General features: G+C 37.5%; 2 long non-coding RNA genes and 1 pseudogene across 5 annotated transcripts in view; 2 read left to right on the top strand and 1 right to left on the bottom strand.

Moving 5' to 3' along the window:
* LOC112650273 (uncharacterized) overlaps positions 1 to 2,105 on the top strand; it is a 2,473-nt gene extending 368 nt beyond the window's left edge. Inside the window, exon 2 of the long non-coding RNA XR_003130069.1 lies at positions 693 to 2,105. This is a non-coding gene — a long non-coding RNA (uncharacterized LOC112650273). The remainder of the gene's footprint in view (positions 1 to 692) is intronic.
* Positions 2,106 to 6,754: 4,649 nt separating this feature from the next.
* On the bottom strand, positions 6,755 to 53,023 carry LOC112650048 (uncharacterized). Of its 4 annotated transcripts, XR_004803746.2 has the most exons (7): positions 51,768 to 51,858; positions 50,317 to 50,417; positions 47,389 to 47,484; positions 45,774 to 45,847; positions 15,934 to 16,090; positions 7,500 to 7,584; positions 6,755 to 6,879 (listed from the first exon to the last, which is right to left on the bottom strand). It is a non-coding gene; the product is annotated as an uncharacterized LOC112650048 (long non-coding RNA). The 4 variants fall into 4 exon arrangements; XR_003129913.2 differs by lacking the exons at positions 6,755 to 6,879; positions 7,500 to 7,584 and adding an exon at positions 15,064 to 15,322; XR_007413943.1 differs by lacking the exons at positions 6,755 to 6,879; positions 7,500 to 7,584; positions 50,317 to 50,417; positions 51,768 to 51,858 and adding exons at positions 15,064 to 15,322; positions 52,809 to 53,023.
* Positions 51,899 to 59,470, top strand: LOC118350273 (non-histone chromosomal protein HMG-17-like; annotated as a pseudogene).
* Positions 59,471 to 63,622: the final 4,152 nt, after the last annotated feature.

Raw genomic sequence — 63,622 nt, 5'->3', positions numbered from 1 at the left:
TCAGACCAATGAGAATGCAGTCCTGCTCTTTCTGTAGGCACTACATTGTGTTTCTTTGTTATTAGCATATTCTCCACAGATCTACTAGTTCAGACATGACAGTAAAGGCAAAGCATGCTTCTGCTGTGCTTTCTGGGTCTCTTCTGCTCTGGGTCTTTTTTTTTTTTTTTTAAGATTTTATTTATTTATTTGACATGAACGGGGTGTAGAAAGAGAGAGAGTGCAGCAGGGAGATGGGCAAGGGAGGGGGAGAAGCAGGTTCTTCATTGAGCAGAGAGCTCGATGCGGGTCTCTGTCCCAGTACCCTGAGATTATGACCTGAGCCAAAGGCAGAAGCAGAGGCTGACTGAGTCAATTAAGCCAGGTGCCCCAGTAAGGGCCAAGGTTCTGAGGTTGTGTCCAGGAACAATGGAAAAGCATGCCAAGATTGATTAATAATAATAATAATAACAATAATTGAGGAGAGGGCACTGGTACTTTTTACTTGCCATCTCCATACTAGATCATTGTTTCATTAGTGATAAGCTTATTGCTTTGTGTGACTACAGATGACTACTTTTACATGTTAGAAGAAACAGCCACTTCAATGTGGCTGTTTTAGTGGCTGAATTTTTTTTTTTTTTTTACTAGTAGAATGCATTCTAAGCCCTAGGTACCTTTAACTTTTTTTTTTTTTTTTTTTTAAACTCTAGGTCTATTCAGTGGTACCCACCAGGCTTCCTCTACAACTCTGCTGATTTTGCCCTATATTTTTCTGGAATTGCTGCCTCAGAAGGGTCAGGCCCCGCAGTGTGTGCTTGTGGGACGTGGATGAAATGGTATCAGGTGTGGTGGGTACTGCTAGGAATGGCCTACAATGAGCAACTTCCAGTTCTCAAGGAGGGATGCACTGCCAGCCTGAGGGGATGAACTCTTCTAGAAGAATCCCTCCTTCTATTGGGAGGGATTTACTCACCAGGGACCTGGAAAAGTCAATCTTGGGTCTTCTGAATGTCTCCCTCTGCTCCTTGGTATTCATACTTGAAGGTCACTTGCTCTCTGATGCTTCACTGATGACCTCTTCCATCCCCACACCAAACAGAATTAGCACTCCTTTCTATGTATTCTCATATTACTTGGTACACACACCCTCTGCTGTAGCAAATATCGAATTACTTTTTTTTTAAGTAGGCTTCACACCAATGTGGGGCTTGAATTCATGACCCTGAGATCAAGAGTTGGATGCTTAACGATTGAGCCACCCAGCTGTTCCTCAAATTACATTTTGTTTATGTACATGTTATGTTTTCAAGTTGAGTTGCTCAAAGGTAGAGGCTGCTTTTGTAAAACTACTACTGAATGAGCATTGTACATATGTTATCTCATTTGGTTCTTCCAATAAGCCTAATAAGAACTAGGGAAAGAACAGCTAAATATCATGCTTCATTGTCAGGTAAATGCTTAGTAGAAACAGGGATGAAAGTAGGCCAAGTTTTATGTGTATATGTAGCACAGTGCTTGGCATTAGGCATGGTGTGTGTGGGGGGGTTGCCAATAAATGCTCATCAAATGAGTAAGTAATTAAGTGAATAAACTATATGCTACAAACTACAAGGAAGCCTTTTGATTTCTAGCTATAAACATGTCCTTTCAGTTATTCTCACAGCTCTAGGCTGCTGCAGACTTTAATTCAAACCAGACCTAAATAACTAGGAAGAGAAGGATATATCACAAAACAAAATTATCAGAAACAATGCAGCTAACCACCTTACTTAAGGTCATCTACTGAGCTTGGCATTCCTGATAATGTACTTCTCATCATAGTGATTATTTAAAGATTCAATTTAAAATGTTAATACTGCAGTGTCAGAAACATACAAATATGAAGAGAAGATGAAATCAAAGAAAGCTTCATTTCCCGTTATAAATTAAACTTTGTCATGCACTGTGTTCAGATGAGAAGTTTTCTTTTGCTAAATAAGACCTACCTAAGGAAATTTGATAGAAAACTGACTTAACCTATATTTGTAGTCTTTACTGATTACTAGTTTTTGGTACCATTACCTTCCAGTGTCCCAAAGGAGCGCATTGCTCTGATTTTAATGAATAAAATTATTTTACTACTATGTTGGTATTAGATCTAGTGATCTGTTGTCTGCTGGCATAATTAATAAATGGCAGTAAGGTGTTTGAGTTTGTTTCTGGCTTTTCTTTTCTGCTGTGACATGGGTTTTTCCATCACTAGGTCTTCTTTCACATTTACCAATGAGAGGGATAGAGGTGGGGAGTGGTCATGCGCTTCCAGGGTGCTGCACAGGGAATGCTGGACTCTATTCCCCTGGGTTCATGAGCTCACCTTGTTTCCATGTGTCACCACACATGTGTTGGATCCTGGTGGAAAAATAGTGAGTCTGAGTGGAAATATCAGGGAGTGGGACAGCTGCATTTCAAAGCCTTTCATTTCCTTTTCCTCTGCATCCAGCGTATGGCTAAAATAGGATTGCTGACTATATGGTTATGACTATATGCTTCCCCCTTCACTTTGTTTTCTCTTTCACCCTTGGGCTGACACCATACCTAATCCTAAAATCCAAATCACATTCTCACTGTCTGTCTTTTTGGGAATATGAGTTTTATTATGATTCAAACAATTTGAGAAATTCAGGCTCTTAGAAATTCTGAAGTACCCAGAAGTATTTTTCAAATGATCATCCACAGTAAAATTTTTTTCTTTACCTTTTTTTTGAGAGGAGAGTAGGTAGAGGTTTGGGAAGAGGCAGTTTGATATGTGATGGTCCTGGGGTAGTAGAAATGGAGATTTGTTTTCTGGTCCTAACTCTGTCTCTGATGAAATGACTATCAGAAAAGTCATTTAAACTTTCGTGTCTGCAGAACAAGAAAGTTGAAGGCTAACTGGATGATCTCTAAAATCCTTTACAGACTGAAAAAAAAAAAAGATTCTGGGATTTTATTTATTTAGTTATAGATTTTTGTTTGTTTCCTAGAATTTGAGTGAAATAGACTTTGGAGGAAATACAAAGCATGAATTGGACTGTTTTTATACAATATGGATTTTCTATCCTAAACACAGCCTCTATCGATTTGTTGTTCTGTACATTTTAAAGAATCAAAGTCTTTAAAATTATCTGTGGTTAACAACGTTTTTAGAGCTGTTTGAATATAATTAGATCCACCTGAATGACTTTCAGATTGACAATTAGTCTCTGGAACTATATTAGTTTATTGATAACAGGGCCTTAGTGTCTTCTTAAGAAGAAACAGAATCATTTATGTTGGGAAGAAACTTACTGGAATAGATCAGTTGGGGAATTTGTGCTCAGGATTCTAGTTTCTATTCCCCCTTTGCCCTCCTTAATTTTATACTTGATTTACTACTTTAGCCTTCAACAATCACTTCGTTTCTCTAGGTCACAGACTGCTTAGCTAATATAGAGTGGCATTAATTCAGAATAATTTGGAACTTAAGGCTTACTAAATAAATTTCCATAACATGTTTTGAGATATTCCAATAGGAAGTGACAAGGACAATGTCTTATTTTAGTTTCATTTTCTTCTTCATGCTATTAAAAACACTCACTATGAGAAATGCTATTTCTGCCTTCTAAGCAGACCTTTTGAAGATGTTGGTGATACTAGCAACACTTCTTAAAAGAAAAATCCATCAGATATCTATTAAGTATAAGCATTCACATTATTTATTAAGCTTCAAATTGTTAGTATTAAGTTCCTCCCCCTTTTTCCCTGGGAACTATCCAATTTCTTTGCATATCTTGGTGATTAAAAGTATCCTATATCCAACTAACAAGAGAGTGACTTCACTTTGTGCCAGATAGAAACTATAATTCTCCTTAGAGAGTTCAAATTATTTTATTTTATGTAGAATGTATCAGAAGGACATCTTTCTTAGTTCTATGAAGGCCACTTTTACCCAAGGACTTTATTCCTTGGCTGAATTTAGCCATAAATGTCCTTTAAAGATGAATAGTACTGATGATTGATAAATTAAGTCTTTGTGGAGATATAGCTAGTAACAATCAAGAGACTCTGTTCTTTATCTTTGGCTGGGTATTTTCAAATCCACATGTCTTTGCAGATTAAATACTTATCTCCTGGGATGAATAATTTAAAACATCAAAAACTTATTTTGCTTTGAAGTGGCTGGCAATTGAATTAACTACATTATTGTTATCCAGATCCTTTATTATTTTATTTTTTTCATGATTTTCAAATGTTACAACAATTGAAGTGCTACTGGGTCAGTAACATGGGCATTTTATCAGCTGATGTGTATCCAGGTTTGAGTGGGGACTATCTCAGTCCATTGAGACTACTATAACAGAATACCATAAACTGAGTGGCTTATAAGCAACAAAAATTTATTTCTCACAGTTCTGGAGACTGGGAAGTTTAAGACTGAGGCATCTTCAGAGGGCTTGCTTTCTGGTTCAGAGATGACTATATTGTCACTTTGTTCTCACATGATGGAAAGAACAAGAGAGCTCTCTGGAATCTCTTTAATAAAGGCACTAATCCTATTCATGAGGGCTCCACCCTCAAGACCAAATCACCTCTCACAAAAGGCCCTTTCTCCTAGTTGGGAATTAGGATTTCATCCCGTGAACTTGGTGGGAGACATATTCAGTCTATAGCAGGGACATAATCGGAGGATTCTTCAAGAAAAAAACAGGAAATATGTATGAAGGTGAATATATAATTAGAAAAAGAAATCATATACCCATAAAATTTAAGAGCTGACAAATGTCACAAATTAAATTAAGTACCCAAAATTAAATTGCCCTTTCCCCAATATTTTTGGGTGTATGCTCTTTGATTGCCTCTTTACACATTAACACATTAAAATTTTTATATAATTTTCTGTAAAGAAAATAGAATAAAGTAATTTTTTCTCTAGAATGGTTGATTTGAAATTTGTTTTTTTTTTTTTTATCATTGGTAGTTTGCAGAAGTTTATTTCCACAACCCATTATTAATCATGGAAATTATAGGTTGTTGTCAAATTTGGGAAACCTCTAAAAGTTTCATTCACATATGGCACTCTCTGCAGCATTCCTCCAAACACAGAAATTGTAATAAATTTTAGATTTCATGCAATTGCCATCCAAAGGGAAAAAAATTTGGTGTATTATAATTGTATCTGCTGCATTATTGAATATATGCCTGACAGAAAGAAAACTTTTACTTTGACTAGTCATTTGTAGGAACTGCAACTTCCACTCATAATTTTACTGGTCTGATGACTTGGGAGCATTTTCCAAAGCATTTCCCTGTTTCCTTCTTCACCCACACACTTCTGTTGCCAGGTGCCATAGGACACGGTATGTCACAATACCACCTCTTAGCTCTGTACATTTGCGTTGTGATGCCAGTGAGCATAGTAAGCATTAGAAATATTCCTGAAAGCCATTTCTTAGACAACGATGGCTTGCAATAATATTTACACAGGGAAGTCATTATGAATTCGTGACTATATCTCACTGAAGCCAAAGTAAATGTATTTATACTCTATTCAATTTCTCCTTAATTGGATGTTAAACATGCCTACAGGCAAGTTACCACCACCAATATGAAAAGTTAAGTGACCAGTATGACATAGGAGTTGAAAGAGACAGTGGTCTTAACTGATTACTGTTAGAAGATGTCACATTTTTATATTTTACAGAAATACAAAATCATCTGAGCATGTTGCTGGAGTTCCTCCCAGAGCTTTGGAAGGTACCAATGAAAGTGAGGATTCTAAACTGTATATGCTATTAACTTCAAAGAAAGCCTGAGTCTGGCCAAGTGCCTGGACTTTTTACTTTTGGAAATACTATTCTTTATATCTCTGGTCCAGGTATAAATACCCTCTAGAGGCACCAGAGCATACTGTGGATGTGGTATCTGCAATCATAGTAGCAGTAGTAAACCTCTCTCTTTCCCTGTCCCCAAATTTCCTTTTGTTTCTAATATTCCCAGAGCCTAGCATTATACTTTGTATACATCATGTGGAGAAGAAAGGAGATGGGACCATTTTCAGGGTTCAAATCTGACTTTCAACATTTGGCTTTTGGAAAATTTGTCTATATGAGTCTCACTTGTAAATTGGAGTTAATAATCCCTAGTTTTAAAGGTTTCTGTGAGAATCTGAGCTAATGCAAGTAATTAGTTAATTTTTGTGAGCCTTGGTTTACTTTTTTATAAAATGAAATTAATAAGAAATCTTGAAAGGTTATTTTGAGGATCTGACATAATACATATAAATTAACTTTCACAGTGCTTGGACTATAGATAGTATTGGTCAATAAGTCATAACTGCTTGTGGGAAAGGCTCACCAAATATTCTTACATTGCTCTTTGCCTCCCAGCTTACCTTGCTCTGTAGGGTTGGCATTATGTGACTAAGTCTGACCAATTAAATGTGAGGGGAGAAGTGTCATTTATAAGCCAAGACAGTTAAAAGCCAGTATATTTTCTGCAACTCCTTCTACCTCCATAGCAGCACCCTTGATTATGCTTTAAGTAGAATATGCAAGGAGCCTGGATCCTTGAGTCACTATCAAAGGAAAACTTCACAGCAGACCTTCTGGACTGTATTGGACTTTCTGAACATGAAATAAAAGTTGATTGTGTTAAGGCACTAGATTTGGGGTTTTTATTATGGTAGCTTAGCCTAGCATTTTATGTCATTATTACTGTTGTTCTTGTTTTTTATTAGTATTACTTTCAAATTGAATAGAACAACTCACAAACATTGGTGCTTTTAGTGGTACATGGAGACAGAGGATTGGCTCCTGTACTCTGTAATGGGGATATAAAAATGTTGCTGTGGCACATAAAACCCATGGTTCTTCCACAAACATAGATTCCAAGGAGGTCAAACTAAAATAAAATAGGAAAGAAAAAAAAAGTACATTAAATTTTCCATTTGGCTCACCAGCTAATCCTCTTTATTCAGGCTACCTTATTTCCTTGAAACCCTGACTCTAAGAGTCAATGCATATTTTCATGATTTATTTAAAAATGATGTCCTTTTCTACCAAAGTTTTAGAAATGTTTCTTCCCTTCTAAATTTCATTGGCTTAGCAATGTTCCACGCCTTAATAAAAGGTCTAATTAAGTGTTGTGCACTACCTTTGCCATTACGAATAAATTCCATAATCAGAAATTCTCAGATGGGCAGCTGGGTATTCAGAGTTTAGTCAGCAGCCACTAGCATGGAGTCAATATCTGTTTTTATTTTTGGAGGAGCCATCACTTAAACTACATTGAAAACCTCCATTTAACCACTTTTTTTTATGACGTGACTCAAAAAATGGTTCCAGATGCCCAGTTCTCTTTGGGAAGACTGGTAGAAATGCTAGCTTGATGGGCTGTTTGTTAGATCCTTTGCAGTTGTTACCAAGAGCTTCCAGAAATAGACATAATGCAAGGGGCCAGTGCAAATTATGGCAAGAGGTTAGTACCTGAAAGAGTTTAGGACATGCTACCTCCAAACATACCATTTTCAAATCTTGATTATTTTGAGCTGAAGGGACTTGAAAACAGCATATGCAGGAAGAACTCTCTTATTTAGCCTTTTTATACCTAAAAAAGCCATAATATTTCCCATGAAAAAGATACCGTCAGTGTACCAGGAAGAGAAGAACTTACTCTCATGGCCAGAGACTTGGAATTGACACTGAAATAGAACTGTGCAAACCTACTCAGATAACCTTATCTTCTACAAGTTCTGCCTCTGGATCTCCTTGACACTTCCACAATTTACTGCCTCCAGCTCAGGCCTCTTCATCTTATTATTTCTTCACAGTTTATCATTTCTTTGTCCAAAAAGTATAAGTGCTTTCTGCTTCAGTCACTTCAGTTTTTCATTCTCGTGTGAAGGCCATCCCCCTCCTGTAAGTTCCTATAAAACTTGCATGCTTTTCTCCTGTCAATCTGCCTTCTATCTATTTAATTCTTAAGCCCAGCCAGAGATCCTAAGAGGGTAGAGGAGAATTTTTTCCTCTTCTACATTACCAAAGTAATGTCAGTTTGGAAATTCATGTGATGCTCCAGAGAATAGGCAATTCCACAGGTCAGGAGATTGGGAAGTGAGGCGGGGCATAAATGCTTTGGGAAATAGGCCCTGAACCAACAAAGAGTGCTGGATCTTGTTCTTTCTGAACGTTGCCAACACACCTGGGAAGGCGGCAGGCAGGCAGCAGGGGGAGGGGCAGGCTGCAGGCTTCAGGATGTGGAATTAAGTTAGCCTATTAGTCCAGTTTGAGAAAAGTGAGAATACTTTTGACACATAGGAAAAGAGCTAATGTTCATTAAAGGTGTTATAAAAGAAATACATGTGCATGAACTTCAAAAGTATCACTTGACAGCATTTGAGGTTAAGGGGGTTTCATAACTTCAGCCTAAATATATTGAATTTTATTATCTGCTTAATATGTTCTTTAGTTCCAGACATTCCATGACAGAAAAAAGAACAAAGACAAAACAAACAAACAAAAACCAAACCGAACAAAAAAATTGCCACATGTCTAATAAGACTCCTTAAATCTCCAAATGAGCTGCTGTGATGTAGAAATTCTTGGATAGTCTAACAAGTGGGTCTAACTTAAAAAGTCTTCTGGGCAATCATGAGCTATGGATATACATTCAGAAAGATTTGAAGAAATGTACAAATAAATTGCAGATACACTTCTATTGGGGAGAAATGCAGAGGAAAGGAAAAAGCAGATATTTTTAAATTAAGAAGAGTCTTTGTGCTGTCTTATTAGCAGAATCACTCACTGCCCAGAACTTTTACAGCTTTGTTTTACTAACAGTAGCAGCAGACACCTAGTTCCCCTAAGGCAAATAGGAACACCTCTTGAAAGAGAAGGAAATACTCCCCCAAAGGCCACAGTGCTTTTCCCACTTTCCAGAGCAGCTTCCTCCTGCAAGAGGTCTGCCCGTAATTCTCCCTCAGGTCAGTTCAATCTGGTTAACCACCTGCAGGCTTCCTAACTATTTCCGCTCCAGTCTTCCCTAAAACAGTGGTTTGCTGTACAGCTTATTACAGCACAGACTGCTAGACCCACTCCCAGAGTTTCTGATGTAGTAGTTCTGGGATAGAGTTCCGGAATTGGCTTCACCAACATGTCCCCCTGGAGATGCCATTGCTGCTGGTCTGGCGATCACCCTTGAAGAAATGCTGTGTTGATATATACAATAGAGGTATTTTTTATAGCACATTCTATTTATTAACAAAGTGAATCTTTTTCTGTGATCCTGGAGCATGCTTACCAATCACTTTTTCATGCTAGATGCTGAATGTTTAAACTGTTTCTAAAGATGTGTAAATTTTCAAATGACTGAATCTCTCAAATGTTGGACAAAACTTACAGGGCCAGATTTTCTAATTTTGTCTTTTGTTTCCTTTCTTTATTGAACTTTAAATACAATTTCACCATTTGCACTTCAACCTCATATGCCTGGACTTTATGGTAAAGACTCTCTTACTTTCCAGCCGATATTTATCAGGTCTTCACAAGTAAGGATGATAGTCTAAGGAATACATTAACTTTAATAAAATCATTGTAAATAGACAAGATATTATCATAATCTGTTCTACTTATCTTACCTCCATCTCAGAAATAGCACTACTCAGTCCTTGGTGTTTTTCTGTTCTATTATTTGACCTTCTATTGTTTTTTCCTCTATGGAAAATGTGAATAATTCTTAGAGATGAGAATATAGTTGAATTACCTCTATTAGTTCTGAAAATTCTTTTTCCTTGCCTCCAGGTTCATAACATGTAAGCATCAGTCACTTTGTGTCACATGATGTCCTAGCTTGCTTTTTGCATTTGCTGGTTTGTTTTCATTATATATAATTTTTTTTTTACTGTGGTAAAATGTACATGGCAAAATATACCCTTCTAACCAATTTAAAGTGTATAATTAGATGGCGTTAAGTACATTTACAGTGTTGCGCTATCATCACCAATATCCATTTCCTGAACTTTTTCATCATTCCAAACAAACCCTGCACCCATTAAATACTAACTTCCCATTCTCCTCTCCCATCAGTTCCTGGTAACACCTTTTCTACTTTCTGTTTCCATGAATTTGCCAATTCTAGATACCTCTAGATATTCAGTGGAATCCTATTGTAGCTGGCTCATTTCACTTACCATGATGTTTTCAAGGTTGGTCCCTGCTTTTATAATCTGTATTTCTTCTTAGATCTCTCCAATAGAATCTGCATTTTCTGTTATGTTCTTTCTGACAAGAAAGCTGTTATTTCATGATCCCCCTTCCTTCCCATCTTTCTTTCTTTCTTTCTTTCTTTCTTTCTTTCTTTCTTTCTTTCTTTCTTTCTTTCTTTCTTTCTTTCTTTCTTTCTGGAAACTGAGTCTACCTATACTGAATGTAAGGATTCTGGAACCATTACTTTTGTTTGGCTTTTACTAGCAGATGAATAGACTTTTGTGTGCTGATTATTCGTTCTGTGACTCAGGAGCAGGGCATCACTGTAAACTCTGCTCTCATCTTGATGCATAACCAGTCACAGCAAGCAGAATAGTCCCAGAACATTTTAGGTGTTATCTAAGAATTTTTCCAAGAGCTTTTTCTAGACCCTTTTAGAATAATCTCTAAAGCTGAGGACCTCAGAAATAGGAAAAAAAAGAAAAAAGTATGGGTGCCTGGGTGGCTTAATTTGTTGAGTGTCCAAATCTTGGTTTCAGCTCAGGTCATGATCTCATAGGTCTTGGGATCAAAGCCCACACATGGGCTCTATGCTTAGCAGGGATTTTGACTGAAGATTCTCTCCCTCTGCCTCTCTCCCCACTCTCTCTCACATGCTCTCTCTCTCTAAAATCAATCAATTCATCTCATAAAAACATTACAAGTCATACTGCATGGGCTTTCTCAGCCACCTCTTGAACATTTAAAGTGACAATTGTTTTTTCTCAAATAATGAATGAAGAAAGTTAAGTAATAAGGTGGTGAAGAAGTTGAAAAGATGAGAGACATCTGCATTTTTTCCTCATATAGACTCGGCCTCAAATGTGTCAGGGCAGCAGCACATGAATCTCAGTCAAAGGGGAGAAAACAATCTGATAGAGATAGTTAGAAATGGAGGTTACCACTGCTTTTGATTACATATGAGTTCAGGCTGTGTATCAATTTGCTAATGTCATGGAGAACTTAAGGGTGCCTCCGAAGAAAGTAAATAATACAGCTAAAAGCACTAGATGAAAAGAAATCAAGTTTTCACTGATTGCAATGGATTCCTTTTATATTCTTTGAAAGTAACACTAACTTAGAAAACTGCTTGGAAATTAGGCTTGTGTTCAGTAATTGCCCAGCTATCAGTTTAGATGATAGTATCCAATCAATCAAAAAGTGTTTTTGCTCATAATGATTTCATTAATATATAAATACAACTGTGCACGCATAATTTGAAAAAGTCTGGGTAGCTACTAGTTTCTTCTTTTTAAAAATTGCTTATTGGTACTAATTAGTGAGTGATGTTATAACAAGTAGGACTCTTTCCTTTTGTGCATGACAAACATCATGCACTCAGAAAGAATAGAGACTATGTGTTGTTTTAACTGGATTTGTTATTCAGTAGGCCAAGCTTGGCTTCATTCCCAAGTTCAAAGTTACTTAAGCAAAAATGGGAAATGTGAAAAATACTATATATGCCTTTTATAAGCAGACAAGATAGGAAGCTCTTACATAGAAACCATAGCCTTGCTCATTCATTTTGCCTCAAAAATGCCTTGATATTACATTTGGCCACTCATCATCATGCATCTGGAAAATTATGTTTAAAAAATGGCTCACACTACAGAATCAAGGAATGAGGAGGTGATTGCAAGGTTAGAAATTTTATTCCTCTACCTATCTTGAAACTCTGCTTCCCGTAAGAACTTGAAGCATTTAATCCATGTTGCTGCTCTATTTTCCAGCAGGAAACTTCTTAGTAGTTATTTAAAAAAAAAGTTTTCCTTCTATTTCTAGTTCTTCATTCAGTCTCTAATACCTTGAGTGCTAAGATAATTTGATTCAATTCTGCCAAACAAATATTTGAAAGAAACTTGGTTAAGCCCTGCTTCCTTTTTGAAGATTAGTGAGCAAAACTCCTCCTGGTAAAGAGTTCACAACTTGGCAAGGCTAAGGGGGGAAATAAGGTGAATATACACATTTAGTTAATACAATGCAAAGAAGGTAAGTGTTAAGGGAGGGTATGAAGCACACTCAGGGTTTGGATGGCAGAAAAGGTCAGGCTCCCAGGGAGGCATAAAGAAAAATTTAGGTAGTAGCACTGAGATAAATATAGATTCTCAAAGTTTACTGTGCACAGGATTATCTGGAGGATGTGTTAAAATACAGATTGCTGGACACCATGCTCAACATTTTTGATAAAGTGTGAAAAGAATAGAGACTCCTTCCCCCAGGGAAAGAGATGAGCATATTGGAAGGGAAAGAACTGAAGAGCACTTGGGACACCTGGGTGGCTCAGCGATTGGGCGCCTGCCTTTGGCTCAGGTCGTGATCCTAGGTCCTGGGATCGAGTCTCTCACATCAGGCTCCCTGCAAGAAGTCTGCTTCTCCCTCTGCCTATGTCTCTGCCTGTCTCTCAGTCTGTGTCTCTTATGAATAAATAAATAAATCTTTAAAAAAAAAAGAACTAAAGAGCACTTTAAGTAACAATAGAGATTACTAATGTTTTGAGTTTTTTAAATTTTGCCAATGAGGAGATAAGGTTTAAAGAAGTTGAAGAACTTGCTTAACATTATAGCTAATGAGGGGGATCCCTGGGTGGCTCAGCGGTTTAGCGCCTGCCTTCAGCCCAGGGCATGATCCTGGAGTCCCCAGATCAAGTCCCGCATCCGGCTCCCTGCATAGAGCCTGCTTCTCCCTCTACCTCTCTCTCTCTTTCTGTCTCTCTGTCTCTCATGAATAAATAAATAAAATCTTTTTTAAAAAATAGATAACAACATTATAGCTAATGAACAGCAGTGTAGGATCTGAACCCACAGAGCAACAACTCAGAAGTTGATGCCTAGCTGCTATGCTTAATAATAGGAAGCAGTATATTTTCACTGACACATTTTGTTAGGCAGTAATGGCAGTTAAGGCTTAGCATGCAGGTTGCAGTTAGATTTCAGAGGCTTAAATGCCAGGCTAAGGAGTTTTATACTTAGGATGTTTAATAGAGATGGGTTGAAAATTTTGGATCAAGATGGAGTAGAAGTATATATAACCAAGAGAGGCAAAAGGATGGAAGCCTACGTAGAAGTCTTCCATAACGGCCAACTAAAAGGGAAGGAAGTCAACTAGGGCAATTGCAGTTGGATTTGTGATGGACACAAGAGCAATTTTATAGCTCAGCAATGCTAGTGATTCCCAGTCTTTCTACCAACTGTGATTCCATAATTCCAAAGATTTTGTTAATGAAGCAAACTGGATTTAACTAAACAAGGGGAAAAAATGTTCCATCTGAGGTTATTATTTTTCCTATTATAATGCATTCAGATTGTAACGAACATCCAATAATCATCTAGGGCTCAAAGTCACATTATTGTTCTGGTTGTGATAAGCACCAAATGAGCAGACCTATAAAATTTTACTGCATTCAGTTGCAGGTCTTTGTCACTGTACCCATATCCAAGGTCAATTACCTGATGAACATTTTAAGTTTAAGTCTAATCTACAATTCATGTTTCAAGAATTCTTCTGATGCCATCAAAAGCCAGTGGAATGTTTTAATAATCCTGAGATAATAAGTTACTTTGCTGATGTAAAATAATTCCAGCCAAAACAAATACATCTCTGTGGTTTTGTGGGTAAATATATAATTTACACTAGGTGTTTTAAAAATTGAATATATCTTTCCTGTCTTTTTGGTTCGAAAAATACAAGATTTTACTACCTGATAATATGTGTGGGGCTTGTGAGTATGAGTCAAGGAAGACTCTATAAGTTCAGACCAGGGGAGTATTGAAACAAGACAGGAAATTAGGAGAAGGGCCCCATTAGGAAGAATTTGATCCTGAAGGAGAAGTAGATTAGGACATGTTTGCTGGGGATGCCTCTTTAACTCAGGACTCCAAGGCAGGATAAGGTTAGCTATCAGCCTTTACGAAAATGAGAAATGTTGAGTCTTTTAAGGTCAAGAAAACCATGTTGTTATTTCTCTGCAATGTGAAATATTTTAACTTTTAGTATGCAATTTGTAGGTAAACTAAAACTTTTCTAATGTGGATCAAAACATTTCACTTAAACTCTCTGTCACTGCCCATCCCCCTAAGCCTCACGGAAAGAAGGAAAAAAAAAGATGGAGGCTTCTTTTACACATAACAGTGTTACTCTATATTAATGTGGTCATGAAATAGTTAAGCAATAGGCCTCTGGTAGTTGTAGTTACAGAAAGCTCTCAATGAGGTGATCCATTTCTGCACAAATAGGATCTAGTTTCTCCCCCATAGTACAGTCCAGCCCCAAAAGGCAGTCATTCTTGCACTGTCAAAAGCCAGGGCACTCGAGGGCAGCCATTCACAGAGGCAGGTATTTTACAGAGGGTCCACGAAGGTCTCTGTTTCCAACTTTCGGTATGTGTTCCCTACAAAATAATGAAGAGCAATAGCCAGAGCTATAAATACAATTCATTATGTGCATTTGAAAATTGAATTTTGAGTAGTTACCATCCAAGACACTGAATATGCCCTGCAAATTAGCATGTCAACCTTTGCTAAAGGAAACAACTGCCCTGACACATACTAAGATACAAAATGGAGCAATCTCAAAATAGAGGACTCTCAGCAGATAACATGTAACTAAGGTGATGGAAAAAAAAGAAGGCATATGTAAGACTATAGCTGGTGTATGATTCTTAGCTACACATAGCTAAATGTGGTAGATGCATTTTTCTTAGCCACACATAGCTAAATGAATCACCATTTTCTAGTGAGGAAAAATGAGAAAGAATGCTAGAGGGAAGTAACCCCGAATTCTATATTACTGACAATGAATATATGTAGGTATGCATGTATTTTGCTTAAATTTGCTGTTAGGGAAGCTCTGTTCCGTTTGTTCCTCAGTGGGGCCTGAGTCATCAACAATTACATTTTTTTTAAAAATTACATTTTTACTTTCTTCATGGAGCCTGTGAGTAGCAGAATTTGTCGAGTGTTGATAAGTAGGACCAGGTGGATCCCAGCAGCATTTGCAGCCAAGCCTGCGGTACCCAGCATAGAGATGAGGGAGCATCCCCGTGTGTCTGAAGCTCCAGAACCTACAACCAGTCATTTCAGCCCTGGCAGCCTGGTGGAGCACAACTGGGGACAAATGAAAACTGTAAGAATGAACCTTTAGTTCAAGGTTAACTAGAGAGCCTGAAGCATAGTAACGGAAGCTGTTCCATCTTGTAATTAAAAGGGTTTGCTGTGTGGTTACCTGACATAGTTACTAAATGGCCTGCATGAAATAACATGCAGCATTCTGCAGTCACTGTGAATTACCTTATATCATCACCATTCCTTGGAAAGACAAAGAAAATGCAGGGAGAAGCTTTTAACAGCAATTTGTAGCAAAGATGTTTGGAATAGGTACACATTGCTTGTTACCACTGGCTCTTATGTTAATTACCTAATTGCAAATTGGCTTTCATTAATGTCTGGATACCACTGAAATAATCTTATACCTTCTCTAGTCTGATATCCTGCTATTTATATTTATAGAGAACATGCCTGTACATACAGATTCTTTTTCTCTTTTCATAGGCATTTAATGGCTCCATTTTTTGCTTTCTGCTTGGAGGCAGGGAAATAAAACTAGTGAGTTATGGGTCTGTATTCTGAACTCATAGCTCACCGATAGAAGAATATAATATAAAAATGGAAGTGTTCTAAAAGGCAATGCATAGATCTTTATTCACAGAAAAGCTTACCATAAAGTCCAAAATTCTGGAGAAGATATTTGCTCCCTTTGAATATTGCTCTCCTCTTAGTCATGATCCATCCTGGCATTGTGACCTTCTCTCCTTAAAGGTAGTCAGGCTTTAAGTCACACTTTGCTTGCTATATCCTAAAGGTGACTGTCATCTTCTGTTAACAAAAAAGGGCAATAATCACCTGTCGCTTGAGGTAGTTGTTAGTATACAAAAAGAGAGAGAGAGAGAGAGGGAGGGAGAACAATCTGCATGCTTAGCCTGGCTCCTAGGTGTGTACCATTCTACATAATCCCACGGGGCATTGTAGGATCAGCACCTGAATGAGAAGAGCTGAACTGGACCAGTTTTCAGTTAGCTCATTACTGCTATGTTCTACCAAAGGAAAGGGACAAAAGTAACAGTGGGGTTGGGCAGTTGTTTTCCTATTCTTCTTTTTAAACTTTTCTCTAATGTAAAATCTGTTTTTTTTATATAAAACCATATAGTAACAAAAAAAGTAGAAAGAAGAAAACAATGACCTTTCTCCTACTCTGAAATAATCAATATAAATGTTTTATAACTTCTTAATACATTTTTTCAAGATGTATTATTTCTACTTTCTGATATCTCCAGATATATTTATTAATTCATTATCTAAAATGATTATGTATGTTCATCAGTCAGGAACTCTTCTGAGTGTATAAGGACTAATTTTTTAAAAATCTTTTAGGTCAATATAGAATGCAAATTACAAATGGTACTTTTATGAACTACTGGCAAGGAAAACGCAAAGTTGTCAGTCTATTATTCCATTTGTTGCTTAATACAATACCAAAATATCATGGTTATTTTAGTTTTGAATCTATCTACTCCCATAATTTTCTTTTTCATAGCTTTGGGTTATAAATTTTCCTCATCTTAATTAATTTATCTTATCTTGAGGTATATTTAATCCAACATGTATCTTTTATGAAAAACAAATTTGTCTTATAAAATGTAACTTTAAGGAAATAAATAGAACACACGCAAGTAATGAGGAAGCAGGGTAAGAGGAAAAAGCTATGAATGTAATTTGAATTCATGGTCTTACCTGTTTCGTTAAAACCCTCTTTTATCTCTGAACCACAGAAAAGAAACTATATGTTGTTGCTTAAAATCACAGCTAAACATAACATCAACTTTAGAGTTTCCTTTTCTGGCAACTAAAAAAATTCACTTTCTCTAAAACAAAGTTTCTCCTCTTTATAATGGGCCGAACTTGTCATCCTATTTTTCAAAGGCTTTCTAAAAATTAATCTACTGAATAAGATATTAAAACCCTTAACTCTGTTTCAAAAACTTAATTCTAGAAATGAAAATGTTGAAGGCAGGAAATAGGTTTTTGTCAATAAATTTAAGCAGGATTAATGAATGCATTCAGTTTTTGGTCTGTATGCTTTTGCCAGCTGAAGTTTTCCAGGCTTTCTGGTGACTTTCACAAATAATGTTATTCTGGAAGCACACAGTTAAATTGGCCGAAAAGTAGTTTTCCTAGGATACCCTTAAATCAGGGATCTTAGCTTAAGCCTAAACTAAGCTCACTTAGCATTTAGGCCCACATGAACAAGTCTGAAATTTTTGCGAAAAGCAGGTAGGGAAGTGGTATGTTTACGAGTAGCCTGAGCCAAATTTCATTTTCAGAAAGAAAAGGTAACCAGTACTAGAGAAAAGAAGTGAGACTGGCCAGCCCCTCAAGTGATTCCTTCACACCCAGACTAATGCCTGGTTCCTATGTAATAGTTTCAGCAGCTTTGCCCGAAAGGGGCCTCACAGTTTCAGGAGATAACGTCCTTGGCTCAGAGGTGTGCAGCCTTAGCAGGGGGCTTTGGGCCTTTAGTGGGCATCGGTGTGGCTGTCGACTTTATTGTCCACAGTGGGAATGAATCTAGGACAGGAGAAGAAAAGTACCAGCCAGAGTCCTTGTGGAACACAGAAAAAACAGTTTTTTTGAGAATTTTCATACTTCTTGGGAGGAACCAAAGCCGATTGAGGCTGAGTCAGGAAATACTGTCTTGTGCATGTTTTCATAACATATATATTTTTCTAGATTCCATGACCTAGGAAACATGAATAGTTCTCCTCTAACTTAGACTTTGTGCTAGAATAAAGATGATCCAAGGAGGATAGAAAAATCATCTCAGGCACATAATGCATTTCAGGTACTATTATCCAATTTTTATGTAATTGAATTGCTTGTATCTTACTGATCTGCATGGTCCAAGTCCAGTTAGATATTGGGCAGAAAATGTCACATCATAATGTCTATCAGCTAATAAAATATGATTTATTAAGACTGTGTGAGGTGTGAGGAACATATACATTAGCAGTATGGAAGCAAGGTATGTGGGTCAAATGCCTACCTCCAATGAATGTGCCATGCCCATAACTGTGCATTAGGCAGTTGTTGATTATGGGCTAAATGCCTACCAGTAATTGCTAAGAGTTGTTATAAATGCTACCTCTTACAGAAGAAATGTGTCTTTCAGGCTCCCATTGAAAGGGTTGTCAAGTCCTGGGTCCTCTTAAGCAAGAGCTTAGATAGAGACTCAGGGCCCAGGGAGCTGGTAGAAAAGGTCAGAAGGACAGGGAGAGAGCTTATCAGGGCAGTATGCTAGATGTAAGCTTCTGAGGCTAGGAGCCTTATTGGTTTTGTTCAGTGCTATAGCCCCAGCATCTAGAATAGTGGCACTCATTATTGTTGAATGAATGAACAAATGGATGTGGAATGGGAACATTTCAGGCAGCTAAGGGATAGCTTAAAATAACCTAGAGGAGCACAGCTCTGTTTCAACTAAAATCAGTAATAGTCAAACTAGAAAGGGACGATGCAGTCTTCTCCAAGAGGCAAGGATGATGGTTTTGGTTCTGGGGTAGCTGGACAGAAATATTTAAATCAAGGGCCACTGAAAAAATGTTGTAATCCAATTGGACTCTTCATTAGCTATTTATGTCCACATTTGCTTCCTTCATGCCTATAGCCAAGAGAGTTTTGTAGAATATCTACTATGTGAAGGAGTACAGGCTCTGTAGTTATATATTAGTTATCTGTTCCTGACTAACAAAGTTACCCTGAAATGTAGCAACTTATTTTGGAATCCGGGTGTAGCTGAACTGGGTGGTTTTGGCTCAAAGGCTTTTACGATAATGCTGCCAAGCAGTTGGCTGGGGCTGCCGTCATGTCAAGGCTCGACTGGGGTTAGTGAGTCTGCTTCCAAGCTCACTCACACAGTGGCTGGTGGATCTCAGTTCCTCACTGGCTGTTGGTAGACCAGCAAATTCTGGTCATGTGAACCTCTCCATAAGGCTGCTTAAATATGGCACACTGCTCTCCCTGAGTGAATGATAAAGCAAGGGCTGGCAGGTGGGGAATACCCCAAGGGAAGCCATAGCCTCTTAAAACCTAATCTCAGACATGACATATTATTACTTGTGCTATATTCTGTTGTTGCAACTTTGGAACAAAGTGTCAGAGAACTATTCTAATGTCTGAATACCATGAGGCAGAGATGGTTAGAGGCCATCTTCAAGTCTGGCTACAGTATTAGCTATGAACACTGTTCTAAGAGTGTGTGGCCCCATAGGGCAAAGACGAGCCTCATCTCACCCCTCAAAATAAAGATCGAAGATTCCTCCCACAGGTTTCTGCTACCTTCTTTGAAATGGAATACTTCTGAAGCCATCTAAATTTGGGCCCAAGGTCAAAAATGTATTTCCAGCCTAGCATCTCTGGATCACTCTTATCTGTTCAAACTGTCAAAAGGGAGGAAGGGAGGAGTCACCTTTTCAATTCAGTTTTTATTAGTTAATTTTCTGGGCAGGAGAGTAACAGTAAATAACTCTCACAGTAAAAACTCTCATTTTCTGGCGCTCACAACCTTTTTGTGACGTTGGGATTATCATCACTGTAGGGGCTCTCTCAAACCTCTAGCACAGTTTTGAAGAAAAGCTGCATCTCCATCTAGAGAGTATTACAGCCACGACAGTCACACAGCTCCTGCCAATAATTCAGAAGTCATCTGACAAGTAAAGACTTGCACCTGTATTCCGGTGCAGCTGGAGAGACTTCTGAGATTAAACAGGCAGGGCTTTTCTATGGGCTGAACGCAGTAGGCTGTCCTGTTTGGAGTGTTTGTGTCTTCAGGGCTTGGAGAGGTGTTGCTCGCCAGCTGTGTTTCCACATGCGGGGAACTTCTGCGCAAGAAATCCTGACATATCCTGTTTAAGGTTCACATTTGAGCACCTACAGACTCAGTCCGGTCAGCTTGGGTGGTGTTTCCTCCCTCCCACTCCCATCTCATCCCCGCTTTCTGGACAGGCAGCACCACAACTCTGCCCACCGCCAGCCTGGCTACACCACAAGGAGTTAAAGCTGTCCCTTTGAGCTCTGTGAAGCCACACCAGAGCAAGGGAGGCTCTAATTGCTTCTCTAGAACCGGCAGGGGGATCAGTAGATGGAGTGATCTAATAGTTTTTTTCCACAGCTATTGTTCTGATCACATGAGAGCTATTGGTTGTCCTTATAATCCAAATTTTCCAAACCCTAGTAATTGTCATAGTTTGAGTTTGAATTAACCTTTAAGCCATTTTGTTCCTTAGATCCTCAAAGCTGTTGTACGATAGAAGTATGAATTGCTAAACTTCGGCTCTTTTGTAAAACCACATAGTAGATAATAATTACAATGGTCTTTTCCATTGCTTAGATAAGCTCTGCTGGTATGGACTAATAAACTTTATCTCAGTATTCTGATGAGGAAGTGGTTTTCTGAAACCACTGAATTTAAGTCTACCAATAGAATTCTTTACAGTAAAGTGAATGTAGGAAAATCTGATTCTAGTTTAAAGGGATAGTCAAGTCACTTATCAAAGTTTACTCTGATCTAAATTCCAATTTATTTAATACTGTTTCTTTTTTTTTTTAATATTTTATTTATTTATTCATGAGAGACACAGAGAAAGAGAGACAGAGACATAGGCAAAGGGAGAAGCAGGCCCCCTGCAGGAGCCTGACGTGGGACTCTATCCTGGGGCCCAGAGATCACACCCTGCGCCAAAGGTAGACACCCAACCACTGAGCCACCCAGGCGTCCCTACTTAATATTTTTCTTCAGCAAATCTTATTATAGGGACATGGTCCAAATTGTAGACAAGTTCTAGAAGTTGTTTCTGCCAACTGAGAGCTAAGAAAGTAATAATTTAAAGGGCTTTTTTATGTAGAACTCTAATGAGAGAAAATAGTGCCTTCATATAACAAATGAGAAAGAAAACAAATAGTATTTTTATTTTTAATGACCAGATTCTTTTTCTCTGCTCTTGTCTCCAAGACTTTGTTTCCTGATTTTACCCATTGACATGAGGTAGGAGTGCTTGTCAAAAGCCAGTGTGTTTAGTATAATCCATTTTCCAAGGAAATACACAGAGATTGTCCTATCTTTAACAAAAAGTTATTAGGCTTTGCACATAATGCTCTAAGAACTCTGGTGGGAACATGACAAAAAGGAGGGTTCATTTGGGTGTATGGCTGGAAAATATCCCCAATAGAATATATCTAACTCTGTGGGTAGGTATCTCCACTACAGCCACAATGGCTTTGAAAGAAATGACCTTTACAAAGGTCACTTGATTCATCTGCTAAAAGTTAATGAGCACTTGTTGAGTTTTACTTTGTGTCAGGCAGAGAAGTGGGCACACTTAACAATAGATGTATAATGCAGTTATTAAGAGCTTGGATTTTGGATGCTAATTGCATTAGTTAGGTTTTTATTTCTGACATGCTAATTGTGTAGCCTCGGGCAAGCTACTCACCTCTGTGCCTTGGTTTCTTCAGCTATAAATTGGGGATAATAATAGTGTCTATTTCACAGAGTTGACATGAGGATTAAATGAGTCAACATTTCAAACAGTGCCTGTCATCTCATAATACTGTAGGTTTTAGTTATTATGGATGTTATAAATATTATTTAAAGGAAACATAATCCTAATTGACCATTTTCTTCTAAATCTCTCCCCATCCACACTACTCCTAGCATTTCTTAGAGTCCATTTTTTAGTTTGTTTAGGACAAATTTTCAGGATAGCTTCAGGAATTACAGCACTTTGTAGTGCAAGACCCTTATTTTGTAGATGCAAACCAGCCCTAGAGAAGCTATATGAGTGGCTCAAAGTCAAAAACTTACCTGGTTGCATTGCCAGGATTAACATCCTGTTTATGCCTCTAATACCTTAATTGTGGCTTAAAGGTCAAGATGGCATAGCTTTGGGGGCCTGAGCTCAGACCTTAGACAAACTTCAGACCTACTGCCCTGTCCACAAATCAACATCTATCTCTTTTTCACCAAAGCCAGACACTATGGCTTTGAATGTCCCTTAGAAAAGAGTTCTGACCACTTTTTACAATCCCATGCATTCTTAGAGCTAGCATATAGGGGGATCCCTGGGTGTCTCAGCAGTTAAGTGCCTGCCTTTGGCCCAGGGCGTGATCCTGGAGTCCCGGGATTGAGTCTCAAGTCAGGCTCCCTGCATGCAGCCTGTGTCTCCCTGTGCCTGTGCCTGTGTCTCTGCCTCTCTCTCTCTCTCTCTCTCTCTCCCTCCCCACCCCCGTGACTCTCATGAATAAATAAATAAAATCTTAAAAAAAAAAAAAAAAGAGCTAGCATATAATCCAAGCCCAATGAAAATGTAAGTTTCTCTGCCTTTTTCAATGGGTCAGCCATTGCATTGGTGACAGAAACCAATCCAAATTAGCTTACACAAGAAAGATTTATTAGAACTGAAAGATGTCCCTGGTGAGGTCTCCAGAAGACTTGAAGTAGTTCACATTCCATCAGAATTCTCTTTGTCTCTCATTTCTGCTAGAGAAGCAGAGTTCTGGCTTAATTCTGCAAACCACCATTCTTTACATGGTATGGGCATGGTTACCACAGCTTCAGACTGAGGTTCTGGCAACTTTCTGATTATGTGACAAAATAGGGCTGGCTTCCACTGTATGCCCGTCACTGTCAAAGGGAAGGACGAGGTATTACAAGTGCCTATTGAGAAGTAGTAGAGCAAAGGGGAGGATGGAATTACCAACCATCCTTTTCTATAACAAAACTTCTCTGACATTCAAAAGCCCAACACACCCTTCTGGTTGAAAAACATACAATTAGCCTAGTATTTATCAACACTTAAAATTTTATAAGAGCTTATACTTGGCAGTACATGGGAGCAGTTGTTTACAAACCATTTTACAAATGAGAAAACCAAGATTCTAGCTTGCTAATGGCCACATTTTTACCAACTAATCAAACATAAACCAGAACTGAGTCATTTTGTCGCATCCAAAATTATTTCCACATATTTTACTAGCAAGCAAGGGTAGTTATTGTTCTTTAGTTTATAAAAAAAAAGAAAGCATTAAATACAGTGTGCTAGGAACCTGATTCACTGTATGAATCAATAATACATATTTGTTAAATGAATGAATGTCTTGCCCATGTCAGAGAGTAAAGCCTTAACAAGGTGAGACTTTAGAAATGAGGATCTATGCAACAATGAAACCCCACTAGCCTCCCTTGTCATGCATCCACCATTGCTGGCACTCTTGTTGAATGAATACTGGCTGAGGGAAATTTTTCCTTGTTTTCTTTCCTGATTCAGATTGACAGATCCTTGTGTTTGACTTTAAATTGATTAGGACAGCACATCCTGTTTACTTGGATTAGTTCACAATTATTCTTTTTGTCTTCTGTTCTGTAACACAGGATTACTTTTTGTACCTGCCGGATGCTTAACATGTCCTTTATGTGTTTGACTTTGGTTCTCGCAAATGTGTTTCATAACTGTTTAATAGCCCAATCAGTTCATAGGATTAGGGGGTGGTGACAAGGAGAGTGAAATTCTACAAGCTCTTTTGCTTGGCTATTAATGAAATGATTCATTTCATGTCAAGTGTTACTCAAAAACAATTCTTAAAGGGATCCAGTTTACTAATTAGATCAATCATGATGTCCTCACTGAGAGTTTTGTTTTCCAAAATCAGAACTTGATGCTGTGAAGAGGGACTGGAGAATATAGTTTTGCAAAGAACCTACTTCTGTTTCATACCTGGGAAACCACTGACCACATCTCAGAGAAGTTAGAACATAAATCCTATGCTGCATAATTATCAGGGAAACCAGTTTTTTAAAATGACACCTCACCACCAAATAGCCGACAATGGAAGTATTTAATAATTGGCAGCAACTAACCCTTTTCAACTTTCCTTGAGATGAGAGCTGAGATTCAACCTGTAGGTTTCCCTCTGAAGCTCCAAGCTCTTTGTAAAGAAATGAATTTATTTTTCATGGAAGTGAGGGCCTGACCCAGACTATACGCTGTGGAAGATTTCCGTGTGCCATCTTTTAGAGCTGTTCAATTAGTGATCAGAGAATTCAACATATATTCTGACCAGATCGATGACTGCATATGTGGGTGACTCACTGTGCCACCTCTCATTTTACCTAATTATGAATGCAAACACGAGGCTATATAAATACTGGCTTTGGGGGTACCTGGGTGGCTCAGTCATTTGAGCATCTGACTCTTGATTCAGTTCAGTTCATGATCCCAGGGTAGTGGGATGGAGCCCCACACTGGGTTCTGCACTCAGCACAGAGTCTGCTTGAGATTTATCTCTCTCCCTCTCCCTCCTGTTCATACCCTGTACTTTTAAATAAATAAATCTTTAAAAATAAATAAATAAATATTGGTCTTGTACTTAAAAGAAAAATAATTAGTTCTACATTTAGGATCTTATTTCAAGATTCCCGCTCATTATTTTTTTCTAGACTAAATGCATTCATATCTCTTGGCTATCCTTTTGTCTTGAGGAGTTTCCCCCTAAAAGAGTATAATACCAGTAGTTTTCTCAAGGCATAGACTATGTTTGGGGACCTTCTAGGTTCTATCTTCCTTGTACTCTGATGTAATTTTATCTTGCATTTCTTTCTTTGGTTTTTTTTCTTTCTTTCTTTGTTCTTATCAATCTTTTTTACGTGTATTTTTTCCTTTTTTAAAAAGATTTTATTTTTATGTCATCTCTACACCCAACATGAGTCCCAAACTCACAACCCTGAGATCAAGTGTAGCATATTCTATGGACTGAGCCAGCCAGGTATCCCACATGTATCTTTACTATAAATTTTCTAGTGCTCTTGTTTTCTATCCATTCTTTACACTCTTTTTCATTGAGTTTCCTGGTGTTTCTAAAGAAATATCCTTGAAATGATATAAATGATAAGTATTTAAAAAGAGAAGTGCTTATGTCCAGTAGTACTGTTAGATTTGGCTTTTGGTTTTCAGAGTCTTAATTTTTTCTGGCAGTCATTCTAATATACCTCTGAGTGTAGAGAAAACTTCTCAGTTTCAGATGGTCCTACAAACAATTCTAAGCTTTATAAACCATGTCTTTGTCCTGAAACTTCTAAGAATTAATATTTTTCCATCATTCTAGATTTCTTTCTGGACAAAGAAAAGACTGCCCTTTGGTCTTTGTTATCAAGCCTAGAACTAACTTATAGTGCATTATTCAGATGTGGAAGATCCTAGTCATTGCCTGACTTTAGGACCCAAATAGATCATGTGTCTGACTACAAGCCACAATGGAACTTGAACAACTCCAGGTATAGACATTCTGTGTTCAAGACCTCTTCTCAAAGTACTAAAAATTTTTTTGTTATCATTTAGGCCCGATTATTTTTGTCCATCTTGGGTGAATTCCTCTGCACACTGGGTATTAAATTAAAGCCACTTTTCTTTTATTCTTTTCAAGCAATCTCTTGAATTCTTTCTGCTTTGTTTGCCTTTTCTGGCCTCTAAGAACATTAGGGAGCAGGGAAGAGGCAAGAACCTGGCTTTCATATCCCAGCAAGAAAGAAAGTGAGTCTGATCAGCTCCCACTGCTTCTGACTGTCCACATGATGTCATTGTTAAATACTGCTCCCAGGAGAGGTGGTGTTTGTTTTACCGGTCTTGGATGTATGGATCTAGACTGATCTAGACATTGCCTAGGACTCTGAGTCCTTAGAGTGAGTCCAACATCTCTCTGAACACTAAGTTTGACTCCCATAGAGGTACCTCTCAGGGTACTAGTAGCATCTTGCCACTTACAGGCACACAACTACAGCTCCCCACTCTCCTTTGGAGTCATTGAAAGAGTTTGATTTCCTCATACTAAGAACAATGGTGCAACCTCTCTTCTGAGGATACCTTAGTAATTCAAAGGTATTTTATTTTCTAAGTAGTTTTCAGAGTGATTCCAAGGTTCACAGCTAGTCTTTTAGTTGGGGAAGGATCATTATCCCTAGGGCACAATCTCCAGTGATATAAAGTTAATTTTATGGCATTTTTCTAGATGACTGTATAGTTTGTTAAATTTGTTTCCTAAACTGGGACATTTCTGAAAGGGTAGCATTAATAATTACATCAGGGCTTTAGTCATAGACATGGCAAATTGGGATATTAGGCCACTATAAGCTTCTTTCTCTAGAGAGGAAAAGTAAAAAATCTATGATGGGCATTCTACTACAATGGACAAGAGAGTACTAACTTAAACCTCAACAGGAAAATTAAAGTTTGTCTTCAAATAGTAGTGGATATTATACTACTCAAAGTCCCACAGCTAAGTCTTATTTATTACATAATCAACATTTATTGAGCAACAACTGCATGCCAGGTCATAGTAGCCAGGGGGATAATGTAGGAATAGATACAGTTCCTGTCTGCTTTTTTGAATAAAAAATCATGTCGACTACACATCTGCTGTTTGTCCTGTGAAATTGTCAGTGTTCCTTAAATTATATGAAAATTAAAATTATGTTTGCTGTCGTGGTAAATTCTTCTCTTTTTTTTAACTATTCTAAATTCCCTTTCATATAAATAGCAGTTGAAGGAATGATTTGAATTGGGGGTATGCCAGTATTTTATTCACCTTCAAACTGAAGAATGTGATGACTCAGAAAAATGTGCATCCTAGCTAGCGTGAGTATCAGTTATTGATTATCATGGCTATATTCAATGTAAATCTTGCCTAACCTTCCAGCTTAGAGGACAAAGTGCTCCCAGTTTTATATGACAGGAACATGGAGGCTTAAGTTGTACCTCAGGCTGCTTCTGCATAATTTGTGAGCAGATGCTCTATTGACAGGACACAATTAGATTCAACTGAGTATAAAAATGTCAGGATTTATAATAACTCTTGTGAACATTGACCAACAGTGGAGGCCATTTTGTTTGCATTCCACAAAGGATGATCTTTTCTAAAGCTTGCTGTGCAGGAGAGATTTGGGGCTGTCTTCCAAGATGACTCAGCTCTTACGTGAGTGTTCTGTGAATCACCTACCTGGAAAATAATGTAAATTACATTTACAATGGTAGGTTACAAGTAGGGACAACTAGCAAACAGATCATTAGCATGTAGAAAAAGCCCTACCTATTAGGGTAGGCATTTAGGTCAATTGGTCCTGCTGTAGAGGCAGATTTATGGAATTCTGTTAGCATGAATGTGTGTGAGTATGTCATGCTGGATACACATAGTGATGCTTTGACCATAGGCACTGACTGCAACCCTACCTCTACCAGCTCTGAAGAGGATAGAACAAAAGTAGTAGGAATTATTATCACTTTTAAGAAATAACTCAAAGCTCTCCAAATTCTAGAATATACCATGTGATTGAATAGCTAAATTATACGCTGCTTCATGTTTTCCTTAACTTGTTTCACATGTGATAATCTTAGGTTTCAGATAGATAGTTAGAAGATATCGTCCCAGGCAAAACTTGGAAGTACAGGAAGCTGATGTTGCAGTCCTTCTACTTCCTCTCTTCTGGAATCCCCTGCAGTCCCCAGCCCCCAAAACCCTCAGCCTTGCTATTATTAGTTGTGTCTCCTTTCTTCTAGTAGGATGTGATGCTCCAGGCCTAGCCAGTATGACCTTTATAATTAGGCAAATCTGTTTAAAATGTTAGATCAGTATGACCTGTGGCAAGTTCCTTTTCTCCTGGTTTCTTCATTTCCTCAAAAGGCTAAGTTCCTCATAAGGATAAAATTACAGGGTGATTGTGAGGATTAAACCAAGGGAGGTATTGAAATGCCTAACATGAGTTAACAGCATAAGAGATGCTACCCTTTTTAGCTTCTCCTTCCTCATGTCCCTCCTCATATTCTACCAACACAACATACTGTCTTCATTGGGGCTTTCGTTTGGCTGGCTCTCATAAATTATACCTAGTAAGCAAAAAAGATGTCCTCGTAGAGATAAAAAGGCTTTAAACTATAGGGGTTCTACAGGGCCTCAGGTACCCTGGGAGGAGCCCACATGGATGTCCAGAAAGTAGAGGGGTTGGGGCTCTGGCCCTTGACTTCCTTTGACCAGAAAAATGCTGTGTTCATCAGTTTTAAATAGTGAGATTTTTTTTTTAAATAGTGAGATTTTTTTAGAAGATTTCATTTTGAAGATTTAAAAGTGTTCAAGAGAAAGAAAAAAGAGTTTGTAAAGCTGCTTTGGGCAGTACTTTATTTCATTGGTAAAGAAAAGGAGACTCAGAAAGGCTAGAGATCACTGCCCTGCAAAGTCATTGGACACTTCCCCTGGAGCCCTTCCTTTGGGCTTCTTTCATGCCACTTGACCAGATTCTATGTGGAACTGTATGCATGTGATCCTCGTTCAGTCAAGATTTATTAAATTTGAATTCCCTCAAAAGGTTCACAACTATCTAGCATTTTAGCTCCTAGAAGAGTATTGATATAATTATTTCAAAGACATTAATGATTACTAAGACTCTAAGTTTTATTTAAAAAATGAACAAATCTTTAAAAAAATGTTTTAAGAGAGGTGGATCCCTGGGTGGCTCAGCGGTTTAGTGCCTGCCTTCGGCCCAGGGCGTGATCCTGGAGTCCCGGGATCGAGTCCCATATCAGGCTCCCTGCATGGAGCCTGCTTCTCCCTCTACCTGTGTCTCTGCCTCTCTCTCTCTCTCTTTCTCTGTGTGTGTGTGTGTCTCTCATGAATAAATAAAATCTTTAAAAATATATAAAAAATAAAAATGTTTTAAGAGAATTACTCAAGTGATGCTATGAAACATTCAAGCAGTGTATGGAGTTAGAAGTGAAAGTGCTTCTGTACCCATCATCTTTCCCATGACCAAGAGCAACTAATTCCCTACTTCACTGTTGCTCCATTGTTACACATTTAACATAGAGCTTACCAGATAGTATTCTATATATCGATATATGTTCACTACAGCTTTAGTTTGCTCCAGATAAATAAAACCAGATTCCTCAGACTATTTTATGACTTGATTTTCCCTCTCCTGACAATGTCATACAGATATGTCCAAGTAAGTACATATATATCAATGTCATTCTTTATTTATATGCTCCATTATATTTTATGATGTCATTAAAAATGGGCAAGTAGATGATTTCCTTCTTCCTTCTTTCCCTCATTACAAATATTCTTGCAACAAATATTTTTATATACCTCCATGTATACATCTAAAGGGGCATCTCTAGGAATTCTCTAGATACTTATTTTCAATTTTGTTAATTAAAAAATTTTATAGATATAGAGGTTTCCCTCAAAATTTCCATATTTATTTATATTCCCACTAGTAGAATATGAGTATGTATTTCCTCATAATCTCAACTCTTACAGAATAAACTTGTATTTTTTTATTTTTTTTTAAGATTTTATTTATTTATTCATGAGAGAGACAGAGAGAGTTAGAGATATAGGCAGAGGGAGAAACAGGCTCGCTGCAGGGAGCCTGATGTGGAACTCGATCCCAGAACCCATGGATCACAACATAAGCCAAAGACAGTTGCTCAACCACTGAGCCACCCAGGCGCCCTAAACTTGTATATTTTTAATTTTCAATTTCACAACTTTCAATTTTTTTCTAATCAGAAAAACTGAAGTGATATTTTAAGCCTTTTTTAAAAAAGATTTATTTATTTATTCATGAGAGACACAGAGAGAGTCAGAGACACAGGTAGAGGGAGAAGCAGGCTCTCCACATGGAGCCGGATGTGGCACTCGATCTCGGATCCTGGGATGCCTGAGCTGAAGGCAGACGCTCAATTGCTGACCCACTCAGGCGTCCCAATATTTTAAGTCTTTATTGGGAGCATTTTGAATATTTTGTATATGTTATTTCCCTTTGTAACTTTTCTATAAATTATCTGTTTATAGTGTAGCACACTTTTCTATTGGGTAGCTTATCTTTTATTGATGTATAGCTTCATTATATATTTTTGATATTAATCTTTTTTATACACACCAAATATATTTTATCTTAGCCCTTTATTATACTAATGTTACACATATTTTCTCTTAATTTGTCATTTAACTTTTGACTTTGTTTATAGCGCTCTTTTTAAAAGATTTAATTAATTAATTAGAGAGAAAACACACAAGCAAAGGGAGAGGCAGAGGCAGAGAGAGAGGGAGAAGCAGGCTCCCCACTGAGCAGGAAGCCCAATGCAAGGTTCAAACCCAGGACCTAGATATCATGACCTGAGCCAAAGGCAGCCGCTTAACCCACTGAGCCACCCAGGCATCCTGTTGATGGCCCTTTTAATATACAAGTTTTACATTCCTATGCAGTCACATTCACTGATCTTCTGCAAGTCCTATTGACTCTTCCTCCCAAATCCAAACCCTTCTCTTCACCTTTCTTTCTCTTGTTCCTGCCTAAGATACTATTGCCTCTTGCTAAGACCACTGCAACAGTCCTGAGTAGCCAGCTTCCACTCTTGCATCTCCGCAGCTCATTCTCCATACCTGTTCCATTTAAAAATGTGTGTCAGATATTACTCCTCTTCTTAAAATTCTTTAATTGCTTCACATCACATTTAGAGTGAAATTCATGCTTCGTAATCTTGCTTGCAGAGCTCTAAGTGGTCTGGCGTACCTTTCAGACTTCATTTTTTATGGGTACAGTGCTTCAGCTACATAGGCATTAAGTTACTCGAGCAAGCTAAGTTTAGTCTTAGCTTATGGGCTTTGCACTAATTATTGTTCCTGAACAGAAAGCATCTCTCCCAGCTCTTAGAATGACTTGCTTCTTCCCATTCAAATCACAACTAAAATTTAATCTCTTCCAGAGAGTTCCTCCCCATACAGCCAAAGTAACTTGATCCTCACATCCAGCTTTAATTCTCACCAAATCTACACATCACTATTTGATCTCTTGTTATTGGTTGGTTATTGATTGAATGATCAATTCACTTATTATCTATATATCTACACAACTACCTGTATGTCCACCCATATACCTATCTGTCTACCTACCTATGTACTTATCCACTCATCTATCCCTTCCATCTATCCATCTGTCCATCAATCTCTCCCTCCATATATCCATCCATCCTTCCATCTATCCATCCATTCATTTATCCATCCTTTTCTTCTCTTGGACCATGTGACTAATATTTAAAAAAATATATTTATTGTTATTTCAGTGAGGCTTGAGAAGAGAGTAAAGCTAAGTATTAATTGTAGGATGGCCATATAGTTCATCATTTAAACAAGGATGCTTTGAGAGTAAAAGGAATTATAATTATACTTAGACAAGAGATGTAACCTGGGACTGTCTTGAGCATATGCTTATCCAATTAACTATAAAAAGTTATTTTATTTAAATTATTGAAACTTCATAACATTTTTCACATCTGATGGGCTTTGAATTCCTTTATAATATAAGGCTATTGTCTATTCTAGTACTTTCATTCTTACATATGGTAACTTCACATTAATATTATTGAATTCATATAATTCTATGTTGAGCTTTTTCTTGCAATTAAATTACACTTATAACCAAAAAAATACTGAAGAACATGATATATTGAGTTTGGTCAGAAATGACACTATGAGGAAACAATATATTTTTCTTCATTTATTCTAGTTTTTTTTTTTTTAAGATTTTATTTATTTATGATAGTCACAGAGAGAGAGAGAGGGGCAGAGACACAGGCAGAGGGAGAAGCAGGCTCCATGCACCGGGAGCCTGACGTGGGATTCGATCCTGGGTCTCCAGGATCGCGCCCTGGGCCAAAGGCAGGCGCCAAACTGCTGTGCCACCCAGGGATCCCCTATTCTAGTTTTTAAATCTGTTTCAGAATACTTAAGATTTTCTTCATACGAGTACCGTATAATTTTTGTTACTTTTTTTCTAAATTCTTTTATATTTTGTGCTGATATAAATTTAGCATTTTTCCACTTTTTTTAAAGATTTTATTTGTGTGTGAGAAAAAGAGGCAGAGACACAGGCAGAGAGAGAAGCAGGCTTCGTGCAGGGAGCCTGATGTGGTACTCGATCCTGGGACTCCAGAATCATGCTCTGGGCCAAAGACAGGTGCTTAACCGCTGAGCCAGCCAGGCATCCCCATTTTTTCTACTTTATTTCCTTATCTATTATTGTTGATCTGTAGGAAAGCTTTTAATATTTGATTATTTATTTCATAACATAGCCCTCTTTCAGATACATTTCTCTTTCATCCCATGTTATATGTGTAGGAAATATATTTGTGCTTACTGTGGAAAACTATTTTTCAAAGATAGCTACAACAGTATCTCCCATCCCATGTATTCTGATTCTGACCTTGCCACTTCACTGAGAGTCTCCTTCTATTGAATCTAGGCTTAATGACTCATTTGTCACTAACAGACAGCTTTTGCCTAACTCTCCTGATATACTCTTCTTCTAGATATTCACTATTGGGATGCTCCTCAATACACAGATGCCATAGTGTGAGGAATCCAAGCCACATGGAGATGCCATGGCATGTAGGTATTCTGGTTTATAGTCCCAGATGAGTGTTGTAGCTATGCTTGCCCAGGTACTAGCCATGTGAGTAAAGAAGCTTCCAGATGATTCCAACCCCAGTGATTTTAGTCACTCCCAGCTATTCTGCCTAGTTGGAGCCCCAGACATTGAGGAGCAGAGATAGGTCATCCCCCCTGTACCCTATCCAAATTCCTGATCCTCTGAATCTGTAAGCATTAAGTTTGGCGTTGTTTGTTTTGTAGTGATAGGTAAATAAATCTGAATCAGTGCATAGAATAAGAAGTCATAATACCTCTGCCATTTGTTAGCCTTAAGACTCATCATGTCAGTTAAACTTTCTTGGACTCAAATATCCACATCTGTAAAGTGGAGGGACAGTCTTATCTGCCTTTTCAAAACCACAGAGAACTGGTGAGAATCAATGAGAAAATGATGTAAAAGCACTTTGTAAAAATGGATGTGAAAATGTAAAGCACTCTCCATAAATATGAAGAGATGAACAAACATAAATAGAAAGACTAACTTTTGAGTCAATTATATATATAATATATACGATATACAATATATTATATGCAATATAGAATATATGATATATATATACACATATATATATAAACTTTTTTCTAAAATAAAAAGGCTTAATGATTTCCTCAGGCAGAGCTGACTTAATATCACAAGATAGGAGATGTTGGTCCCATGCAACCACATGCTCTATCTCCAAAACATGCGAAGGCTCTGTAGTTGATCAACTATATATGACTGAAATTTCTTCCAAGAAAATCAAGATTTGTGGGTCTACTGAGGGTTTAAGAAATCCAGGCATCTCAGATATGACCTGAGCTAAAACTAAAACTGCTAGAGAGAATCACACCTTCTATGAGATTTTCCTTTACAACCTAAGGTCGCCACATTAAAAGCAGTTGAAACTGCTTTTTTGGGAGAGCCGCTCTCCATTGCTGCTCCGTGGCCCACCAAGGCTGGCCGCAACAACTTAAATCTCAAACAAGAAGTGCCAGAGCTACAGTAACTGAGCCATTCTCCCAGGGAAAGCAGAGTTAGATAAAGAAACTGTTTGACTTTCGGAAGACCAGTGAGAGAGGAATCTCACTCTGAATATCCATTCTGTTTTCTTGTGAACCCAAGAAAAGAGTTTATACAGAGTATGAAGACTTAAGCTTCCTGATTTTTATGCCTGGGTTGTTTTCAGCCCCAAATGCTACTAACCCTCTTTTTGATGCTATTAATTGTGTTGTATCTAAAACCAGTGGAGCATCCTTGCTTGTTGCTGGTTTGCTTTAGGTATTTTACAGCCATGAATAGGCAAAGGAATAGAATATGAGGCTTAAAGGTGGTGTGATATGCCAGAAAGGACAGTCATTCTTTAGTAAAACTTTAGTTCAAAACATTTTACACACGTAATAGCACTAACTTCACCCATCTCTCTAAACTCTTTGAAGCTCAGAAATGGGGTAAATGGGATAATATTTACCTCCTTATCCTACTGTGAGGATTAATGGCCTTTTATGTTTGGAGAAGCAAAGTCATGTTAAGATTTTTACCCAAATTCCCTGGATCAGATCCTCTACAAACATAGTGCCCAGTATCCCAATCATCATCTTCTTCTTTCTCACTTTGCTCCTGGTATTTCTCGAACTTCCCAGGTGTTTCTACATATGCTCATGAGTAGGTCTCAGGCCTCATAAAATTGAAGTTGAAAATAAAACAATTCCTCAGCTTCAGCCTTTGACCCAATAAGCTTTGGGCTGGCGATTAGATATACTATCCTCACCATAATCCTATTTTCCTTCTCCATCCCCATCTACCTTCTTGTACAAGTTCATAATTACCTCTTACTTGTATGAATATCAATTCATGAAATAGACTTGTAATCACCAGATTTCCCAGTTCCTATGCACAATCAAACCCTGAATCCTGATTTGGGATTCCTGGGAAACCTGGCGCACAGATTCTGCCACAAACCTTATCTAATTTCACCCCAAGAAAGGCTAAGTGACCTATCTAAGATCACAGTAAGAACTCAGTCTCAGGTCTTCTGATACCACAGAGCCTCTTCTACATGCATGGCTGGAGTTAGGCTCTGGAGCTAGGTTGCCCAGCCTCAAAGCTGGGATCAGTCCTTTTGTCATCCATGACATTGGAAGAGTTTACTATAGGACAATAGACTCAAAGTCTATTTTCGGGCTCAGCCTGGTAGCTGCCCTCTGTGATATTGACTTCTAAAGGTCACCCTGAAAAACCTGTGACGCCTTCTTAAGCTGTAGGGAAAAAAAAATCACATCTTTATTTTTCACCCTCGGCAAATATCTGAGTGTACATTTCCTGGGTAAATAGTCATTCTTTGTGTTTAATTTCTATTATGTATTTACAGTTTCCGTTTATGGGCAGAGACATGGCTTAAATTAAGCTGACCTCCTAGGATTTCATGTTCAATATTTTCCCTTTCCTCTTACATGTTGTTAAAGTGCTGGGATATTTTTGGGGGGGAACACTGGCAGGGAAGCTAGGGAATAGTATCACACACACATCCATAGAGAATAATCCAGTGATTTTTGATCCTCCCCCTCAAAGGAGCAGACCAGCTGGCTTCCAGATGCTGGTGCCTATGACATGTAGTTAGTGCTCCTGGGAGTTAGTTAAGAAGTGAGCTGACTCCCATGAACATCCCCCTGTAACTCAGAAAACAGATAGGTAGAAAATCAATATAACATTGATTTCCAGTCAAGAAACTAATAACTGTCAAATTGTCAAAAGAGATGCATAGTCAGCTAAAATAATCTTTCTAAATCCCTTTAGAGTGAGGTCTGCAGGCTTCCCCAAGTCTGAGCCAAATAGTTTCTACCTCTGGAGTGTCGGGCCTACAGACATCAGAAAACTGCATGAAACTCTTGGCTCTATACTGGGGACTTCTGAGAAGATAGGAAAATCATAGTTGCATTCCTTTGTATAAGAAGTAAAGGAATTCTTGTGAATGGAAATACCATATCACCATTAAGTTATAACCAGGTTGTTTATTATTAGGAATATTTGGTAGAAAAATGTCTTCTGAATAATTTACTTATGTCCTTCCCTCATAGTTTGTATGCAGGTTTCACTTCATTTCTGAGTGTTTTTAGAACCTTTGGGCAGGCATTTAATGCAAACTGCAACTTGTATCAAAAACCATAACCACCAACCAATTTGCTAATCCTGAACCAAAGATAGATGATCAGTCAATCAATATTTTCTTTGAGATAGAGGTTAAATGAAAGGGTTTGTTTTGATATTTTCTTTCTTTTTTTGAAATTCTAATGAATAGGTTTGAAATGAAACAAACATTTAATCAAACATTTTTTTTGATCAAGAACATCAAAAATATTCTCAGAAATAAACTGAACAAAAGATAGAGATTTTTAATTCCAAAGTTTGCAATCAAAGGGAGAGATTGGGATCATGCTTAGGCTGTCAGAAAGATACATCATAGTAGTAGTAGAGATGTGGGGAAGACTAATAAATTTTTTGTTGCCATGGCTCATTTCTTGCCAGTGTCCCAACCTGACTTCAGGAAGTTGATTATCTGTAACTTGGATGGACTCCTACACTCTCCTAATGCTGTCTTGACTATAGAGTCCTTGAAATGGCTAGGAAGCTGTTAGCCAGTGAAATCACTGTTCCATGTATTCCTTTTAGCTCCTGAAGCTTATAAAGCAGATTAGACACAGCTCCAATTTTCTGAAAAATAGAGGAAAAAAATGTCTAATTTTCAGAAGGTATTGTAGAAAAGCTCTCCCTCTTATGCTTGCATTATTTAAAATAATTACTGCAACACCTGCACTTAGCTTTCTCTAAAGAGACTTGGATTTTTTTTGTACTAGGCAAAAATAAACCCCAGGTCCACTTTGTATGCTGAAATTTGCAGGGAAACGAGACTCTCAATTCAGCCTGACATTTCCATTAGTGTTTAAATGAGTGATAGTCAAGCAACTCACATTAGAGCTCTCCAGTCTCAACTAAATGTGACAGGAAATTACTCTTGGTACTTTTGGGGACAATTGTTCCCTACCCCTTACCCCATCGCTATATACTAAAAGTCCCACTGTCATCACGTATGTTGATTTTGGTTCAATTTGTGCCAGAGAGAAAAATTTTCATTTTGAAATAACAAGAATGACTGACATCAACTGAGTGCTTTCTGTATGCCTGTTACTATGGCAAGTCCTGTATATATTAACTTACTTAATCTTCAATAGAACTTCATGAGGGAGATGATATCACCCCCATTTCACACAGGGAGAAAGTAGAGGCATGTTTTACATTCCTTGAGTATGTATGCTCTGTGAGAGCTGAGTTGTTTTGTTCCCTGCTATTTTCTTTCAACATCTAAAACAATGCCTTGCTCATAGTAGATGCTCAATAAGTATTATAGAATAAATAGATGAATGAATGAATAAATGCATAAACAACCCCAAGGTCACATAGCCAACAGGGTCCCACACTTACCCGAGGTCACATGGCTCTAACTAGGACCCAGATACAGCTGTCTGACCCAATACCTGTGGCCCTTGCAGCCTCAGCGCATGGTTTCAGGCAATGCAGCTGTCCTGTGACCTTGCTTAGTTCAGAAGAAGAAAATGTGGCTACCTTCTCATTGACATATGATTTTTGGAATCACCAGCCAAAGCAGGACCAGATTTAAGTCCTTAGGGCTGTCATTGCTACTTGTTTGGGTGTTATATGAATAGCCTGGCGACCAAAAGAGGTAATACAACATAATGTGGTAGAATGAGATAGAATTCAACATCTCAATGTTGCAGTTCCATCATCTATAAAATAGAAATAGGTATATTTTCCTTATATAGGTATTGCAAGGATTCGATGAAAAAAGCATAGGCAAAATATCTAGCACCAATATCCTGTGCATAGCAGGCATTCAAGAATAGCTGACTTTTGTCTTCTCCTTTCGAATGTGAGACTGTGCCACCCATTTTTTTAAGTAGGCAATAAAATTCCTTGTTCTCTCTCTCTTTTTTTTTCCCATGGAAAATGTGAAGGGGAAACCCTGGACAAGGACAGTCCCTTTAGGATATAGAGGAGCAAGTGTACTCAATTTGTCCTGACTGTTCTCCTGCAGGTATGAGTGTTCCCTTCCAGATATTTCAGCACGTGTGTAAAATACTCTAAGATAATTCTGGCATCTGTGTGTGTGGAAAAAAGGCCAAGCTGACTGGGGGTTGTGGATGCTGGATTAGAGCCTAATTAAATAGGTTATGAAACTCTGTAGGTTATACGCAAAGGCCCTCCCTGTTTTTGAGGTTAAGGAAGGCAGCCTTTTCAGAATGTTTATTAAGAGGAGGAGGGATTATAATCAAACATCACAAAGGATTTGAATTGTAAGAACCTGGATTTAAATATACATATATATTGATGGAGCTAAAACTACTTATCTGGAAATATACCTTACCAGAAACAAAGGAGCTGCTCCCTAAATTTAATGGAAATGCCTGTGAACTATTTCCTGGAATACAACATGGGATTCTGTGTGGGACTGAAGAGGAAAGGAGAGGAATGTGTGCAACAGAACAAAGTGGGAGTTCTTTGAATACTGGGATCACCCGTGTTGCCTTGCCCTGGGCCAGTCACCCCAGCTGAGCCCTGTAGCAGGAGCTAGTTTTGAAAGTGATTTCGAAGACATTAATTTGGAAGAAGAGAAGACAAAGGATGCACGTTCAAATGAGCAGGGGTCCTGAAAGCCTTGCTCAAGGGGCTGCTGCTTCGGCTCAGACTGTGGCTCTGAGCTTTCAGGGTGTTGCAGTCCCAATTCAGAAAAAGAATGTTCTGTACTGAACAGGACACTAAGCCAGAACCAAAGCACCGTTCCCCAGACCAAGCAACAAGCTTGGTTTCCTCCACTGTGGTCACCCAGAGGCTTAGCACCATGGCTGGATCTCAGCAAACTGGCTTGAAGATTCTAACAACTAAAAGAAGGCCTGTAGTGCAATGTTTTCCCCTTGAGATGAGGGTTATTAAAGCCAGATTTAGGAATGGGATTTAGGAAAGGGAAAGATAAAGTAAACACGAAGTCCCATTTGTCTCCTGTCTCCTTGCAGAGCTACGTCACAGAGCTGCCGTGTGAGGAGGGTTGTCCACTGTGTTTGTATCTCATTTCCATGGCTACTTCACGTGTCTTCCTTTTGCCTGCCATCTTCTTTTATTCTTGTCTTTATTTACTTCAACCCCTCCCCCACTTTCTGGCTGTTTCAATTTGCAGTCTTCTCTTTTCTAATACGTTCATGCAAGCTTTTCCAAGCTTGATAGGTTTAATGACTGATATCTCCTTTCCACCTCTCCCAGAGGGTTAAATGCAAGGGATTTTCTAGAGCTAATTTAAAAGAATATTTCTCTAAAAACCTTTTAGAAATTGGAATCCCTTTTGAGATAATTTGATACAGATTGGGATGTGGCAAAAGGAGGGCCTCTGCATCCCAACACTGGAGATCTGGTAGATCCTAAGCAGGGTGAGCTAAGTTTGTCTTCAGTTAGCACCCTGATAACCCTAGAGAATATTGAAGTATAATTTAGATGTGTCTGAACATGTTTTCTGTGAGAACATTAGCTGAGTAAATCATCAACCCTGTACCTTCACAATATGATTATCAAGTTTATTTTTTTTATTATCGAGTTTAATAAGAACTTGAAAGATCTTCTTATTCATGTCCCAGCCCAGAGTGCCTAAATCAAACTTTAAATTATTCATGCATAGTTAAAACAAAGCATTTGGCATTCTCCTATTAGGGAGCCCTCTTCTCCTACTATAACATATTTAGGCAAGTGACAACGTTGCAAAATCATTAATATAGTTGACAAAATACATATGTCAGTAGACACTAGACGAAATACATATCTATTAGACAACAATATGTCTAATACTACTTATTTTATTGGCTGAGTAACTGTCTTTGGGGATTATACCTTTTTCTCTTTCCCAGTAATCCTGTTCACTTCTTTTCTCTACCCATCCTGGCTTGTTCATTTGTTCCACAGATGCTGACTGCTTACATGCACATAGTGCTCTGTGCTGAGGATTAGTAAATCAGTAGTAAGCAGGCAGACATGGCTCACTTTGATATGTTGCCTCATGTGCTTTGTTTCTAACTCACCTCTCACAGACTTCAAAGAAAAGAAAGCTCATTCTTTGACTTGACTATCAAGACTAAGGAAGTAATGGTGTATATACGCAGCGGAATACTACTCAACTATCAAAAAAATAAAATTTTGCCATTTGCAACAGCATGGATGGAACTAGAGGGCATAATGCAAAGTGAAATAAATCAGAGAAAGGCAATTATCATTTGATATCACTTATGTGTGGAATTTAAGAAACAAAACAAAGGATCATAGGGGAAGAGGGAAAAATAAAACAGGATGAAATCAGAGAGGGAGACAAACCATACGCGACAAATCATAGACCAACTGAGGGTTTCTTGGAGGGGTGGTGGGTGAGGGAATGAGGTAACTGGGTGATGGACAATAAGGAGGGCATGTGATGTCATAGCCCTGAGTGTTATATAAGACTGATGAATCACTGACCTCTACCTCTTAAACCAATAATACAGTATGTTAATTAATTGAATTTAAATAAGAAAAATAAATAAAATAGTAAAAACAAAAATAAAACTTTCAAATAAATCAATGCTAGTCTTCCAAATTTGATGAATCTTATATAGAGAATGAAACAGTTTGACTTATCAGAATATACTTTGAAATTAATAATTGATCAAGCTTCGTAAAGTATCTACAAAAAAGGTGTGAATTGCTGATTATGAGAAGATATATCACAAGTAAAACCCAGATGCAATCTTTGGGGAATGTATGGCATATACATATATATTTTTTCACTTTTTTCTACTTTTGAGTTAGTTTTATTTTTAAAGTTTTTTTTTAAGAGACATAATTTACATACAATAAAATGGATAGATTTTAAGTTTTCAGTGGGATGAATTTTGATAAATTCATACAATACCTACCTCTATTAAGATACAAAACATTTTCATCATTCCAGAAGGTTACTTTCCCCCACTGAGTCAATCCCCTGCTTTTCTTCAATCCCAGGAACCACCTCTGTTCCAAAACCCTCACTATAGATTAGATTTGTCTGTTCTTCAACTTGGTATAAATGGAATCAGGTAGGATGTACTTTTTGGTTTCTGAGGTTTTTTCCCTTACATATTAAGTTTTTCAGATTAAACCATATTATTGAGTATATCAATACTTGGTTCCTTTTTGAAATTCTTGGTAATATTCTATTGTTTGGATGTATCACAGTTGGTTTACCCATTCAATTATTGATGGATATTTGTATTTTTTTAAATTATTATAGTAATGCTTCTTATTACACAAGTCTCTTTGTGGACTTTTTTTTTTTTCATTTCTTTCAGGTAAAGATGTAGAATGGAACTTCTGGGTCATAGAACAGTTTTACATTTAACTTTATAAGAAACTGCCAGCTTTTCGAAATACTTTTACTATTTCACATTACCATTAGCAATGTATAAGAATTCTAGTTGCTCCACCTCTTACCAATAATTTTTATGTCATTCTTTTTATGGTTGGTTTTATGAACAATTATATATTATGACATAAGTCCTAAGTTAGAAATATTTATGTGAATATTTTCTCCCAGTCCACAGTTTTTTCTCCACTGTGTTCTTCTGGATCTGTTGCTGTGTGCTATTTATTTCTATGTTTCACCCTCAATTATTTTGGATTTTTGACATAGAATAGTTAAGAATTCAATTTTTCTTTTTAAGAGATTGCTATAGTATCTCTCCTCTGAAGAAATAAACATAAGCTGCCTTGTTAATAATATGGAGGAAAGGCCAGCCAGTATAAAGCAATTAGGAGTTAAAATTTCAAATATTTTCTTATCACACAAGATCAGAAAATATTTTTTATAAGAGCATGGAAAGACCTAAACACAGTTGTAGGCAGAGAACAAGAAAAGAGTAATGAGAAAGACTTGAGAGAGGTGCAAGAGAGGGGAATGACTGATGAAGCCAGGTGGATGAAGAAGTGGAAAGAGATAATCAAAGAGGCAGAGATGGGATTCACTTAGGAAAGATAACCTGGCACTTTACCAGACAGAATTGTAGGAAAGGGAAAGATGAAAATAAAGAAATATGACAAGATAGAGAAGGGAATTTGTATGATGTCCTGTCAAATGGCTTTGATCTAAGTGAAGTACAGGGTAAGTCTTTCTAGAGACTGAGAAAAGCATAGTTGGACTAGGAGCTAGAAGACAATGTATTGGTGTGGGAAGTCTGAAAGAGATGAGGGAGTGGACTGTCACTCAGAAATTAAGGGTAGTGATTTAAAAGGTGACCCACGGATTCACTGGCCAGAATATCTGTAATAGCTCTTTTCAGATGAGGAAGGGAAAAGGGGTTAGTATAGATGTGGGCATTTAAAAAGGTCGACAAAGTAGTAGGACGAGATGGTGAGGAATATCAGCTGTTGAAAAAACCAACACTGAAATGTCATACAGAAAGTTTGCCTCTATCCCAAGGAAGGAGGAGTTTATAGAGGAAATCAATGAAGAATATAGAGTTCCTGAGAGCAAATGTATTAAGTGATATTAGAATTAGTTTGATTGTGAGCATCCATATGTTTTGAAGCCCTATTTCGTTTTTTTTTTTTTTTTTATGGGAATTTTCATTTAAGTATGGCTGATTCATCCTTTATTATGGCATTGTGGACATTCTATTTTTCGTGTGAGGTATCAAAAATCTATCAAGAAAAGGATAAAAAGAATTGCACACCATGACCAAATGGTACTTATCTCAGGTTTATAAGGTTGGTTCAATATTCAGAAAAATCAATTAATGTAATCTATTTCATCAACAGACTAAAAAAAGAAAAATCACATAATCATATTAACAGAAAAAATATTTGACAGATCCAACACTTATCATGATAAAAAGCTCTCAGTAAACTAGGAATAGAAGGCAAGTTTATCAGCCTGATAAAGACTATCTACAAAAAACCTACAGCTAACATCAACTTAAGTGATAAGAACCAAAGCTTTGCCAATAAGATCAAGTACAAGGCAAGTATGTCTCTTATCATCACTCCTTTTCAACTTGTGTTGGAAGTTATAGCTAATGCAATAATACAAGAAAAAGAAAGGTATACAAACTGGGAAGGAAGACATAAAATTGTCTTTGTAGAAAACATGATTGTCTATGTAGGAAATCTAAAAGAAATGACAAAAAAATTATTAAAACTCAAGTGATTATAGTGAGGTTGCAGGATATAAGGTTAATATAAAAATTCAATTGCAAATCCTATATACCAGCAACAAAAAACTGGAACTTGAAGTTATAATCGCAATACCATTTATATTAGCACCCCCCAAAATGAAATATTTGGGGAAAAATCTAACAAAACACGTACAAGATTTATATTAGGAAAACTATAAAACTTTGATGTATGAAATTAAAAGAACTAAATAAATGGAGAGATATTCCATGTTTATGTATAGAAAGACTTAATATTGTCAAGATATCAGTTCTTTTCAACTTGATCTATAGATTTAAAGCAATCTTAATCAAAATCCTAGGAAGTCACTTTATAGATACTGGCAAACTGATACTAAAGTTTATGTAGAAAAGCAAAAGGTCCATAACAACTAACACAACTTGAAACTAGAGGACTGATATACTACTTGATTTTAAGACTTAGCATAGGGGCATCTGGGTAGCTCAGTTGGTTAAGCATCTGATTCTGGATTTTGGCTCAGGCCATGATCTCAGGGTCATAGGATTGAGTTCACATTGGGCTCTGCACTCACCGTGGAGTCTGTTTATCTCTCTCCCACTGGTCATCCCCTCTTCTATTCTCTCTTCCCTTCCCCCCCTAAAATAAATAAATAAATAAATAAATAAAATATATTTTTTTAAAACAGACAATATAAAGCAGTAATCAAGCCAGTGTGGTATTGGTCGAAGAATAGACAAATAGATCAGTGGAATAGAATGGAGAGGTCAGAAATATACTCTTATAATATAATCAACTGATCTTTAACAATGGAGTAAAGGCAATATATGGAAGCAAAGATAATTTCTTCAAATGATCCTAGAACAACTGGATATCCATATGCAAAGAAGTGGATCTAGACACAGACCTTACACATTTCAAACAAAACTCAAAATGGATCATAGATCCTAAATGTAAGATATAAAACTATAAAACTCTTGGAAGATAATATAGGAAAAGAAAACCCTAGATGATCTGGGGTATGGTAATGCTTTTTTAGATGCAATGCCAAAGACACTATCTGCAAAGGAAATAATTTATAATCCAGACTTCATCAAATTTAAAATTTTTTGTTCCGCAAAAGATAATATCAAGAGAACTAGAATACAAACACTGGGAGAACACATTTGTAAAATATCCATCTGATAAGTGAGTTTTACCTAGAATATACAAAGAACTCTTAAAACACAGCAGTAAGAAAGTAAACAACCTGATTAAAAAATGGGCCAAAGACCTTAACAGACACTTCTCCAAAAAAGATATACAGATGGAAAATAAATATGAAAAGATGCTCCATATGATATATCATCAGGGAAATACAAATCAAAACAACAGTAACAACTACATACCTACTAAATAGCCAAAATCCAGAATACTGACAGCACCATAAATGCTGGTGAGAATATGGGTCACAGGGACTCTCACACATTGCTGGTGGAAATACAGAATGGTACAACCACTTTGAAAGACAGTTTGATGGTTTCTTAGAAAACTAAACATACTCTTACCATACAACCTAGCAATCAAGCTCTTTGGAATTTACTCAAAGAAGTTGAAAACATATGTTCATATATAACCTGCACATGGCTGTTTATAGCAGCTTTATTTATAATTGCCAAAGCTTGGAAGCAACCAAGATGTCATTCAGTAGGCAACCATATAAATATACTGTGGTATATCCTGAGAACAGAATATTTTTGGCTTTAAAAAGAAATGATCTATCAAGCCATGAAAAGACATGGAGGAAAGTTAAATGTACATTACTAAATGAAAGAAGCCAATATGAAGAAGCTATATACTATGATTACAAGTACATGATACACTGGTAAAGAGAAAATTACCCAGACAGTAAAAGATCAGTGACTGCTGGTGGGGAGAGGGGCAGGCAGAGATGACTCAAGTGGAACACAGAGGATTTTTAGAGCAGGAAAAATGATGGATACATGTCATTATACACCTGTCCAAACCCAGAGAATGTACAATACCAAGAGAAGACCCTAAAGTAAAGTCTGGACCTCTGGTGATTGTGATGTGTCAGGGTAAGTTCATTATTGGTTAAAAAATACATATTGTTCAGTGAATGATAATCTTGATAATGGTTGATAATGGGAGAAGCTATATATGTGTGGGGGCAAGAGGTAGAGGAAATCTCTACCTCCTTATCAATTTTGTTGTAAATCTATAACAACTGCAGAAAAATCAAGGCTTCAAAAATTTCAGTCAAGTGTGCCTGCGTGGAAATGATTCTTTCTTGCTGGTCATTTAGTTTCTTTCCTTTTGAACAGTTCTTTCTCACTGGTAATTCTGTTTTAATTTACATTTGGTGCTACTGAGCTTGCATATTAAGTTTATTTTTGCTTTGCAGCACAGCTCCATATGTCTTGTAGAAAATGAGATTCTAAAAATAAAGGGAGAACAAGAAAGAAAGAAAGCAAGACATATGGGATCTTTATGGGGCTCTAGGAGAAATAACATACCTCATAATGAGCCCCTCCCAGAAGGTTAAGGGTTCATTTATAAAGTTTCTATCTCTTTTACATTCATCATGTCTTAAGTAAAAATTTCTAACAGTCATTGAATTTCATCATCCGCTTCGGTTTCTAATTTTCTCTCAATCTTGCAATAAGTACATTCAATTATTCTGCCAAAACACAGTCTCTTGTGAAGATAAATTTAAGAATAAAAGTGACGGCAGGAAATTGAACTTACTTTAGCTCTGGCTTGGTCTGCAATAGAGCCTCCAATCTGATTTTCTTTTAGTACTAGTTGACTGTGCTTATTCACTACAAAAAATTAATAATATTTCTGAATCAGTGTTTGACATAGTAACAACCCAATAGATTCATTGACTAAATATTTCCAATCCTCATTCAATGATTATTGTCATATAAACCCAGATTTTCCATGCTATTTTCTGTTTTGCCTAGGAGAAGTGGCTTGTCATTTGTATCTAATTTTAGAATCTTAGAATCTTTCTGGAGCCTGGTATTATTATCTATCTGTTATCTATTATTACCCTTTTGGAGTCTATTATTATCTCTCCAGCTTTAATTATTCTTCCTTTAAATTGTTTCAGACCAGTGGGCAAGTCTCTTCATCTCAAGGAAGGACATGGTCTTGTGACTTAATCCAGGAACTCAGTAATTGCACTGTTTCAATGTAATAGTAGCGAGGAGAAATGGAAGGTATAAAAATCCCAGTTCTCAAAGTTACAAGCATCTAGTTGCGTAGGCAAGACATGTGTCTGAAAAAAACAGCTAACACATTAGGTTATTAAGTACCTAATGTTGGTATTTAAATATGTGTTGTTGAAACTTAAAAGGAAGAGAAATCACTGAGGGCTGGAGAACTCAGGAAAGATTTTATGAAAAAACATGGAGACTGGAGGATAAATGAGATTCCGAAGGAAGATGGAGGTAGGGTGGTAGTTCAGGTGGAATAATCATACAAGTGAGGGACAGAAAGGGAAAGGCATACGGGTACTTGTGAAATGATTTTTAGGACAGAGTAGCTAGAGAGTGAGATTTAAACTCAGAAATAGGAGATGAGATTAGAAACCTAAACTAGAATAAGCAGTGGTGGATCTTGAATACTATCAGTCCAGGGACTTTGGACTTTGTTGTGTGGGATGTTGGAGGCTATTTTTATAAGTAGAGAAAATTATCAATCCACTTTCTATATCATTCTCAGTGGGAAAAAATTACTGTTAACTTTTGTCTTCTGTGTGCTAAAATTTATATTTCCTGCAACCTAATTATTAAATTATGTTTATCTCTTCCTGGAATTAGAGGCATCTCTGAATCCATCTCCCATTCTTTTAAAGGTACATTCACCAAAATTGAGAGTCTCAACGAGACCTTATAGTTTTTGTTTTGCTGCTAGAGATGTTCATGTAAGAACATCTGACTCAACTGTCCATTATTAAGCTAACTCAACAAGTCAGTGGCTGTGCAGCATGAACCACAGAATCTTAATGCATGGTATTTAGTTTTACTTTGTTATTATTTCTTCTATAGAAAGCTTTTGAAGATTTGGTAAACTATTGGAAAGGAACAGGTCAATTTTCTTTTGGTGCTGTAAAATCCTCCCAGATTGATGATGCTAGTGAAACTCAGATGGTGCAACTGAGAATTGCTTTGTCTCAGAAGAACAGAATTGTCTGAAAGTGGTTGTTCATGGGAAGGGGGGCAGGAAAACAACCACCTACACTTTTTTGGACCTGCTATCCTTCTGAGTGACTCAATGCTGGCAGTTGTAGAGGTAAGCAACCTCTTGGTGGTAGCTAGAGAAAACTTCCCTTTTATTTGACCAGCCCTATACTAACCAGGTCACTGCATCTTGTATTCATGGCTTCACAAAGCCCCGCTTTCATTCTCTTTGGAGACTGATCTCTCTTCAGGACCTTTGTTGCTGATGACCACTGTATGAAAGAAAAGAAATCTGATGTTGGCTGGGCCAGGACTGTGAAGTGGAAGCCCCTTCATCTCAAAAGCATTGCCCCTTGCTTCCACATCTCCTGGTTTCTCCTAAGCTTTAGATTCTGGAAAACTGTTAATTCTATTCTGTTTGATAGTGAAGATGTAACTCATTTATATAATCTTGTTGAATTGAATCTCAGTGGTTTAAAATGTGTTATATAGCAGAGGCAGTATATTTGAATAGCTTGTCCTTTGCTGCAGGGAAGACTGTTAATGTGCAAGCAGCCATCTTTTTTTGTGTATATAATTTACTTGTTTTTAGAATTTTAGACTTAACAGACTTAATAGGTCATTCGTTCTAGCCATCACATTTTATAAATGAAGAGATTAAGGTTGAGAGATAGCAACTAATATGGTAACTGACCAGCCATCATGATTTGCCCTAAGCTGCAATGTTTTTGGTGCTAAAACTGGGAAAGTCTGAGGCATGTGGGGATGAGCTGGTTATCCAGCAACCAGTTAACTAATTCAAAGTTTCATAGCAGTTGTTTATATGCTACAGAATAAAATCCATCTATTCTTACTTCTGGTATAGGGTTTTCCCCATGACAGCATAATGCAATAAAAATATTTCCTCATTAGTGAAAAACATATTAAGGTTCCAGAATACCGTAATGATCAGTTCAACTTTGTGTTCTAGGATATTTATGAAAGTTTTCTACCACTTCTAATTTGGGCCATCTCATCCTTAAGAACTCAAACATTTGCACATCAATTTTTAAACTAATTTAAATTTAATAAGGATAGTAGGCTATTTCTGTCTTTAGTGGATGTAGGGGGAAAAAAAATCAATGAAATATAAGCCAAAGAAAGCATTTGTTCTGGAAATTCATCTAGGGCTGTAGTTATGGGATCTAAACTATACAAGGCTTAGAAAAAAGGCATAAGGCAATAGATAGGGATTCTTTATTAACAAAAATGAGGACAAACCCCAGCACAGTTATTAACAACTTTTCCAGCTCAAATTCTTAAAGCAGGGAAGTCAATTGGTAGATGCAGCTTTCAGATCAGCTCATTAATTTACAGGCACAAACTCCTGCAGTTCCTTTGGCCCCTTGAAATAAGGGTGAAATGCTTAAAAATGCATTAATAAAATGGTTGATAAAACTTCCTAACCTGTTTAAAGGCCTTCTTCTATTATTCCTTAACTATTGGTGACCAGTTAGATTTTTCTTAACCACCATTCTCATGCTACATGCTGCCTGGAGGCCAATTCAACTTCACTCATGATGTCAGTTACTACTTGTAACAGGGTGATTAGATGTATTATGTGCCTGCCACCACACCTTTCTCCTGTGTCCATGGCATGGCATACATGGCTGATTTCTCCTGGTGCTCATTTCTGATTTGGCTTCGCATAGTCCTTTCAAGCGTGTGTCTTCAGTCTAACACTACAGACTGCGCAGAATTGGCATCACATCTATTCTTAGACCCACAACTAGTTAATCTTGGACCTAGATTAAACCATATTTGTTTATCTATTGAAACCTCCTCCAAGCTGTATATCTGAATATTTGACAGTCCATCTCTGCCTGGATGACTTCAATTTCAACACGTCCAAACATGAAATCCTCATTTTTACCTGCAAACTTGCTTCTCCTTTCTCCTTTATACTTACCATCCCGTTAGTCATCAAAACCTATATTTTATTCATTTTTGAATCTTTTTTGACTCCCTCTCTACTTTCTATCCCTACTGTCACTGTTCTATTCAGGTTCCTGCAAAAGCCATTTGCTGGTATTTCTGACTTCATTTTCCTATCTTCTTTCCATATTGTTGTAAGAGAGATTTCTTTCCAAACTAAATCTGGGGATCGCTGGGTGGCTCAGCAGTTTAGTGCCTGCCTTGGGCTCAGGGTGTGGTCCTGGAGTCCCGGGATGGAGTCCCACATCGGGCTCACTGCATGGAGCCTGCTTCTCCCTGTGCTTCTCTCTCTATCTCTCTCAAATAAATCAATTTTTAAAAAACCCTGTAAATCTGACCATGTCATTCCTTTCCTTATGAATCCCTATAGTGACTCTCCCATGGCTTCAAAATACATTTCAAGGCTCTTAGTTTATAAGATCCTTGTCATTCATCTGTGCCTATTTTTCTAGTTCTCAGATATTGACATCTTACCCATTTTTATATTTGCTGGAGGTTTCACTAATTTTCCCTTCAAAAAGACAACACTGATTTGTTTCACTAATCAAGACTTTACTAATTTTTGGTATTCTGTTTTATAACTATCTTCTTGTATTGCTAATTTATTTGTATTTTTCCTCTAATAAGTTTCTTAATGTGAAACTTAGATAACTTATTTTCAATTTTAATGTTGTCATAACTGTTTTTCAGTCTCTGTTCTCCTGCATATTGCTTTGGCCACAACCTGTAGGTCAGTTCTCCTTGTCATTTAGCTCTGAGCTGTTTATATTTTTGGTTTTTACTTGGGATTTTCTCAGGACTTATTATAGTTACTTTTTTTTTTTCCTTTTGTTGTTCATTTACTATGCATCAGGGTTAGAAAAATGTAGCTGAAATAGATTCTCCATTTTGAAATGTATCGAGTATTTGTGTATATGTGTATATATCACCTTAATACATGACCAATTTTTGAAAATATTCCATGGAACATAAAAAGAATATATGTTCTTTTACTATTAAGGATAGTGTTCTCTCTACATGTATTAAATGAAGCTCCTTCATTGTGATATTCAGATATTCTTTTAGAAAGGGTATTTTCAATGGTACCGTTTCTGAATAAGGATACAAGTACATGCTTCTCAAATATTTACCTGGTTCCTACCTTCCCATGAGAATTGGGCTGGGTATGGAATTCTAGGTTCAGTTGGCTTTCAGAATTGTGATGATATAGTTTCTTTGTTTTCCAGCAACCCTATTTTCAGACAAGTTCAGTGTTAATCTGAATCTGTTTTCTTATTGGTACACTCTGTCTCTTTGAGGTGACTCTTCATTAATGGTCTCTTTATTGTCTAGGTTCTGAAATTTGACCAGGTTGAGCCTTGTGTGTTTTGTTGTTGTTGTTTTAATTTGGAGCTTTTCATCTAAAGATCTTATAAGTACTTTGCTATTAATATTTTTATTCTTTCCTCCCCTTCATTCTTACTCTTCTGGGTTGGTTTTTAGGATTGCTGCTAACTGGATGACTCTTCTCTCAGATCTCTTCTTCCTCATGTTTCTTAGGTTTACTTTCACATTGTCCACCTCTATATCTTTCCACACTACATGGTAGGGGAATTACTTGTCTCTATCTTCTGCTGATTTTTGACTCTCCAGCTGTGTATGTTTTGCTATTTGGACCATCATATTTTGATCATATTTTCAGAGATCTCTATCCTTTTCACTGGAATCTATTCTTTCCTTTTGAACACAATATTCCTTCCCACCAACTTGAAGAAATTAATTATGTTTACTTGGCAGTTTAATTCCCTATGTTTATCTAATTTTATAGTTGAATTTGCTGTGACTCCATCATTTTCCCTGGGGTCTCTTCCTTCTGCCTGTTGATTTTGGAAATTTCTAATTTCTAAAAGAAATGTCTTTTCTTTTGGCCTTCCTCAAATATGTAGACATTCAGATTGTCTGTTCCCAGCTGTGGATGTGAATCCTTGCCAGAATTAAAATCACTGCTCCTGTAACACTGAAACAGATTCTGATTACAGGAGCCTGGCACCAGCAGTTTACATGGGCAGGTCGGGGAAGCATGTGTGGGACCATATTGCCAGGAGTCCTGGTCTGTCCAGTAACCACAGGCTGCCTGTAGCATTGCTCTGCTTCTCCAGCCTCAGCTACTCTAGAATTTCTTATGCCTCAACTTGAATCTGTAGACCAATCAAGAGTCTGTAGCTCTAAAAAGTAACCACTCCCTTTATGACGACAGGGATGTGGGTGGATACTGATGTAAATGTTTCGTCATTCTTAATTAGTCACCTCACCAACTGCCTTCATCCTGCTCTTTCCCCTAGTTCCCACTGTTGCTGCTCTTTGGATTATTTTGGGGCACAGTTGGGAAAACACACTGTATTTGACATTCTCTTGCTTCTCTATGAGATTGTGACTTCCTTAGTTCTCAGGTTTTGCTTTCAATTTGATCTGAATTGCTGAGTATCTTCAGAAATACAGTTGAGGTATCTCTTTCAAATTTACCACTCTAAGATTTCCTCTTTTGTATATATTTTCTGTCATTTTAATGGGATTTTTAAAAAAATGAGAGTAAATCTAGTACTTAGCCAACTTGAACTGGAAAGCCAACTCTTTGTTTAGGGCTTCAATATGTAGCCAGGATTTTCCATTATTTTATTGTTCCATTGATTCTGTTGAAGAATTTAGAACATATGTCTCAAAGTTAGGTCAGAATTATTTTGGTCTTCACCTCTTTGGCTCTTCCCTGATCGTGATCAACCAGAGTCCCTTACTGAGGCACATCTTAAATGTCTTTCTTCTTAGGGTGAGAATTTAGAGATCTACTGTATATCACTATTTAGAGAATATAACCACCAAGGCTCAAATTTAGAAAATGTCTTTCAAAATTAACTGCACATTTATCTAAAGAAGTTTCAAGATCCTTATAAAACAAAGACTTCTGGCTATTTATCCTTTCATTTCAGAGTTTCTGGGGAGGTTATACAGATTAGATCCCCTTGAATTAACTTCTGTTTGTGGAACTCTGCACTTTGTCTAGACTTTCACACTGATATTTCATTTGCACATCTTGACACATTCTTTCCATAGATATGGAATATTATCCTCATTTAGCAAATAGGAAAATGGATTCAGACAGGTTATTTGCCAAATCAGACAAATAAAAAAGGAGGGAACCAGTCCTCCCATGCTAAAATTCTTTGAGTATGCCTCATGTGGACTTCTTTAATGACCAAGGTGAAATCAGTGTCCTTAGACAAAAGCTGATTTCAAGTCTGGAAGGTATCCTTCAGGCTAGACAGGAATTAAACTAGACTGTAGGGTTGAATTTGATGTTTATAGAGAAGAATGTGCCTGATTATGACAGATTAGGTTTTCACATTATTCTAAAAAGTCACAGAACCAATTATTCCTTTAAAAAGTCCCCTTAGAAAATCAGTTTCAAGCATAATTATAGGAATTATTACTTGAGAATGCTCAATCACCTGCATTAAGTCCATATTTCTGTTCAGGTTCCCTCTGTTGAGTGTATCAGTTATTTATTATTGTCTTTAAAACTCCCTGCCCTGAAGGTTATAGCTTAAAACAACAACCATTTACTCTTGCTACAAAGCCTTCCAGTCACCTGGGAAGTTCTGTTGATCTGTCCAAGCTTGACTGATCTCAGCTGGATCCACTCAAGTGTCTGTTTTCAGCTTGGGTGTTGATTGTGAGCTGATTGCTCCACTCACATGTCCTGTGATTAGTTGGCAGGCTATTGTATGGAGCAGTGTCTTTTATCATTTAGCAGACCATCAGAGGCTTGTTCATGGGGTGGCATCAGAATTCCAAGAGAGCATGTGGAAGCTTACCAAGCTTCTTCAGCCCTAAGATTAGAACTAGCACAGTGTCATTTCCATTATATTTTGTTGGTCAAAATATATCATAAAGCCAATCCAGATAAAAAGGGTAAAGAGCTGCAAAGTCATATTGAAAGGAGCATGGACATGAAGGAAAATAATTTATCATAAACAAAAAGATAATTTTTATAATTAACCTACCATACTTGGGTGTTGTACCCATGCCTCAACCACTAACAGCTCACAGATGCCTCCCCTTTCCTAGAGAATTGCACTAAATGAAAGGAGGCTATATTGTTCTACAGATCATGCCCCATTTTCCTGTGAGGGGGAGGAGATGTGGTCCTCAGCAAATAACTAATGGATACTAGGACACAAAAGGCCAGCCCCTTTGCCTCATGGGGCAACTACTCTGATGTGATTTAAACTTCAGAGCCTCCCTGTGGAGGCAAGACTAGACTTGAGACCATATCCTTGCTCTGCTTTTACCTCCTCCCTATCTCACTTTCCTCATCCCTTGACATGTTTCTCCTGAAAAGTATTCCCCTGGTAATTCAGATACCCAATTCCCTGACTCAGGCCCTACATCTAGGGATCCCTCCCAAGACAGATATTTATTGCTGATTTAATGATAAAAAACAGCAGACCCTTGTCACCAATACATAACTATAAGCAAAGTTGCATCTATTTTAGTTTAGTGGCAGTCTGTATAAGACTGCAGGCCTTTTTGCTCTTTGGTAAAAAATGAGAGTAGCTAATGTTTGCTGAGTGCTTACCATGTACTAGGCTTTGTGCTCAGTATGTATTATGTATGATGTTATTTAATCCTCATAGTGACCCTATGAGCGCACTACTGTTATCAGTTTTTATACTTTTAGTGTTGTGAAATCATTTTATATCTTGGATTGTGTTGTACTATTCTTTAGGAACAAAAGATTTCTGAGTCTGCATAAAAATAGCCTTTGAAGGAAACACGTGATAAGTGTCACAGACCAGAAAGACAATTACCTTCCTGCAACTTGTAATATCGGGCCTCTGGGTTCATCATTGAATGATATTGATAGGGAAACATAATGGGCAAAGGAACATCCCTGTTCAAAACACTAAATCTTTTCATTAATGTCATTTGGTCATTTTGGTGTGCGATTTTGGCATTGCAAACTATTTTGCTAAGCCATTCATTTCTGCGTCCAGGCATGACCATCTTAGTTTTAAAAATCTTGTATGCTGTCAGGTTTCCATTGAGCAAGTTTCATTTATTCATAGAAAAATCATTTATTATGTTTTCATCATGCCATGTTAACTACTTTCTATCTATATCCATCTATAGATATCTATATGGATAGAAAGATATGGATAAAGATACATGCTTATATGTGTTTATAAACATATATAACATATGAATAAAAATACAAAATTATGTAAGTCTATAAAGTAAGTGTTGTGGAACACCACAGGAAGATGAGAAATGAGTTAATAGTAACCACTCATGTCAATGGACCCCTAATTTCAGCAGCTGCAACAGGAAATAGGAAATCTTATAAAGGGAGGGTCAAGGAACAGGCATTAATTCTTTCTGAGTTGCGTGGCAATGCTTTGTCTTTCTTGATTTAGCTGGAAATGGCCTCTGACTCCAAGGGAAAATCCAGAGAGGAAGACCAGATAAGACTATTTGGCATGGCGCTAAGCCAGAAACCAAGGCTGGGAGAGGTAAAAGAAACCATCCCCAAAGTCACACAGGTAGCAAGTGGTGCAATGGAAGTATGAACCTGGCTGCTCCACTGCCTGCTGAAATACCAGGAAATGCAAGAGTGGGCAACATGCTGATATGTGGAGGGTGCCTTCTGGAGAGCAGCTCACCCAGTGCAGTTTCTTCTGTAGTAACAATAAGGAAGACTGCACGCAACAGGTGATGTCCCATGCAGTGGCCATGATCCCACCTACTTAAGCTAAACTCCTGCAAGTTTTATTTTTGGGAGATTTTAACTGGATTTAAAAAGTTAACTATATTAGTTACTCAGAAGCAAAACAGGTATTCCAAGAGAAAGAGAGCTTGAGAGAAATGAGTAATGAATGTGCTTCTGAGTCTGGCTTATGTGAAGCCTCTGTTAAAACTGACAAGAAACTGCCAAGAGGGTTAAACTTCAGAAACTTTGTAAAAAAAAGTTATCTGGAAAGTGATGAAGACAAAACTCTTTCAGTGAAAGCACCAGAGCCTAATTTAGCAGCATCTTGAGTACCTTATTATGTCGGGAACCAAAGCTTATAAACTGTCACTGGGGACTCTCTGGCATTGGGCCCCTGAGACACTCACCTGTTTGCAAACCACGCAAGAAGGATCCACAGGAAGAATTCATGTTTCCAAAGACCAGTTGTTTCATCAAAGAGAACACAATCAGCCCAGAGCCCCATGTACGCCCAATCTGCTGTCACCTTATAGTAGATTTTTATGTGTTCCTCTACCTTGAAGGACTAAGCCAACAACTTATTTTTGTATCCACCCAAGTGGAGTCTTTCTCTTTTCTGAACAGGCAACCAGGGCATGCAGATCGCTTCTATTACCTAATATGCAGGAGGAAACTTAAAGAGAAAAGTGAGAAAAGAAGTGAGAGCATAACGCAAAAGGATTGAAGAAGATCAAAAAAGAATAGGAGCCTGATGAGCAGTCATTGGCAGAGTGCCCAGAGCAGCTTCAAGAGAGAGACAGAGCTCAGAAAAATCATTTCCTGCTCTGGGTTAAAAAAATAAATCCAACCATCCTCTAAGAGGTGGTCTATTATTCGTCCTGTGCAGCATTGGGTCATTAGTTCGAAACTGCATATGTAATAAAAACAGCAATGACTTTCTTCACACCCAGGTGAATGGGTTTCTCCCTGCATCACCCACTGCACACCTGGGTTCTATTAATGTTGTCTTATGTGTGGGTAATTTCTCAGGAAGCTTCAGTCTTTGTGCATCTCTAAAACGTCTCCTATGCTTCTTAGCTTCTATTCTTCTGTCTACACTCATCTTTGATAGAAAAGAAGGGTAGGGCAGTGGTTTAGTGCTGCCTTCAGCCCGGGGTGTGATCCTGGAGTCCTGGGATCGAGTCCCGCATGGGGCTCCCTACATGGAGCCTGCTTCTCCCTCTGCCTGTGTCTTTGACTCTCTCTCTCTCTGTGTCTCTCATGAATAAATAAATAAAATCTTTAAAAAAGAAAAGAAGGGCAATCCCTACAGAGGCTAGGAAGCAGCAATCATTCACCATAATTATTGCTGGAATCAGCAAAATCCTAAATCGGCTTCTGTCATGGAATACAAAATTGACTTCATCTTTCCCCTCCTCTTTAGAGTTTATCAGCTCCTCTCATTACTGGTACTTTGGAAGTTTCCAAAAATGTTTCACACTCTCAGTCTAGATGGCTTTCCTTCGGGAAGCTGCTAAGACTGGCTTTCTCTTTTCACATTGCCAGACCAAGAAACCTTGGTCTTGAAGAGGATTTGCCTTAGACCTCCAGGTTTGTTACTAGGAACCATTTTCCATGCAAAATGTTCCTGATGCTTATACAACCTGTAATAAGACCACAGTTCCTTTGAACTCTGAACAGGTGTAGGGTTTTACAGCGCAATATTTTAAGATAGATTTTGTTTTAATCTTCCAGTTAAGCCTCTTTATACAAACAGAGCTGCCAAGAGAACAAATACAATTCCCTTACAAGTTGTTTGTCTAGTTAACAGTAAGTACAAAAATCAGTTTCCTGTTCACACAAAGGATTTTCTTGTGTTTGAAATCTTTGACCAAAGGGACATTGGCTTGGACTTTTATAGGGGATTCGCAACGTTAATAATCTATAGTGCTCTGTGCACCAGGATGTGAGGTGACTTAGCAAGCAGCTGGTTAGCACCAAACAAGTATGTTGCTGGAGCTTCTGAAAAGGACCTTTGTGTGCGCAGTGCAAAGGCATCACAAAGGGTCTACATGGAAACAGAGGTTCAGTGCTCAGTGAAAGATATCAGGAAGTTGGAGGACAGCACAGAAGAAAGGAAAAGGAAAACTTATTGTCAAGATAAAATTAAGATAAGGGTTTGCTAATGGATGGCCAGTTGCCCTCAGGTTTTGTGTTCAAAGTTTTCCTCTTTTTTTTTTTTCTTATGTGTTTCTTCCTTTGTCTTTACACAACATGAAAACATTCATGGTACTATGTATTTCCAAAGAGCCTTTTCAGTCTTGAGGTCCCTGGCAGGATTAGCTTATTCTTGAAAGACAAGTCATATGCAGAATTCATAGCTGAAGCCTTGCATTCTTTCGGAGGGATGGTGTCGTGGGAGTATTACTGATTTGTACTCTTTATGTAATACAGAGGTACTTTGCTGGTGTAATCCCCACCCACCAATGAATTAATTGATGTACTTTGTCCTTTTTGCTAGGTTCTTTAAATCTCTTCACTTGTTTCCCCAAACGTGTTTCCCTTCAGCCTAGATAAGTTAGGTAGCAGTTGCCTATTGCACTGGGGAAAGGAAGATATTATAGGAGCTGAATAATAAAGGTAGAATATTCTTATTTCTTATATCCAAAACTGCTAGTTTTGATGGCAAATGGAAAAATTCACCATCATCCATGTAGAACCAGTTTCTCTTGAGACTAAGTCTGGGTGAATGCAGACATGAGAGAACCCATTACTAGTATGCAGTTTGTAAAATAGACACCAAGACAGGAAATGGACCAGGAAACAGCAGTTCTCAGGGCAATGACCCTTTCCCGACCCCCCACCCCCACCACGCAATTTTGATATGACAGCTGTCAAGTATTGATGAGAACTGTTGGCACAATGGATCTAGGCAGGAGTGGGAGTGGAGACAGTTTGCACAGTTCTGTGTGCAATTGAAGTTGTGGGTGAAGGCTCTCAATTCTCCCAAGGCTCTAGAGCAAGTTACTGATGTAAATTGAGGGAGCCCCTGGCCTCTGTAGGTATTGTGGCAGGAATGAGAGGTTTTATCCCTACCAGGAGGCTGAGGGCATATGTTAGCAGATAGATGCCAAGATGCTATGTGGGAGCCAGGTCAGCATTTGCAGCCCCTCCAAGCACCATTGAAATAAGACAAGCTGTCACATCTGGAGAAGGAGGCCAGCCTGGATGGGCCTGATACAGAAGTAGAAGCCTATTGCCTGCTGTTACAGGGGTGCTATCTGCTTACATCTTAGAGTTTATTAGCATCTATGGCAGGAGGAGGATAAAGAGGAAACCATCCAGAACAGACTGAGGTTTTTTTCTATTGAAATTTTTATTTGAGATAATTGAAGATTCACATGCTATTGTAAGAAATATTAGAGAGATCTTGTATATTTTTTATCCTATCTCTCCAATGGTAACAGCTTACAAAATCAGTATAATGCCGCAACCAGGATATTAACATTGATACAGCCAAGGTGCAGAACATTTCCATCACCATAAGGATTTTCACGTCGCCCTTTTATAACCATACCTACTTTCTTTCCCAAATCTTAACATCTGGCAACCACTAATCTGTTCTTCATTTTGATGATTTTACTATTTTGAGGAAGTCTGCGTTTCTCTGTCACCTTTGAAGAATAATGTTGCTGATATAAAATGCTAGGTTGGTGACTTTTTTCTTTCAACAGTTTAAAAGACTGGAGTTTTACTCCATCCTCTTCTTGCTTGCATGGTTTCTGATGAGGAGCCCAGTGTTCATTCTTATCCTTGTTCCTCTCCAGGCAAGGTGTTTTTTTTTCTAGTTTCATTCCAGATTTTCTTCGTCTGCTTTTTGCAGTTCGAATATGATACGCATATGTATGGTTGTGTGTGTTAACATTTATCTTGCTTGATAAATTGATTTGCGATATGGTATCTTTCATTAGCTTTGGAAAGTTCTTGCCCACTGTTACTTCAAGTATTTTCAAATTATTGAGCTATTCCAGTTCCTTTCCCTTTACATATAGTAGAACAATCTTTTCTATGTATCCAAAAAGTCATTCAGGAGCAGTGTGAAGGAGAAGAGGCGAGATCGCCTCCCCGGACCGGCCAAAGCCTGCGTGCGCCTCATCCCCGCCTCCAGCGCTTATGTCTCCCCGCCGTCAACACCATGCCCAAGGGAAAGGCCGAAGGGGATGCTAAAGGAGATAAAGCCAAGGTGAAGGATAAGCCACAGAGATCTGCAAGGTTATCTGCTAAACCTGCTCCTCCAAAGCCAGAGCCCAAGCCTTGAAAGGCCCCTGCAAAGAAGGGAGAGAAGGTACCCAAAGGGAAAAAGGGGAAAGCTGATGCTGGCAAGGATGGAAATAACCCTGCAGAAAATGGAGATGCCAAAACAGACCAGGCACAGAAAGCTGAAGGTGCTGGAGATGCCAAGTGAAGTGTGTGCATTTTTGGTAACTGTGTACTTCTGGTGACTGTACAGTTTGAAATACTATTTTTTATCAAGTTTTATAAAAATGCAGAATTTTGTTTTACTTTTTTTTTTAAGCTATGTTGTTAGCACACGGAACACTTCATTGTTGTTTTGGGGGAAGGGCATATGTCACTAATAGAATATCTCCGAAGCTAGATTGATAACAAGAGGGAAAAACACCTTCCCCTTCTAGTTTTGAGAAACTTCCCCTTGGCTCCCAGGAGGAGGGATTCCTTGATGTTGACACACATGAGCCACCTTGGTGGTGTGGAAAAACTAAAATTCATTTTTTTATGTCCTCTTCTCTCTCTCTACCTTCAACATAGACTTGACTCCCTTAAACCCAGAGACCTGTTGGAACCTGACTCCATGAAATGGTTCCCAGTATGTCAGGCAATCTGGACTTTACAGTGTCACCACTGAGATGGCGTCCCTCAAAAGAGTTCCTTTTTTTTTAGCTTGTGGATCTTCAGATTGATAATTCTGCCATTTTCATTTCATTTCCTGAAAGTCAGGGTTGGCTTGTGAAAAGTTGTTAAACAACATGCTAAATGTGAACTGTCAACCCTCATTCTAAACTTTCCCTGTTCAGAGCATCACATGAAGACTTCATTGGGTTTTATAGTGGCTTTCTGATTTTGGTAGTCCGTTGAAGAAGGGAGTTTGAAAGTTGTTGTATACTGTTAATGATCGTCTGCCCATGTCCTGCCTGAAATACCATTGTTTATGAAAAGTATCTTTAATAAAGCTGGATACAGTTTGGCTTGGAAAAAAATACCAAAAAACAAACAAACAAACAAACAAACAAACAAACAAACAAAAAGTCCTTCAGAGATTTGATCAAAATTGCAATAAATCTATATATCATTTTGGGGAGAGTTGATGTTTTTACTATGTTGAGTCTTCCAATCCAACTGTCTCTCCATTTATTTGGGTCTTCTTTAATTCCTTTTATTAGCATTTAGTTTTCAGTATATAGTCCTATTCATGTTTTCTTAGACTTACATGTAGAAATTTGAAAAACTTTTAAGTGATTTTTTTGTATTTTTATCTTGTATCCTGAGACCTTGCTGAACCCATGTAGTAATCCAAGAACTTCTCCACACATCTGCAGTAGTGACAGTTTTATTTCTTTCTTTCTAGTCTAATTTGCCTTCTATTTCCTTTCTTGCCTTATTGAACTGGCTATAACTTCCAACACTATGTTGAATAGTAGTGGTGAGACCAGACATCCTTGCCTTGTTCCCAATCTTAGGGGAAAAAATGTTTAGTTTCTCATCATTAAGTATAATGTTACCTGTAAGGTTTTTTTTTTTTTTTTTTTTTTTTTTTTTTTTTGTAGAAGCTCTTAATCAAAAGAATAAGTTCTTGATAAGAGAACAAGTTGAAAAGGTTTCTCCTCTATCACTATATCTCTGAGAATTTTTAATCATGAGTGCATATTAAATTTTACCAAATGTTTTTTTCTACACTGATTAATATAGTCATGTAGATTTTCCTTCTTTATGCAGTAGATTATATTGATTGAGTTTTGAGTATTGTACCAATCTTGAATCCCTGGAATAAATTTCATGTCATCTCTCAGGTTATGACATGTAATTATTCTTCATTATTGCCAATACTATATAGCTAATATTTTATAAAAATTTTTGAGTCATTATTTGTAATTTATAATATTGATCATAGTTTTCTTTATCTGATCTTGACATTGGGGTAATACTAATTTTATAAAATGAATTGGAAAATGTTCCTTCTTTGTGATGGTTAATTTCCTGTGTCTATTTGGCTAGTCCACAGCACCCAGAAATTTTTCAAATATTATTCTAGATGTTTCAGTGGAAGTATTTTAAAAATGAGATTAACCTTGAAATCAGCAGACTTTGAATAAAGCAGATTACCTTCCATAATATGTGTGGCCCTCATTCAAGCAGTTAAAGGCATTAATGGAAGGATATTGACCTTCTTTAAAGGATGGGGAATTTTGTTGGTAGAATTTTGTTGCCTTTGGACTTAAACTGCATTATTAACTCTTCCTGGGTCTTCAGATAGCCAGCCTACCCTGTAGATTTTGAACTTGACAGCCTCCACAATCACATGATCCAATTTCTTAGAATAAAACCCTCCCCATCTCTACACACACACACACACACACACACACACACACACACCCTATGGGTTCTATTTTTCTGGAGAATTCTAATACACTCCCACATATTGTGGAAGAGATTGCATAGAATTGGTGTTACTACTTCTTTAAATATCTGATAAAATTTGCTGGTGAACCCATTGGGCCTGAAGATTTCTTTTTTTGAATTTTAAAATTATTAATGCAGTTTCCTTACTATTTATAGAGCTATTCATATTATCTATTTCAAGAAATTGGTCCATTTCATCTACATTATCAAATTTAGGTGTGTAGAGTTGTTAGCAATATTCTTACATTACCCTTTGATATGCATCTGGATATCCCCAGTTTTGTTCCTGATATAAGATACTGTATCTTTATTTTTTCTTTATCTATCTTGTATAGGCTGCCAATTATATTGCTTTTTTGAAAAACCAAAATCAAAAACCCAGCTCCTTGTTTCATTGATCGTCTCTATTCTTTTTCTGTTTTTAATTTCATTGGTTTTTATTCTCATGGTATGGTTTAATTCCTTCTGCTTGCTTTGGTCCTCTTTCTAGGATCTTCCCATGAGAACCTAAATTTTGATTTGAGACTTTTCCTTTTTTTAGAGTATATGCAGTATATGCACTTGATGTTACAGATTTCTCTTGCGGCAGTGCTTTTAGTAATGTCTTGCAAATTTTGATGTTGTATTTTAATTTTCATTAAGTTCAACATATTTTCTTTCAAATATTTTATTTATTTATTTGAGAGAGAGAGAGAGAGAGAACACAAGTGAGATGAAGGGCAGAGGGAGATGGACAAGCAGACTCTTTACTGAGCAGGGAGTCCAAAGTGAGGCTCAATCTCGGGACCCCAGGATCACAATCTGAGCCAAAGGCAGACAACCAACCAACTGAGCCACACAGGCACCTCACTTCAGTGTATTTTAATATTTCTTTTGGGACTTCTTTATATCATGGATTGTTTAGAAGTGTATCATTTAGTTTTCAAGTAGGAGATTTTCCTATTATAATTTTGTTACTGATTTCTAGTTTGATTTCATAGTGATCAGAGAACACTCTTCAACTCTGATAATTTTCCCTGTTCTGAAGTCTACTTTATCTGATATTAGTATAAAGTAATATTAATATGCTTTTGTTTGATCAGTGTTTGTATATCTTTTTACATTCTTAAGTTTTCCATTTGTCTTTATCATTACATTTAAATGAGAATCTTAGAGGTAGCATGTAGTTCAGACATGGTTTTAAATCCCTATTGCCTCTCTCTGTTTTTTATTTTTTAAATATTTTATTTATTTATTTGAGAGAGAGAGAGAGAGAGAGCACAAGTGGGGGAGCAGCAGAAGGAGAAGGAGAAGCAGACCCTCTGCTGAGCAGGGAGCCTGATGGGGGTCTCAATCCCTGGACCCTGGGATCATGACCTGAGACAAAGGCAGACACTTAAACAATTGAACCACCCAGGTGCCCCTCTCTCTGTGTTTTAATTGGTCCATTTAGACTACTTGCATTTATATGTAACTGTTGCTATGTTAGGTTTCATCCTGCTATTTTACTTTTTAAATTTCCTGTTTATTCTCCATGGTTTTTTGTTTGTTTGCTTGTTTGTTTCTCTGGGACTTTTTTAAAGGTTTATTTATTTAAATAATCTCTACCTTGAAAGCAGGGCTTAAACTCACCATTCCACAATCAAGAGCATGCTCTACCAGATGAGCCAGCCAGGTGCCCTTCTGTCTTCATTTTCTTGCTTTTCTCTGGGTTATTTGAACATTTTTTTTAGAATTCCATTTTAATTCATTCATGTCAATTTTGAGTATATCTTTTTGTACAGTTTTAGAGGTTACTCTAGATATTACCTTGCATATATATAACTTACCAAATTCTGTTGTTGGAGATGAGAAAGTATTGCACATTATTGAATGGATTTTTTTTTAAAGATTTTATTTATTCATTCATGAGAGACACAGAAAGAGAGGTCAAGGCACAGGCAGAGGGAGAAGCAGGCTCCATGCAGGGAGCCTGACGTGGCACTTGATCCCAGGACTCTGGGATCACATCCTGAGCTGAAGGCAAAGGCTCAACCGCT

The sequence above is a fragment of the Canis lupus genome, chromosome 11, assembly GCF_003254725.2.
Source record: "Canis lupus dingo isolate Sandy chromosome 11, ASM325472v2, whole genome shotgun sequence".
NCBI classification, from domain to species: domain Eukaryota; kingdom Metazoa; phylum Chordata; class Mammalia; order Carnivora; family Canidae; genus Canis; species Canis lupus.
Note: the sequence above shows the minus strand (reverse complement) of the source record. Positions and strands in the feature narration are given on the sequence as shown.